The sequence below is a fragment of the Zea mays genome, chromosome 2 (genome assembly GCF_902167145.1).
Source record: "Zea mays cultivar B73 chromosome 2, Zm-B73-REFERENCE-NAM-5.0, whole genome shotgun sequence".
In the NCBI taxonomy this organism is placed as follows: Eukaryota; Viridiplantae; Streptophyta; class Magnoliopsida; order Poales; family Poaceae; genus Zea; species Zea mays.
In genome coordinates this window covers 20,662,007-20,732,567 of record NC_050097.1, presented here as the reverse complement: position 1 = coordinate 20,732,567, position 70,561 = coordinate 20,662,007, and the positions used below count along the sequence as shown (strand labels likewise).

Sequence of the window (70,561 nt, the reverse complement as noted above, 5' to 3'; positions counted from 1 at the left end):
TGATCATTTAGTTTCAATTTCCAAATTAACTAAGGAATTGGCTAGTCTTAATACCCAACTTAAGACTAGCAAGAATGAATTTGATAAACTAAAATTTGCAAGGGATGCCTACACGATCGGTAGACACCCCTCAATTAAGGATGGACTTGGCTTCAAGAGGGAAGCCAAGAACTTAACAAGCCATAAGGCTCCCATTCCCGCTAAGGAGAAAGGGAAGGCCCCTATGGCTACTAGTGCTAAAAAGAACCATGCCTTTTTATATCATGATAGGAGACAAACTAGAAATGCTTATAGGAGTTATAATGCGTACGATGATTTTTCTCATGCTATGTTTGCTTCTAGTTCTTCATATGTGCATGATAGAAATATTGGTAGAAGGGATGTTGTTCATAATATGCCTAGGAGAAATGTTGTTAATATTCCTAGGAAAGTTAATGAGCCTTCTACAATATATCATGCTTTGAATGCTTCCTTTGCAATTTGTAGAAAAGATAGAAAGGTAATTGCTAGGAAGTTAGGGGCAAAATGCAAGGGTGATAAAACTTGCATTTGGGTCCCTAAGGAAATTGTGACTAACCTTATAGGACCCAACAAGAGTTGGGTACCTAAGTCCCAAGCCTAAATTTGCCTTGCAGGTTTATGCATCCGGGGGTTCAAGCTGGATTATTGATAGCGGATGCACAAACCATATGACGGGGGAGAAGAAGATGTTCACCTCCTACGTCAAGAATAAGGATTCCCAAGATTCAATTATATTCGGTGATGGGAATCAAGGCAAGGTAAAAGGGTTAGGCAAAATTGCAATTTCTAATGAGCACTCTATCACTAATGTGTTTTTAGTAGAGTCTCTTGGATATAATTTGCTATCTGTTAGTCAATTATGCAACATGGGGTATAACTGTCTATTTACAAACATAGATGTGTCTGTCTTTAGAAGAAGTGATGGTTCACTAGCTTTTAAGGGTGTATTAGACGGCAAACTTTATTTAGTTGATTTTGCAAAAGAAGAGGCCGGTCTAGATGCATGCTTAATAGCTAAGACTAGCATGGGCTGGCTATGGCATCGCCGCTTAGCACATGTGGGGATGAAGAACCTTCACAAGCTTCTAAAGGGAGAACATGTGATAGGTTTGACTAACGTGCAATTCGAAAAAGATAGACCATGTGCAGCTTGTCAAGCAGGTAAACAAGTGGGAGGAGCGCATCACAGCAAGAATGTGATGACCACTTCAAGACCCCTGGAGCTGCTGCATATGGACCTCTTCGGACCCGTCGCCTATCTGAGCATAGGAGGAAGTAAGTATGGTCTAGTTATTGTTGATGACTTTTCCCGCTTCACTTGGGTGTTCTTTTGGCAGGATAAGTCTGAAACCCAAGGGACCCTCAAGCGCTTCCTCAGGAGAGCTCAAAATGAGTTTGAGATCAAGGTGAAGAAAATAAGGAGCGACAACGGGTCCGAGTTCAAGAATCTTCAAGTGGAGGAGTTCCTTGAGGAGGAAGGGATCAACCACGAGTTCTCCGCTCCCTACACACCACAGCAAAATGGTGTGGTAGAGAGGAAGAACAGGACGCTAATCGATTTGGCAAGGACGATGCTTGGAGAATTCAAGACTCCCGAGCGTTTTTGGTCGGAAGTCGTGAACACGGCTTGCCACGCCATCAACAGGGTCTACCTTCACCGCCTCCTCAAGAAGACTTCGTATGAGCTGCTAACCGGTAACAAACCCAATGTATCTTACTTTCGTGTATTTGGGAGCAAGTGCTACATTCTAGTGAAGAAAGGTAGAAATTCTAAGTTTGCTCCCAAAGCAGTAGAAGGGTTTTTATTAGGTTATGACTCAAATACAAAGGCGTACAGAGTCTTCAACAAATCATCGGGTTTGGTTGAAGTCTCTAGCGACGTTGTATTTGATGAAACTAATGGCTCTCCAAGAGAGCGAGTTGTCGATTATGATGATGTAGATGAAGAAGATGTTCCGACGGCCGCTATACGAACCATGGCGATTGGAGAAGTTCGGCCACAGGAACAAGATGAACGAGATCAACCTTCTTCCTCAACTATGGTGCATCCCCCAACTCAAGACGATGAACAGGTTCATCAACAGGAGGCGTGTGATCAAGGGAGAGCACAAGATGATCATGTGATGGAGGAAGAAGCGGAACCGGCACCTCCAACCCAAGTTCGAGCGATGATTCAAAGGGATCATCCCGTCGACCAAATTTTGGGTGACATTAGCAAGGGAGTAACTACTCGGTCTCGATTAGTTAATTTCTGTGAACATTACTCCTTTGTCTCTTCTATTGAGCCTTTCAGGGTAGAAGAGGTGAAAGGGAATTAGGCTTACACCTAGTTCCTATATAATTTTGGTGGTTGAATTGCCCAACACAAATCTTTGGACTAACTAGTTTGCCCAAGTGTATAGATTATACAGGTGTAAAAGGTTCACACTCAGCCAATAAAAAGACCAAGTTTTGGATTCAATAAAGGAGCAAAGGGGCAACCGAGGGCACCCCTGGTCTGGCGCACCGGACTGTCCGGTGTGCCACCGGACAGTGAACAGTACCTGTCCGGTGCACCAGGGGACTCAGACTCCAACTCTTCACTCTCGGGAATTCTCGGAAGCCGGCGCGCTATAATTCACCGGACTGTCCGGTGTGCACCGGACATGTCCGGTGCTCCAAGGAAGCTCGGCCTCCTGAACTCGCCAGCCTCGGGTTCGCGCGGCAGCCGCTCCGCTATAATTCACCGGACTGTCCGGTGTGCACCGGACTGTCCGGTGTGCCAGCGGAGCAACGGCTCCCTGCGGCGCCAACGGCTCCCTGCGGTGCATTAATTGCGCGCGCAGCGCGCGCAGAAGTCAGAATCGCCCATACCGGTGCACCGGACATCAAACAGTACATGTCCGGTGTGCACCGGACACCCAGGCGGGCCCACAAGTCAGAAGCTCCAACGGCTAGAATCCAACGGCAGTGATGACGTGGCAGGGGCACCGGACTGTCCGGTGTGCACCGGACTGTCCGGTGCGCCATCGAACAGAAGCCTCCAGCCAACGGTCAAGTTTGGTGGTTGGGGCTATAAATACCCCAACCACCCCACATTCATTGCCCATCCAAGTTTTCCAACTTCTAACCACTTACAAGAGCTAGGCATTCGATTCTAGACACATACAAAGAGATCAAATCCTCTCCAATTCCACACAAAACCCTAGTGACTAGTGAGAGTGATTTGCCGTGTTCTTTTGAGCTCTTGCGCTTGGATCGCATTCTTTCTTTCTCTTTTGCTCTTGTGATCAACACTCAATTGTAACCGAGGCAAGAGGCACCGATTGTGTGGTGGCCCTTGCGGGGAAGTTTTGTTCCCGGTTGATTGAGAAGAAGGAAAGCTCACTCGGTCCGAGGGACCGTTTGAGAGAGGGAAGGGTTGAAAGAGACCCGGCCTTTGTGGCCTCCTCAACGGGGAGTAGGTTTGCAAGAACCGAACCTCGGTAAAACAAATCCACGTGTCACTCTCCTTATTTGCTTGCGATTTGTTTTGCGCCCTCTCTTGCGGACTCATTTATTATTACTAACGCTAACCCCGGCTTGTAGTTGTGTTTATATTTGTAAATTTCAGTTTCGCCCTATTCACCCCCCCCCTCTAGGCGACTATCAATTGGTATCAGAGCCCGGTGCTTCATTAGAGCCTAACCGCTCGAAGTGATGTCGGGAGATCACGCCAAGAAGGAGATGGAGACCGGCGACAAGCCCACTACAAGCCAAGGGAGCACCTCATCGGAAGAGTCCCGCACCAAGAAAAGGGAGAAGAAGAAGAACTCCTCCAAGCGGAAGGAGAAAAGATCTTCCTCTTCTCACCACAAGGAGAAGAAGGAAAAATCTTCTTCTCACAAGCCGCATCGGAGTGGGGACAAGCACAAGAGGATGAGGAAGGTGGTCTACTACGAGACCGACACTTCATCGACATCTACCTCCGGCTCCGACGCGGCGTCCGTCACTTCTAAACGCCAAGAGCGTAAGAAGTATAGTAAGATTCCCCTACGCTATCCTCGTGTTCCTAAACATACACCTCTACTTTTCGTCCCATTAGGTAAACCACCAACTTTTAATGGTGAAGATTATGCTATGTGGAGTAATTTAATGCGATTTCATCTAACCTCTCTCCACAAGAGTATATGGGATGTTGTTGAGTATGGTGTACAGGTACCATCTATAGGGGATGAGGACTATGACACAGACGAAGTGGCCCAAATCGAGCACTTCAACTCCCAAGCCGCAACCATCCTCCTTGCCTCCCTAAGCAAGGAGGAATACAACAAAGTACAAGGGTTGAAGAACGCCAAAGAGATTTGGGATCTTCTCAAGACGGCGCACGAAGGTGATGAACTCACCAAGATCACCAAGCGGGAAACGATCGAGGGGGAGCTCGGTCGCTTCCGTCTTCGCCAAGGGGAGGAGCCACAAGACATGTACAACCGGCTCAAGACCTTGGTGAACCAAGTGCGCAACCTCGGGAGTACAAAGTGGGATGACCACGAAGTGGTTAAGGTTATTCTAAGAGCTCTTATTTTCCTTAACCCCACACAAGTTCAATTAATTCGTGGTAATCCAAGATATCCACTAATGACCCCCGAGGAAGTCATCGGGAATTTTGTGAGTTTTGAATGCATGATTAAGGGCTCCAAGAAGATCAACGAGCTTGACGAGCCTTCCACCTCCGAGGCGCAACCAATGGCCTTTAAGGCAACGGAGGAGAAGAAGGAGGAGTCTACACCAAGTAGACAACCAATTGACGCCTCCAAGCTCGACAATGAGGAGATGGCCCTAATCATCAAAAGCTTTAGGCAAATCCTCAAGCAACGGAAGGGGAAGGACTACAAACCTCGTTCCAAGAAGGTTTGCTACAAGTGTGGTAAGCCCGGTCACTTCATTGCAAAATGTCCTATGTCTAGTGACAGTGACAGGGGCGACGACAAGAAGGGAAGAAGAAAGGAGAAGAAGAAATACTACAAGAAGAAGGGCGGCGATGCCCATGTTTGTCGGGAGTGGGACTCCGACGAAAGCTCAAGCGACTCCTCCGACGACGAGGACGCCGCCAACATCGCCGTCACCAAGGGCCTTCTCTTCCCCAACGTCGGCCACAAGTGTCTCATGGCCAAGGACGGCAAAAAGAAGGTAAAATCAAGGTCCTCCACTAAATATGAAACATCTAGTGATGAGGATGATGACAAAAATGAGGAGGAAAACTTGCGCATTCTTTTTGCTAACCTTAACGTGGAACAAAAGGAAAAATTAAATGAACTAATTAGTGCCATCCATGAAAAGGATGATCTCTTGGACTCCCAAGAGGACTTCCTAATCAAGGAGAATAAGAAACATGTTAAGGTTAAAAATGCTTATGCTCTAGAAGTAGAAAAATGTAACAAATTATCTAGTGAGCTAAGCATGTGCCATGACACTGTTGCCAACCTTAGAAGTGAAAATGCTAAATTAATTGCTAAGGTAGATTCTCATGTTTGCATTGATCCTAGAAATGATAATGTTGATTTACTTGCTAGGATTGATGAGTTAAATGTTTCCATTGCTAGCCTTAGAAATGAGAATGAGAAACTAATTGCTAAGGCTAAGGATTTTGATGTTTGCAATGCTACTATTTCTGACCTTAGAACTAAAAATGATATGTTGCATGCTAAGGTTGTTGAACTAAAATCTTGCAAACCCTCTACATCTAATGTTGAGCATATTTCCATTTGTACTAGATGTAGAGATATTAATGTTGATGCTATCCATGATCACCTAGCCTTAATTAAAAAACAAAATGATCACATAGCTCAACTAAATGCTAAGATTAGAGAGCATGACTTAGAAAATGAAAATTTTAAATTGGCTAGAAGCATGCTCTATAATGGGAGACGTCCTGGCATCAAGGATGGCATTGGCTTCCAAAGGGGAGACAATGTCAAACTTAATGCCCCACCTAAAAATTTGTCTAACTTTGTTAAGGGCAAGGCTCCCATGCCTCAGGATAACGAGGGTTACATTTTGTACCCTGCCGGTTATCCCGAGAGCAAAATTAGGAGAATTCACTCTAGGAAGTCTCACTCTGGCCCTAACCATGCTTTTATGTATAAGGGTGAGACATCTAGCTCTAGGCAACCAACCCGTGCCAAGTTGCCTAGAAAGAAAACTCCTAATGCATCAAATGATCATGCCATTTCATTTAAAACTTTTGATGCATCTTATGTGCTTACTAGCAAATCCGGCAAAGTAGTTGCCAAATTTGTTGGGGGCAAACACAAGGATTCCAAGACTTGTGTTTGGGTACCCAAAGTTCTTGTATCTAATGCCAAAGGACCCAAAACAGTTTGGGTACCTAAAGTCAAGAACTAAATTTGTTTTGTAGGTTTATGCATCCGGGGGCACAAGTTGGATACTCGACAGCGGGTGCACAAACCACATGACCGGGGAGAAAAGAATGTTCTCCTCATATGAGAAAAACCAAGATCCCCAACGAGCTATCACATTCGGGGATGGAAATCAAGGTTTGGTCAAAGGTCTTGGTAAAATTGCTGTATCTCCTGACCATTCCATTTCCAATGTTTTTCTTGTAGATTCCTTAGATTACAACTTGCTTTCCGTTTCTCAATTATGTCAAATGGGCTACAACTGTCTATTCACTGATGTTGGTGTCACTGTCTTTAGAAGAAGTGATGATTCAATAGCATTTAAGGGAGTGTTAGAGGGTCAGCTATACTTGGTAGATTTTGATAGAGCTGAACTCGACACTTGCTTAATTGCTAAGACTAACATGGGTTGGCTCTGGCATCGTCGACTAGCCCATGTTGGGATGAAGAATCTTCATAAGCTTCTGAAGGGAGAGCACATTTTAGGATTAACAAATGTTCATTTTGAGAAAGACAGAATTTGCAGCGCATGCCAGGCAGGGAAGCAAGTTGGAGTCCATCATCCACACAAAAATGTCATAACTACCGACAGGCCGCTGGAGCTACTACACATGGACTTATTCGGCCCGATCGCTTACATAAGCATCGGCGGTAGTAAGTATTGCCTTGTAATTGTGGATGATTATTCTCGCTTCACTTGGGTATTCTTTTTACAGGAAAAATCTCAAACCCAAGAGACCTTAAAGGGATTCTTGAGACGAGCTCAAAATGAGTTCGGCTTAAGGATCAAGAAAATAAGAAGCGACAATGGGACGGAGTTCAAGAACTCTCAAATTGAAAGCTTCCTTGAGGAGGAGGGCATCAAGCATGAGTTCTCTTCTCCCTACACGCCACAACAAAACGGTGTAGTGGAGAGGAAGAATCGAACTCTATTGGACATGGCAAGAACCATGCTTGATGAGTACAAGACACCGGACCGGTTTTGGGCCGAAGCAGTCAACACCGCCTGCTACGCCATCAACCGGTTATATCTTCACCGAATCCTCAAGAAGACATCATATGAACTCCTAACCGGTAAAAAGCCCAATATTTCATATTTTAGAGTTTTTGGTAGCAAATGCTTCATTCTTATTAAAAGAGGTAGAAAATCAAAATTTGCTCCTAAAACTGTAGAAGGCTTTTTACTTGGTTATGACTCAAACACAAGGGCATATAGGGTCTTTAACAAGTCCACTGGACTAGTTGAAGTCTCTTGTGACGTTGTGTTTGATGAAACTAACGGCTCTCAAGCAGAGCAAGTTGATCTTGATGAGATAGGTGAAGAACAGGCTCCATGCATCGCGCTAAGGAACATGTCCATCGGGGATGTGTGTCCTAAGGAATCCGAAGAGCCTCCAAGTACACAAGATCAACCATCCTCCTCCATGCAAGCATCTCAACCAACTCAAAATGAGGATGAGGCTCAAAATGATGAAGAGCAAAATCAAGAAGGCGAGCCACCTCAAGATGATAGCAATGATCAAGGGGGAGATACAAATGATGAAGAAAAGGAGGATGAGGAAGAACCAAGACCGCCACACCCAAGAGTCCACCAAGCAATCCAACGAGATCACCCCGTCGACACCATCCTCGGCGACATTCATAAGGGGGTAACTACTCGATCTCGGGTTGCTCATTTTTGTGAACATTACTCTTTTGTTTCCTCCATTGAGCCACACAAGGTAGAGGAAGCTCTCCAAGATTCGGATTGGGTGGTGGCAATGCAAGAGGAGCTCAACAATTTCACGAGGAACGAGGTATGGCATTTAGTTCCACGTCCTAACCAAAATGTTGTAGGAACCAAATGGGTCTTCCGCAACAAGCAAGATGAGCATGGTGTGGTGACAAGAAACAAAGCTCGACTCGTGGCCAAAGGGTATTCACAAGTCGAAGGTTTGGATTTTGGTGAAACCTATGCACCCGTAGCTAGGCTTGAGTCAATTCGCATATTATTGGCCTATGCTACTTACCATGGCTTTAAGCTCTATCAAATGGACGTGAAAAGTGCTTTCCTCAACGGACCAATCAAGGAAGAGGTCTATGTTGAGCAACCTCCCGGCTTTGAAGACAGTGAGCACCCTAACCATGTCTATAGGCTCTCTAAGGCGCTTTATGGGCTCAAGCAAGCCCCAAGAGCATGGTATGAATGCCTAAGAGATTTCCTTATTGCTAATGGCTTCAAAGTCGGCAAGGCCGATCCTACACTCTTTACTAAAACTCTTGAAAATGACTTGTTTGTATGCCAAGTTTATGTTGATGATATTATATTTGGGTCTACTAACGAGTCTACATGTGAAGAGTTTAGTAGGATCATGACACAGAAATTCGAGATGTCGATGATGGGGGAGTTGAAGTATTTTCTAGGATTCCAAGTCAAGCAACTCCAAGAGGGCACCTTCATTAGCCAAACGAAGTACACTCAAGACATTCTTGCTAAGTTTGGGATGAAGGATGCCAAACCCATCAAGACACCCATGGGAACTAATGGGCATCTCGACCTCGACACGGGAGGTAAGTCCGTGGATCAAAAGGTATACCGGTCGATGATTGGTTCATTGCTTTATTTATGTGCATCTCGACCGGACATTATGCTTTCCGTTTGCATGTGTGCAAGATTCCAATCCGACCCTAAGGAATCCCACCTTATGGCCGTAAAACGAATCTTGAGATATTTGGCTTATACTCCTAAGTTTGGGCTTTGGTACCCTCGGGGATCCACATTTGATTTAATTGGTTATTCGGATGCCGATTGGGCGGGGTGCAAAATTAATAGGAAGAGCACATCAGGGACTTGCCAGTTCTTGGGAAGATCCTTGGTGTCTTGGGCTTCAAAGAAGCAAAATTCGGTCGCTCTTTCCACCGCCGAAGCCGAGTACATTGCCGCAGGACATTGTTGCGCGCAATTGCTTTGGATGAGGCAAACCCTGCGGGACTACGGTTACAAATTAACCAAAGTCCCTTTGCTATGTGATAATGAGAGTGCAATCAAAATGGCCGACAATCCCGTCGAGCATAGCCGCACTAAGCACATAGCCATTCGGTATCATTTTCTTAGGGATCACCAACAAAAGGGGGATATCGAGATTTCTTACATTAATACTAAAGATCAATTAGCCGATATCTTTACCAAGCCACTTGATGAACAATCTTTTACCAGACTTAGGCATGAGCTCAATATTCTTGATTCTAGAAATTTCTTTTGCTAAGCTTGCACACATAGCTCTTTTGAATACCTTTGATCATATCTCTTTTATATGCTATGACTAATGTGTTTTCAAGTTTATTTCAAACCAAGTCATAGGTATATTGAAAGGGAATTGGAGTCTTCGGCGAAGACAAAGGCTTCCACTCCGTAACTCATACTTCGCCACCACTCCGAGCAACTCTCTCTTCTTTGGGGGAGAAATGAGCATCAAGGAAAAGGACTTCCTCCTTGGGGGAGAGAGTAAAAGCTCAAACGCAAAAGGACTTCGTCTTTGGTATAATCTTAACTCACTTATTTATGACCAAAGGGGAAGATTGTACTTCGAGGGCTCTAATTGATTCCGTTTTTGGCGATTCATGCCAACAAGGGGGAGAAATGAGCCCAAAGCAAAAGGACCGCACCACCACCACCAAATTCAAAAACTTAGTGCTTTCCAAAAGTCTTTATCATTTGGTATCCTATTGTGTTCAAAAGGGGGAGAAAGTAGTATTTCAAAAATGGTATATCAAAACCCTCTTGAACACTAAGAGGTGGATCTCTTTCAGGGGGAGTTTTGTTTAGTCAAAGGAAAAGCATTTGAAATAGGGGGAGACAATTTCAAATCTTTGCAAACTCTTATTCATGTACCTTTGACTATTTGCAAAAGATCTATGAAATGAATTTACAAAAAGAATTTGCAAAAACAAAACATGTGGTGCAATCGTGGTCCAAAATGTTAAATAAGAAAGAAACATTCCATGCATATCTTGTAAGTAATTTTATTGGCTCAATTCCAAGCAACCTTTACACTTACATCATGCAAACTAGTTCAATTATGCACTTCTATATTTGCTTTGGTTTGTGTCGGCATCAATCACCAAAAAGGGGGAGATTGAAAGGGAATTAGGCTTACACCTAGTTCCTATATAATTTTGGTGGTTGAATTGCCCAACACAAATCTTTGGACTAACTAGTTTGCCCAAGTGTATAGATTATACAGGTGTAAAAGGTTCACACTCAGCCAATAAAAAGACCAAGTTTTGGATTCAATAAAGGAGCAAAGGGGCAACCGAGGGCACCCCTGGTCTGGCGCACCGGACTGTCCGGTGTGCCACCGGACAGTGAACAGTACCTGTCCGGTGCACCAGGGGACTCAGACTCCAACTCTTCACTCTCGGGAATTCTCGGAAGCCGGCGCGCTATAATTCACCGGACTGTCCGGTGTGCACCGGACATGTCCGGTGCTCCAAGGAAGCTCGGCCTCCTGAACTCGCCAGCCTCGGGTTCGCGCGGCAGCCGCTCCGCTATAATTCACCGGACTGTCCGGTGTGCACCGGACTGTCCGGTGTGCCAGCGGAGCAACGGCTCCCTGCGGCGCCAACGGCTCCCTGCGGTGCATTAATTGCGCGCGCAGCGCGCGCAGAAGTCAGAATCGCCCATACCGGTGCACCGGACATCAAACAGTACATGTCCGGTGTGCACCGGACACCCAGGCGGGCCCACAAGTCAGAAGCTCCAACGGCTAGAATCCAACGGCAGTGATGACGTGGCAGGGGCACCGGACTGTCCGGTGTGCACCGGACTGTCCGGTGCGCCATCGAACAGAAGCCTCCAGCCAACGGTCAAGTTTGGTGGTTGGGGCTATAAATACCCCAACCACCCCACATTCATTGCCCATCCAAGTTTTCCAACTTCTAACCACTTACAAGAGCTAGGCATTCGATTCTAGACACATACAAAGAGATCAAATCCTCTCCAATTCCACACAAAACCCTAGTGACTAGTGAGAGTGATTTGCCGTGTTCTTTTGAGCTCTTGCGCTTGGATCGCATTCTTTCTTTCTCTTTTGCTCTTGTGATCAACACTCAATTGTAACCGAGGCAAGAGGCACCGATTGTGTGGTGGCCCTTGCGGGGAAGTTTTGTTCCCGGTTGATTGAGAAGAAGGAAAGCTCACTCGGTCCGAGGGACCGTTTGAGAGAGGGAAGGGTTGAAAGAGACCCGGCCTTTGTGGCCTCCTCAACGGGGAGTAGGTTTGCAAGAACCGAACCTCGGTAAAACAAATCCACGTGTCACTCTCCTTATTTGCTTGCGATTTGTTTTGCGCCCTCTCTTGCGGACTCATTTATTATTACTAACGCTAACCCCGGCTTGTAGTTGTGTTTATATTTGTAAATTTCAGTTTCGCCCTATTCACCCCCCCCCCCTCTAGGCGACTATCAAGAGGCCTTGCTAGATCCGGACTGGGTGTTGGCCATGCAAGAGGAGCTCAACAACTTCAAGAGGAATGAAGTTTGGACGCTGGTGCCTCGTCCGAAGCAAAATGTTGTGGGAACCAAGTGGGTGTTCCGCAACAAACAAGACGAGCACGGGGTGGTGACGAGAAACAAGGCTCGACTTGTGGCAAAAGGTTATGTCCAAGTCGCAGGTTTGGATTTCGAGGAGACTTTTGCTCCTGTGGCTAGGCTAGAATCAATTCGTATCTTGCTAGCATATGCCGCTCATCATTCTTTCAGGTTGTACCAAATGGATGTGAAGAGCGCTTTCCTCAACGGGCCAATCAAGGAGGAAGTGTACGTGGAGCAACCCCCTGGCTTCGAGGATGAACGGTACCCCGACCATGTGTGTAAGCTCTCTAAGGCGCTCTATGGACTTAAGCAAGCCCCAAGAGCATGGTATGAATGCCTTAGAGACTTTCTAATTGTTAATGCTTTCAAGGTTGGGAAAGCCGATCCAACTCTTTTTACAAAGACATGTGATGGTGATTTGTTTGTGTGCCAAATTTATGTCGATGACATAATATTTGGTTCTACTAACCAAAAGTCTTGTGAAGAGTTTAGCAGGGTGATGACGCAGAAATTCGAGATGTCGATGATGGGCGAGTTGAACTACTTCCTTGGGTTCCAAGTGAAGCAACTCAAGGACGGCACCTTCATCTCTCAAACAATGTACACGCAAGACCTGCTGAAGCGGTTTGGGATGAAGGATGCCAAGCCCGCAAAGACTCCGATGGGGACCGACGGACACACCGACCTCAACAAAGGAGGTAAGTCCGTTGATCAAAAAGCATACCGGTCAATGATAGGGTCTTTACTTTATTTATGTGCTAGTAGACCGGATATTATGCTTAGCGTATGCATGTGTGCTAGATTTCAATCCGATCCTAAGGAGTGTCACTTAGTGGCGGTAAAGCGAATCCTTAGATATTTAGTTGCTACGCCTTGCTTCGGGCTCTGGTATCCTAAGGGGTCTACCTTTGACTTGGTTGGATACTCAGATTCTGACTATGCTGGATGTAAGGTCGATAGGAAGAGTACATCGGGGACGTGCCAATTCTTAGGAAGGTCCCTGGTATCGTGGAACTCTAAGAAACAAACTTCCGTTGCCCTATCCACCGCTGAGGCCGAGTACGTTGCCGCAGGTCAGTGTTGCGCGCAACTACTTTGGATGAGGCAAACCCTCAGGGACTTTGGCTACAATCTGAGCAAAGTCCCACTCCTATGTGATAATGAGAGTGCTATCCGCATGGCGGAAAATCCTGTTGAGCACAGCCGCACAAAGCACATAGACATCCGGCATCACTTTTTGAGAGACCACCAACAAAAGGGAGATATCGAAGTGTTTCATGTTAGCACCGAGAACCAGCTAGCCGATATCTTTACCAAGCCTCTAGATGAGAAGACCTTTTGCAGGCTGCGTAGTGAGCTAAATGTCTTAGATTCGCGGAACTTGGATTGAATTGTAGCATACATGTGCTTATGCCTTTGATCATGTTCATTCTGCATTTTGTTGCTTATTTTGGTGCTCAAGTTGTACAAACACTCCCTGGACCTCACAAGTCCGTTGCAAAGTGATGCACATGTTTAGGGGGAGATGTGTTACAACTTGACCCTCTGAGACTAACCATGTGCTTGAGTTTTTGATGCTTTAGTCTCAAAGAAGGATTGAAAGGAAAAAGGTGGACTTGGACCATGAAAGACTTCCACTGCACTCCGATGAGAGGGTAACTTATTCCAAGTTCATCTCACGTACTCTTATTGCCTTTGTATTCTTATTGAAGATTTTGGTGAGGCAATGGGGTTAAAGGGCCAAAATTGATCCCGTTTTGGTGCTTGATGCCAAAGGGGGAGAAAATAAAGGCCAAAGCAATAAATGGATCAGCTACCACTTGAGAAATTTTGAAAATAGTAGAATAGAGCTTTTGGTTTGTCAAAACTCTTGTATTGTCTCTTTTATCAAAAGTTGGTTTCTTGTGGGGAGAAAGGCTGATTATGGGAAAAAGGGAGAGTTTTTGAAATCTTTGATCAATCTCTTTTGGAATGACTCTCTTTATGCTTCAACATGTGGTAGCCATGAGGCATAGGTGAGAAGTGGATGATTGAAAGGGAAATGAGCCCTTGGGCCATTTCTAAGTATTTTGGTGATTGAGTGCCAACACAAGTGCTTAAATGTAAATCTATGCCCATGGATGGACAAGTTGCAAATCAAAAGTAAAGGTATGTTTCTAAGCCTTAATACATTGGTTTTGTGTACTAATATACTTGTCTAAGTGTTAGAAACAGAAAGAAGAGAAGAGTTGGCTGTGTACAGCAAAAAGGCTGTTTCGGTCTGGGGCACCGGACTGTCCGGTGGTGCACCGGACAGTGTCCGGTGCGCCAGGCTGCCTCGGGCGAAGAGGCCGCTCTCGGGAATTTGCGACGGCGTACGGCTAAAATTCACCGGACTGTCCGGTGTGCAGCGGACTGTCCGGTGAGCCAACGGTCGGCCGAGCCAACGGTCGGCCGCGGAATCTGCGCGTGACACGTGGCCTGGCCAACGGTCGGAAGGGGGCACCGGACTGTCCGGTGTGCACCGGACATGTCCGGTGCGCCAACGACTCCCAGATCTGCAACGGTCGGCTGCGCTGTTTAAGGAAGGAAATCGGGCACCGGACAGTGTCCGGTGTGCACCGGACTGTCCGGTGCGCCCGACGACAGAAGGCAAGGATGGCCTTCCAGATTTGTTCTCAACGGCTCCTAGCAGCCTTGGGGCTATAAAAGGGACCCCTAGGCGCATGGAGGGAGATACTAAGTATTCCTACAACATTCCTAAGCACCAAGACATCGATCTCGCGCATTCGTTTCATTGTGATAGCATATAGAGCTCTTGTGGAGTTGTGAACTCTTTGAGTTGTGTTGCGAGCTCTTGTTGCTACTTGTGTGCGTGTTGTTGCTCTGATCTTTTGAAGTCTTGTGTGCGTTGCTCATTCCCCCCTTGCTCTGTGTTTCTTTGTGAACTTCAATTGTAAGGGCGAAAGGCTCCAAGTTGTGGAGATTCCTCGCGAACGGGATTGAGAAAAAGCAAGCAAAACACCGTGGTATTCAAGTGGGTCTTTGGACCGCTTGAGAGGGGTTGATTGCAACTCTCGTCCGTTGGGACGCCACAACGTGGAGTAGGCAAGCGTTGGTCTTGGCCGAACCACGGGATAATCCACTGTGTCATCTCTGTGATTGATCTCTTGTGGCATTGTGTTGTTGAGACTCCGTTACAGCCACTTGGCAATTATTGTGCTAACACTTAATAAGATTTTTGTGGCTATAAGTTTAAGTTTTACAGGATCACCTATTCACCCCCCCCTCTAGGTGCTCTCAAAGGCCTCAACGGGTGCGGCACTGGCGGCCATGGGAGCTGTGGTGGCGCCTGGAGCAGGCCCATGAAGCCCCGCGCGAGGTGATCCACGAGGTCTCGTCCGCCACGGCACGCACGCCCCTGCCACGAAGGAGATCTCCATGTGGCGGTGGGTATGACAGGGACGCGCACGAGCTTAGGCGGCTGGGGGTGAAGCGGGTCTTACCGCATGGACTGCTGTATGCGCTGGAGAGGGGCTCGACCACCACGGTGCGTCTGCAAGGTGGAACTAGGCATTGGCACCGCCATGGCTGTGCAGGCGAGCACCTGATCGCACGCACGGGATGGGGGCAAGGGCTTCGTACCTGGATGACGGCTGCAGTCACGTCCTCTCTCTCTATGTCTCTACGCTGGATCAACCAGGCTCCGTATGGAGATGCACAGATGGTTGCACACGGGTGTTTTGGTTCAAGGTGCGTCGGGTTGCATTATATACTGCTAGAGAAGACAACCGATCCCAACACCTTTGATAGAATTTAGGATAAAATTACGCTTTTCTGTTGGAGTTTGTTGCACGCTTGATTCGGATCCTAGCCAAGGAAGAGGGTAATCTGCCAGGCGAGGTCCACACAACAGCGACATGGAGACACATCGTGAGAAGGAACTGGTGATAAAATGAACCCACCGGTCAGTGAGGATCTTGTGGCGCTTCGAGAGGGATTAATTTAATGGATGACATCAGATCTCACATTAGCATGACGTCGTATGGGGCTAGAAATCAAAAAATAATAGAAGAGACGTGGGCTTCAACCGAATTGCAGAGATTGTGGGCTAGTTTTGTTTTTTTTCCTATTTTTATTTAATCCTTTTCTGTTGTCATTTGTTTTCTCTTTCCTTATCTTTTTTTCCAGTTTCCAAATTAATTCCAATTCACGTTTGGTTTTTAAGTTTCAAACTCCAATTTAAATGCACAATCAAAAATCTCGTCATGGATGTTTTTAAGTTTCGAAAGTGAAAGTATGTTAGTTTAAATCTTTAGAGGACTTATCCTAAATCTATAATTCAATCAAAGGGTAATTTAATTCCTATGACGATCCTTTTTATTCAATCCCTTATGTAGAGAACTCATTTAGTTTGGGAGATGTAACTTTAAAAGTGAGGGTTTTCTTATTAATAGATATCTTAATTATTTATCTTTTGAAGCATCATTTATAAATCCTAAAGTAAGATTATGGGTGTTACAGCCGACTTGAGTGGTAGTCGTGCTTTCCAACCTCCGGCTTGCCCTTCATCTTGGGGAAGTTGGTGATAAAGTGGTTGATATCTCCATAGTTAAAACAGTCATCTTTGCCCCTACCATGCCACTGGTTCATGTGTTTGTTATGAAACCATGCAAACCGACTGGCCTCAAGCACCAACTCCTCATCCCTATGGTACACAACCAGCTCCTTTAAAATAGGTGAAAGGGAACTAGGCTTACACCTATTTCCTAATTGATTTTGGTGGTTGAATTGCCCAACACAAATAATTAGACTAACTAGTTTGCTCTAGTCTATAAGTTCTACAGGTGGCAAATGTTCACATTAAGCCAATAAAAAGACCAAGAAAAGGGTTCAAACAAGAGAGCAAGGGACAACCGAAGTGTGCCCTGGTCTGGCGCACCGGACAGTGTCCGGTGCACCAGGGGACTCCAAGCTGAACTCAACACCTTCAGGAATTCTCAGAGGCGCTCCGCTATAATTCACCGGACAGTGTCCGGTGCCCCAAGGGAGAGCAACTCTAAACTCGCCAGCTTCGGGAATCCGCTCCGCTATAATTCACCGGACTGTCCGGTGAGTCACCGGACAATGTCCGGTGCACACCGGACTGTCCGGTGTAACAGCGGAGCAACGGCTACTTCGCGCGCAACGGTCGACTGCAACGCATTAACCGTCTGTTTGGTTGTTGTATGGTGGTAGCCTGACCTGTATATGAGGAGCCAGGTCTCCGGTGTACAGGCTAAATCCGTGCGTATGCTTGTGTTTGGTTGCTTGTATTGATGCATTCAGGATAGATACCGCTCGTGTTTGGTTGTTTGCCTTAGACGTGTACTAGAGAAAAGTGTATAAATAAATCTCTAAATGTTATACAACATTTGTCGTCTAGTTTTATTCCTAAAAATCTCAGAGACAAGAATAGAAAATTGTTTCGGTGATTAAATCTTTTATTTGTAAGATATAATGGAAAATAATCTAAAAAACAATTTTCTGTTTATGTGCCGCTACATGCAGCTACTGCATTGGCTCGGCCTGCATGCCGGCGTACGTAGATCTCCAGCATCTCGCACTGGCCTGGTTGACGGTCTGTTTCTGCATCTCTTCAGTCTGTGTGCGTAGAAAAGGAAACCAAACAAACTGCGCTTTAAATCTCCACGGATACAACTGCACGTCCTGAGAAAGAAACCAATCACGCGATAAATGCGTGCCTGCACGCGCAGAGGAGCAGAGCACGCGCGGGTGGCACACCGGACAGCCTACAGGGCCTGTCCGGTGCACCACCGGACAGCCAGGCGGGCCCACAAGACAGAGCTCCAACGGTCGAACCACAACGGTCTGCTAACGTGGCTGGCGCACCGGACAGTGTCCGGTGGCGCACCGGACTGTCCGGTGCGCCATGCGACTGCAGCCTTCCAACGGCCACTTTGTGGTGGTTGGGGCTATAAATACCCCAACCACCCCACATTCATTGGCATCGAAGTTCTCCACCTTCCAACTACATTACAAGAGCTAGCATTCAATACAAGACACACCAAAGAGATCAAATCCTCTCCCAACTCCACACAAAGCCTTAGTGATTAGAGAGAGTGATTTGTTGTGTTCTTTTGAGCTCTTGCGCTTGGATTGCTTCTTTCTCTCATTCTTTCTTGCGATCATCTCAATTGTAATCAAGGCAAGAGACACCAATTGTGTGGTGGTCCTTGCGGGAAGTTTGGTTCCCAATTGATTGAGAAGAGAAGCTCACTCGGTCCGAGGGACCGTTTGAGAGAGGGAAAGGGTTGAAAGAGACCCGGTCTTTGTGACCACCTCAACGGGGAGTAGGTTTGCGAGAACCGAACCTCGGTAAAACAAATCCTTATGTCACACTCTTTATTTGATTGTGATTTGTTTTACGCCCTCTCTCGGACTCGTTTGTATTTCTAACGCTAACCCGACTTGTAGTTGTGATTAAGTTTGTAAATTTCAGATTCACCCTATTCACCCCCCCTCTAGGCGACTTTCAATAGGCACACAAAGAGACAAAGCACGTGAAAGGTTAGCTAAGGAAGGACCACCTCCTGAGATAAGGGTCATGTTGGGGTATTAGGCTGTTTCCAACATCTTATCCATCCTATCTCGCATCTCATCTCCTATTTCAAACTTCACTCTATGAGAAGTGCAGTCTAAGGTGCAAAATAGTGTTTTGCATGACCATATGCACGATCTGCTGGAGACAGCCTGAGTCTAGTGGTCGATTTCAATGGACTTGAGCTTACTGAAAAACTCATCCACTACGAGGGTCTCATAGTTGGGTGACTCTGATCGTTGAGGTCTTCACCTCACAAACCTTTCGATTTAGAATGTAATAACTTGAGTGGTCTCTCGTGATTGCGATAGGGTAAATGGTTGCCAATAAAAATGGGAGCCAATAAAATGGTAACTCGCTCTGGTATCGATTGAACGATCGAATAGGAGACCAAAGAAAAAAGATGAATGGGAGCCAATAAAAATTATTTATGCTCAGACAATCTTGGCTTGAATCCCAAATGTTCATCCCAAACCTCTATGACATAAAAAACTTTTAAAAGGTAGAAAACCAAGAACACCTCAACCAATTGAAGGTTGATACCTTGAACAAGTTCATTATAGGATAATTAATCTATAAAAATAAATGGAACTCAATTTAGACACTGGAAAGTCTGAGAAGAAGCAAAACTAGAACTTCTCTATGCAAATCGGTAGTGTCGCTCCTCTGCATGACAATGATGCTTGACAAAAAATGCTCTGATTGGGATGAAATTTTATGAGCAGTGAGACAAAGAGAAAACAAGATGGTTCTAGAAGTTCGAGAACCAAAGGATCAAAACTGAAGAATCGAATCATAAAACTCGAAATCAAATTGGGGTTTTCTCCAAGAAGTACAATTCGGTTAAAGACTTGTGCGCAAGTTGAATCTGCCCATACCAGAGGTGGAAATGATTTTAGGAATGTTTCTCAAGTCTCTATATTCACTTTCTTAGATGTCTCAACAACAGTCTTGATATCTACAGGAAGTGCATCCTCCTCAACTTGCATAGGTGTGTGAGCATCCAAGTCAATAGTGTTTGCATCAACAGGGATCCTAAGTGGTTCATTGGACCGGCCATAGCAAACCTACCAGTTGCTAGCCCACTACCAAAGATAGCTTTAGGTTGGTAGTGTACTATAGAGTGTTAAGAAATAAAACATTTTCTGGGTATGCCTACAATTAGTGAATAAGATATAGGTCAACATAAACATACAATTGGTATGAACAAGTGTTATAAGGCATGCCATGTCCTAACCTTGCAATGGACATTGCAGTGCTCCTATTCAAAGGCGATCATGAAGTTTGGCTCACCCTAAAGAGCACCACAAATGTCTTCCAGCTTGCTCATCCTAACCTACTTAGCCCTCCACTTACGAAGGTGGTTGTACACTTGTGTGCAACTTATAGGAACCTCAAGAAACTTTGTGAGGTCTTTGACCACAACATTGAAATGAACTTCCTTGAAGCCCTTGTTAGTATTGACGCCCTCATTGACAAGGTCGGCAAAACAGCTAAAAATGAAACTAGACACAACAACATCCTAGTGGAACATAGGTTGTCCCCTATCGTTGTTACCCTCTTGGAAAACCTCACCATTCACAACAGGTCCATTATCCCTAGCCTCCACAACATAAGTATGCAACATCTAGATCTACCAAGAACAGATGTCTACCAACTCATAATGAAACATGTGAAACCCTAGATATGAAGCAAAGTTTAAAAGCATCAGCAAGAACTAGAGTGCATTACATATAGTAGTTAGATAACAAGGTTATACAAAACCAACTTTGCATAAACAGAAATGTACATGAATCAAGCAAAAATAGTAGCACCAAGGACGAAGGAGAAGAATGAAGCAAAAACTATAGCACCAAGGATGGAGAAGAGGAAGGACATGAACAAGTTCATCCCAAACCTGCACCTCATGTGAGCATAGGGTGCGCTCACACCTTGCTAGGAGAGGGACACTATAGACAAGAGGTGAGGCGATAAGACAACAGAGGAGCAAACTATCCGAGATGAGCGAGATGAGTGATGGTGTAAATGAGGAGTGCTCAAATCCTAGACTGCACCAGGGCACGAGAGGCTAGGATAAGTTAACTGCGGGTCGCACGCTGCTCCGAATGGACCGAGCTAGAAATGAATGCCTAATACTCATGTTTACATGGAGACAGACTAATGGCCGAGCTAGGCCAATGCACACGATCCGTGGGCCAAACATTGAACTAGGTCCTACAATAGCCTGATCGGGAGCCTGGTGCGGCTACCAAACACCCTCTATATATGTATAAATGTGCATATATGTATACTTCTCTCGTCCCAAATTAAAATTCGTTTTAGAGTTTTACCGCATTCATACAATAATTGATGTATGTGTTTTGTATATATATCTAGATTCATTATAATCCATTTGAATATAGACAAAAACTAAGAGCTAAAGCGAATACTAATTTGAGACGAGAGAGTATTTTAGTTAAATAACAAATGATGCGGAATGTTCAAAAAATAAAACTGCTGCGACAAGTAAACATTTTGAGTAGCTAATTGATTTGAAGAATCATTTTATTTACATTTCAATATGCAAATTCAACCAACCTGTTAGGAGTGGCTGCCATGTGGGGCCATTGCCAGAGGACAAGTGGGTTTCTGCGGCTATAAAAGAACAGTTGTATATGCTAAGAGGATATCAATTACCAATTATCAGAATACAAACATTATCATCGTCTATTCTCTTGTCTTCTTCCTTCCTTTACCCCTCTCCACGCTACAGCTAGCTTCCTCTCTGCTCTCTATATCTGCTATTTCTCGCTAGAAGCATCTGTGACGCTAACACAACCTTTTAAAGTTGCTCTAAATGCATCCATAATATGAAACTCGTACGTCCCTCACGCTCACGGCCTCCTCACCCGTGGTGACACCAAGGTGGCATGTACCAAACCATGACATGAACTACTCGGACGCCAATTGTTTCTTGCATCTTGTGTTGACGTTATCCCTAGATCATTCTCTCTTGTATATGGGTTGTTTTCTTGTAATAATTTACGCAGTTGATTCCGCACCTGATCCATAATATGATATCTGGTCTGATCATCATAGTAAATGTAACAATGTTTACGCAGTTGATTCCCGCACCTGATCCGTCGGCACCTCATGATCCTACTTCCGACAATTTCCTTTCATGTTCCTAATACAACAAGCAGATGTACATAGCACATATTATTCCTCCAGAGCAAGAAGAGCTTTCTGTACCAAACGACTGCAGTAACGGATCAAATGTTTCGGGTGAACAGTTACAAAGAATGAAGATGGACTGTGCTCTTCTATGACAGCGCTCCTGAGATGGAGATACATAGGTGGTTTTCGTTGGCACTGCAGGACCAAGCAGCCGCCAGTCTCCAAGACTAGATTCTACTACATCCGTTCTCGAATATTTATTGTCCGCTAGTTCATTTTTGAACTAAACCACGACAAATAAAAAAGAACGGAGGGATTCTACTATATTCTTCGATGAGGAGCTGCAGCTTGGATGACATAAACAGTTTTGGAGATGAGATGGTAGTCTTCAGTTCGAACAAACAGCCCTTGTCTTTGCCTCCAGAATTAGTTGCAGCTGTTATTCCGATTATTAACGTCTTCATTTGACCCTCTGCTGTCCACGGGTAAGAAGAGCTGCATCTTGGACAATAGTTCACGAGGAATACGGGTAGGATAGTAGTCTTTGTTCAGGCAAACAGCCGTTGCCTTTGCCTCCAGAATTAGCTGCCATGAGAAACATGTCGTGAAAATTTGCGATATATGTATCTTTCGCTGTATACGGAGGTTGCACATAAATGCAGAAAGTTGCATGTAACTATGGGTTGACAAGATCCCACAGAGCTCTACACATAACATTGTGGCAGAAGAACTTAAACCCACGTTGTTACTTGTTGGTGTTCTGCATACCTCATGATTAGGCAGTTTTGTAATGATGTGGTCGAATATCATCCGTACACCTTTGATGCCTGCAAGCCTCACCTTAACAACAAACTTATCGCCACTCTGCAAGTCCAAAGAAAATAGAGGGGCAAATCAGAACCAAGAGAAACTGCTATGGGGTGACATGTTCAATCCAAGGGTTTCAAGCTGAAATAGTTTCATTAAATTTCTTCAATTTTGGTTTCTGCGTGGCTCAGAAAGGAGCACCTTACCCTCAAAGGGGCAAAGTACTTGAGGTTCAACTCAGAGAGAGCCAGGGATTCCCCACTGCGCGCCACTGCATCTGCACTGATGCCTACGCTCTCAAGCAGCTCGTGACGACCTGCTCAATTTCAAGGCATAGAATCAGACATGGGATCTCAATATGCTACCTAAACAAGAATCAGATTTTCGGAAACAAACCATGATAGCAGAATATAAGACTAACTAATTATATTAGCGTACTAACACTCCATTCTAGCTTTCGAGTTTTTACCATGGACAGAACTCACCATGTTGGCAGTAGCTAGCATAGATTGCATTGTTGACAACACCATACTGGTCAATTTCATAGTCGCGCACCTTCATCTCCACTTCAAAAAACTTCTCCGGCCTGGCAATTAAAAGAATTAGCAATGGTTCAGCATCAACCGTCCATGTGCATCATAAAGTTCAAATTTGGAGGAGTTCTGCGTCTTTGAGGAAATAGGAAACCAGAACCACGATCACCCAGACGTCGAAATTATCAACGTTACAGAAGGAATCGGGGGTAAAAGGTTGTAGCTAAACATGATAGGATGGCATAGCTAGCGAGCAACACGCATAAATCACATACTAACTGCTATGGATGTGTGCGCAGTGACTGCTACGAGATGGGCAAAATTAGTAGATCCCCTTTCCGAATAGCTACAAAATTCCCACGGGAGATGTTCCAAAGCGTTTACACTTGCTTCTATGCCGTGGACCAAATAAATAACCCGATCGTATCCCAAAGTTTTCCCACACGTCCAGTTAGCCAAGAAGTACAAATAAGAAAATTTCAAGAAGTATAGAGGACAAAGGGAGATTCGGAGAGACCGGAGGCTGGTGGATTGGGCGGAGACGGCGAGGGGGCGGCACGCGCGTCGGACAGACGCGGAGGCAAACGGCGCCAGGCGAAGCGCCAAGGACCGGTGGACGGGCGGATAGCTCCGGCCGACGACTCCGCCGTGGATCGGCGGCAGAGCGGGGCGGGCGGTGGGCACGAGGCCCGCGAACCGGTGATGCATTGCGGCGAGCAGGGCGAGGGCCGGACTCCGGAGTGGGCTAGTGCGGGCGGGTGGCGCGGCGGCTTGCCAGCTTGACCAATGTATTAGTGGGCAGTAGCTGCTGGGGAGGCAGCCAGCCTGCCATTCACCCAACCAAACTAGGAGCATTGATTTTGTCCAACCTCCAACGGCAAGGATGCGCTCTCTCCCGTACGGCCGCACCCGCGAAAAAGCGTCGGGGTTCCCGAGCTAGCGCCGCCGCAACCGTCGCCTCGCGGCTACCTCCTCCGGCGGCGGCCATGACCAAGAATTGAACATCTCTGACACGACCGCGGCAACGACGGTGCAAGGACACGGGCTGGGCATTCGGTCCATTCCGATAATTCCGTTCAGTTTTGAAATTTCGGTTTACGAAAAATAATAACCGAAAATTTTAAAATAATTTTAGACACCAAACACGAATAGATCGATATTTATAGTTCAGTCTATTCGGTCTATTAAATAGACTAAATAATAGTATTTATTATTAAAATATACGTAATAAATAATTAAATAAAAATACTAAGTGACCATAAAAGTACTATTGTTATAACATGTGACAATAAAAAAATGAGTAATACTATCGCAGGAGGTGGGGCTAGCGTGTACCACTCTGAGGCACGCGCTCCGAGGAGCCCACGTCGCGTGCGTGTCTCTAGGATCCGCCGTCATGCGTGCGCACCTCCCAGATCCGTGGCCACTATGCTCCCTCGGGGCCACCATCACCGATGTTGAAGCCTATCGCGCCTCGCGCAACCGCTATCGCCACCGAGCCTAGGGTGCGTTGTCGCCGCTCGTCCGCTTTGGGAGCACCGCCGGCACTTGCTCGCCTGTTTCTGGAGCGTCACTATCGCTTGATCTGGGGAGCGTCGCCGCCGGTTGCCCGCCTCGAAGCGCCATCGCCGCTGGCCTCCAGGGTCGTCGCCGCTAAAACTTAATCCCTAACAGCCTAGAGTGTTTTTATAGTCGCCCGAATCTGGTGCGGCTGAACCGGATGACACCGTTGAGCTAGGGCTTCTTCTAGTTATTGGAAGACCAGAGCTCTAAATATACATACTATATATATAATCATTAAGATGATACCATAATTTTTAACTAGTAATTTCATACATTATAAAATAATATCAACACAAGCTAAGAGTTTTTTTTATATATTTGGGATTATTTGGTCTACTTGGGTTTTAAAGGTTAGAAACTGAATCCTAACATGTATTCCCAAATATGACACATATACGAACCGAACCTGAAAAAACAAATAGAATGGTCTATTCAGGTTCGATCTTCAGTTTTAAAATGCCCACCCTTAGTTATTCCCTGCCAACTCCCTTGGTCGAGAGAATTCAATCTATACCACTCTTAAATAGGTGAATCTAACCAACACCACTCTCAAGAATAGGAATCAACTAATTTCTCTTTTTCTCTACTCTAATCAAGTTTTAACACTAATTTTTTGTACACAAGAAAAACACGATCGGGGCATCCCATGAAAAAATATAATACAACTAAATTAAAAATAAAACATAGTAAAATGCATAATTACAATTATAATTCACGAAATTCTAGTACATAATGTGAATAAAGGTCAACACAAATGTCGTTTTTGACAGTCGAGGGTACAAGGTCAATGCCACTTTAAAGATTCAACAAGGGCTTTTAGAGCATCTCCAACAACAAACCCTAAAATAGAGTCCTTGATAGTCGCCTAGAGGGGGGGTGAATAGGGCGAAACTGAAATTTACAAATATAAACACAACTACAAGCCGGGTTAGCGTTAGAAATATAAACGAGTCCGCGAGAGAGAGCGCAAAAACAAATCCCAAGCGAATAAGCAAGTGAGACACGGAGATTTGTTTTACCGAGGTTCGGTTCTTGCAAACCTACTCCCCGTTGAGGAGGCCACAAAGGCCGGGTCTCTTTCAACCCTTCCCTCTCTCAAACGGTCCCTCGGACCGAGTGAGCTTCTTTTCTCAAATCAAAGCCGGGAACAAAACTTCCCCGCAAGGGCCACCACACAATTGGTGCCTCTTGCCTTGATTACAATGGAGTTGTGATCTCAAGAACAAGTGAGAAAGAAAAGAAGCAATCCAAGCGCAAGAGCTCAAATGAACACGGCAAATCACTCTCACTAGTCACTAGGGCTTTGTGTGGAATTGGAGAGGATTTGATCTCTTTAGTGTGTCTAGAATTGAATGCTAGAGCTCTTGTAGTAGTTGAGAAGTGGAAAACTTGGATGCCATGAATGGTGGGGTGGTTGGGGTATTTATAGCCCCAACCACCAAATGTGGCCGTTGGGAGGCTGTCTGTTCGATGGCGCACCGGACAGTCCGGTGCACACCGGACAGTCCGGTGCCCCCTGCCACGTCATCACTGCCGTTGGATTCTGACCGTTGGAGCTTCTGACTTGTGGGCCCGCCTGGGTGTCCGGTGCACACCGGACAGGTACTGTTTGATGTCCGGTGTGCCAGCATGGGCGATTCTGACTTCTGCGCGCGCAGAGGGCGCATTAAATGCGCGGCAGAGAGCCGTTGGCGCGGAGATGACCGTTGCTTCGGAGGCGCACCGGACAGTCCGGTGCACACCGGACAGTTCGGTGAATTTTAGCGGGCTATCCGTTGGCGTTTCCCGAAGCTGGCGAGTTCCTGAGGCCGACCTCCCTTGGCGCACCGGACACTGTCCGGTGTACACCGGACAGTCCGGTGAATTATAGCCGAGTCGCCCTGGAAATTCCCGAAGGTGGCGAGTTTGAGTCTGAGTTCCCTGGTGCACCGGACAGGTACTGTTCACTGTCCGGTGGCACGCCGGACAGTCCGGTGCGCCAGACCAGGGGTGCCTTCGGTTGCCCCTTTGCTCCTTTATTGAATCCAAAACTTGGTCTTTTTATTGGCTGAGGGTGAACCTTTTACACCTGTATAATCTATACACTTGGGCAAACTAGTTAGTCCAATTATTTGTGTTGGGCAATTCAACCACCAAAATTATTTAGGAACTAGGTGTAAGCCTAATTCCCTTTCAATCTCCCCCTTTTTGGTGATTGATGCCAACACAAACCAAAGCAAATATAGAAGTGCATAATTGAACTAGTTTGCATAATGTAAGTGTAAAGGATGCTTGGAATTGAGCCAATAGAAATACTTACAAGATATGCATGGATTGTTTCTTTCTTATATAACATTTTGGACCACGTTTGCACCACGAGTTTTGTTTTTGCAAAAATCTTTTGTAAATCCTTTTCAAAGTTCTTTTGCAAATAGTCAAAGGTAAATGAATAAGATTTGCAAAGCATTCTTAAGATTTGGAATTCTCTCCCCTTGTTTCAAATGCTTTTCCTTGACATAACCAAAACTCCCCCTAAACGAGATACTCCTCTTAGTGTTCAAGAGGGTTTTGATATATCATTTTTGAAATACTACTTTCTCCCCCTTTTGAACACAATAGGATACCAATTGAAAAATACTTTTGGAAAACACTTAAGTTTTTGAATTTGGTGGTGGTGGTGCGGTCCTTTTGCTTTGGGCTCATTTCTCCCCCTTTTTGGCATGAATCGCCAAAAACGGAATCATTAGAGCCCTTAGGTACTATCTTCCCCTTTGGTCATAAGTAAATGAGTTAAGATTATACCGAAGACGAAGTCCTTTTGCTTTGGATTCTCATTTCTCCCCAAAGAATAGAGAGATGCTTGGAGTGATGGCGAAGTATGAGTTACGGAGTGGAAGCCTTTGTCTTTGCCGAAGACTCCAATTCCCTTTCAATATACCTATGACTTGGTTTGAAATAGACTTGAAAACACATTAGTCATAGCATATAAAAGAGATATAATCAAAGGTATTCAAATGAGCTATGTGTGCAAGCTAGCAAAAGAAATTTCTAGAATCAAGAATATTGAGCTCATGCCTAAGTTTGTTAAAAGATTGTTCATCAAGAGGCTTGGTAAAGATATCGGCTAATTGATCTTTAGTGTTAATGTAAGAAATCTCGATATCTCCCTTTTGCTGGTGATCCCTAAGAAAATGATACCGGATGGCTATGTGTTTAGTGCGGCTATGCTCGACGGGATTGTCGGCCATTTTGATTGCACTCTCATTATCACATAGCAAGGGAACTTTGGTCAATTTGTAACCGTAGTCCCGCAGGGTTTGCCTCATCCAAAGCAATTGCGCGCAACAATGGCCTGCGGCAATGTACTCGGCTTCGGCGGTGGAAAGAGCGACCGAATTTTGCTTCTTTGAAGCCCAAGACACCAAGGATCTTCCCAAGAACTGGCAAGTCCCCGATGTGCTCTTCCTATTGATTTTGCACCCCGCCCAATCGGCATCCGAATAACCAATCAAATCAAATATGGATCCCCTAGGATACCAAAGCCCAAACTTAGGAGTATAAGCCAAATATCTCAAGATTCGTTTCACGGCCGTAAGGTGAGCTTCCTTAGGGTCGGCTTGGAATCTTGCACACATGCATACGGAAAGCATAATATCCGGTCGAGATGCACATAAGTAGAGTAAAGAACATATCATCGACCGGTATACCTTTTGATCTACGGACTTACCTCCCGTGTCGAGGTCGAGATGCCCATTGGTTCCCATGGGTGTTTTGATGGGCTTGGCATCCTTCATCCCAAACTTGTTTAGAATGTCTTGAGTATACTTCGTTTGGCTAATGAAGGTGCCCTCTTGGAGTTGCTTCACTTGGAATCCTAAGAAATACTTCAACTCCCCCATCATAGACATCTCGAATTTCTGTGTCATAATCCTACTAAACTCTTCACAAGTAGACTCGTTAGTAGACCCAAATATAATATCATCAACATAAATTTGGCATACCAACAAGTCATTTTCAAGAGTTTTAGTAAAGAGTGTAGGATCGGCTTTACCGACTTTGAAGCCATTATCAATAAGGAAATCTCTAAGGCATTCATACCATGCTCTTGGGGCTTGCTTGAGCCCATAAAGCGCCTTAGAGAGCTTATAAACATGGTTAGGATACTCACTGTCTTCAAAGCCGGGAGGTTTCTCAACATAGACCTCTTCCTTGATTGGTCCATTGAGAAAGGCACTTTTCACGTCCATTTGATAAAGCTTAAAGCCATGGTAAGTAGCATAGGCCAATAATATGCGAATTGACTCAAGCCTAGCTACGGGTGCATAGGTTTCACCGAAATCCAAACCTTCGACTTGTGAATACCCTTTGGCCACGAGTCGAGCTTTGTTCCTTGTCACCACACCATGCTCATCTTGCTTGTTGCGGAAGACCCATTTGGTTCCTACAACATTTTGGTTAGGACGTGGAACTAAATGCCATACCTCGTTCCTCGTGAAATTGTTGAGCTCCTCTTGCATTGCCACCACCCAATCCGAATCTTGAAGTGCTTCCTCTATCCTGTGTGGCTCAATAGAGGAAACAAAAGAGTAATGTTCACAAAAATGTGCAACACGAGATCGAGTGGTTACCCCCTTATGAATGTCGCCGAGGATGGTGTCGACGGGGTGATCTCGTTGGATTGCTTGGTGGACTCTTGGGTGTGGCGGCCTTGGTTCTTCCTCATCCTCCTTTTCTTGATCATTTGCATCTCCCCCTTGATCATTGCCATCATCTTGAGGTGGCTCATCTTCTTGATTTTGCCCTTCATCAACTTGAGTCTCATCCTCATTTTGAGTTGGTGGAGATGCTTGCGTGGAGGAGGATGGTTGATCTTGTGCACTTGGAGGCTCTTCGGATTCCTTAGGACACACATCCCCAATGGATATGTTCCTTAGCGCTATGCATGGAGCCTCTTCATTACCTATCTCATCAAGATCAACTTGCTCTACTTGAGAGCCGTTAGTTTCATCAAACACAACGTCACATGAGACTTCAACTAGTCCAGTGGACTTGTTAAAGACCCTATATGCCCTTGTGTTTGAGTCATAACCAAGTAAAAAGCCTTCTACAGTTTTAGGAGCAAATTTAGATTTTCTACCTCTTTTAACAAGAATAAAGCATTTGCTACCAAAAACTCTAAAGTATGAAATGTTGGGCTTTTTACCGATTAGGAGTTCATATGATGTCTTCTTGAGGATTCGGTGAAGATATAACCGGTTGATGGCGTAGCAGGCGGTGTTGACCGCCTCGGCCCAAAACCGATCCGAAGTCTTGTACTCATCAAGCATGGTCCTTGCCATGTCCAATAGAGTTCTATTCTTCCTCTCCACTACACCATTTTGTTGTGGCGTGTAGGGAGAAGAGAACTCATGCTTGATGCCCTCCTCCTCAAGGAAGCCTTCAATTTTAGAATTCTTGAACTCCGTCCCGTTATCGCTTCTAATTTTCTTGATCCTTAAGCCGAACTCATTTTGAGCCCGTCTCAAGAATCCTTTTAAGGTCTCTTGGGTTTGAGATTTTTCCTGCAAAAAGAATACCCAAGTGAAGCGAGAATAATCATCCACAATAACTAGACAGTACTTACTCCCGCCGATGCTTATGTAAGCAATCGGGCCAAAAAGATCCATGTGTAGGAGCTCCAGTGGCCTGTCGGTCGTCATTATGTTCTTATGTGGATGATGAAAGCCAACTTGCTTTCCTGCTTGGCATGCACTACAAACCTTGTCTTTCTCAAAATGAACATTTGTTAGTCCCAAAATGTGTTCTCCCTTTAGAAGCTTATGAAGATTCTTCATTCCAACATGTGCTAGTCGGCGATGCCAGAGCCAGCCCATGTTAGTCTTAGCAATTAAGCAAGTGTCGAGTTCAGCTCTATCAAAGTCTACCAAGTATAGCTGACCCTCTAACACTCCCTTAAATGCTATTGAATCATCACTTCTTCTAAAGACAGTGACACCTATATCAGTGAAAAGACAGTTGTAGCCCATTTGACATAATTGAGATACAGAAAGCAAATTGTAATCTAAAGAATCAACGAGAAAAACATTGGAAATGGAATGGTCAGGAGATATAGCAATTTTACCCAAACCTTTGACCAAACCTTGATTTCCATCCCCGAATGTGATTGCTCTTTGGGGATCTTGGTTTTTCTCATATGAGGAGAACATCCTCTTCTCCCCTGTCATGTGGTTTGTGCACCCGCTGTCGAGTATCCAACTTGAGCCCCCGGATGCATAAACCTACAAAACAAGTTTAGTTCTTGACTTTAGGTACCCAAATGGTTTTGGGTCCTTTGGCATTAGACACAAGAACTTTGGGTACCCAAACACAAGTCTTGGAACCCTTGTGTTTGCCCCCAACAAACTTGGCAACCACTTTGCCGGATTTGTTAGTAAGCACATAAGAAGCATCAAAAGTTTTAAATGAAATGGCATGATCATTTGATGCATTAGGAGTTTTCTTTCTAGGCAACTTGGCACGGGTTGGTTGCCTAGAGCTAGATGTCTCACCCTTATACATAAAAGCATGATTAGGGCCAGAGTGAGACTTCCTAGAATGAATTCTCCTAATTTTGCTCTCAGGATAGCCGGCAGGGTATAAAATGTAGCCCTCGTTATCCTGAGGCATGGGAGCCTTGCCCTTAACAAAGTTAGACAAGTTCTTAGGAGGGGCATTAATTTTGACATTGTCTCCCCTTTGGAAGCCAATGCCATCCTTAATGCCAGGGCGTCTCCCATTATAAAGCATGCTACGAGCAAATTTAAATTTCTCATTTTCTAAGTTGTGCTCGGCAATTTTAGCATCTAGTTTTGCTATATGATCATTTTGTTGTTTAATTAAAGCCATGTGATCATGAATAGCATTAACATCAATATCTCTACATCTATCACAAATAGACACATGCTCAATAGTAGATGTAGACGGTTTGCAGGAATTAAGTTCAACAATCTTAGCATGAAGAATATCATTTTTATCTCTAAGATCGGCAATTGTAACTTTGCAAACATCAAAATCTTTAGCCTTAGCAATCAAATTTTCATTCTCTATTCTAAGGCTAGCAAGAGAAATGTTTAATTCTTCAATCCTAGTAAGCAAATCATCATTATTATCTCTAGGATTGGGAATTGAAACATTACAAACATGAGAATCAACCTTAGCATTTAAACTAGCATTTTCATTTCTAAGGTTGTCAATCATCTCACGGCAAGTGCTTAGCTCACTAGATAATTTTTCACATTTCCCAATTTCAAGAGCATAAGCCTTTTTAACCTTAACATGTTTCTTGTTTTCCTTAATAAGGAGGTCCTCTTGGGAATCCAAAAGATCATCCTTTTCATGAATAGCACTAACCAATTCATTTAATTTTTCTTTTTGAGCTATGTTAAGGTTGGCAAAAAGGGAACGCAAATTATCTTCCTCATCACTAGCATTGTCATCACTAGAGGATTCATATTTAGTGGAGGATTTAGATTTAACCTTCTTTTTGTCGTCCTTTGCCATGAGGCACTTGTGGCCGACGTTGGGGAAGAGGAGTCCCTTGGTGACGGCGATGTTGGCGGCGTCCTCGTCGTCGGAGGAGTCGCTTGAGCTCTCGTCGGAATCCCATTCCCGACAAACATGGGCATCGCCGCCCTTCTTCTTGTAGTACCTTTTCTTCTCCTTTCTTCTCCCCTTCTTGTCGTCGCCTCGGTCACTGTCACTAGATATAGGACATTTAGCAATAAAATGACCGGGCTTACCACATTTGTAGCAAACCTTCTTGGAGCGGGACTTGTAGTCTTTCCCCCTCCTTTGTTTGAGGATTTGGCGGAAGCTCTTGATGACGAGCGCCATCTCCTCATTGTCAAGCTTGGAGGCGTCGATTGGTTGTCGACTTGGTGTAGACTCCTCCTTCTTCTCCTCCGTTGCTTTGAATGCAACGGGTTGAGCTTCGGATGTGGTGGCATCATCAAGCTCGTTGATCTTCCTTGAGCCTTCGATCATGCATTCAAAACTCACAAAATTCCCGATAACTTCCTCGGGGGTCATTTTAGTATATCTAGGATTACCACGGATTAATTGAACTTGAGTAGGGTTAAGGAAAATAAGAGATCTTAGAATAACCTTAACCATCTCGTGGTCATCCCATTTTACGCTCCCGAGGTTGCGCACTTGATTCACCAAGGTCTTGAGCCGGTTGTACATGTGTTGTGGCTCCTCCCCTTTGCGAAGCCGGAACCGACCGAGCTCCCCCTCGATCGTTTCCTGCTTGGTGATCTTGGTGAGTTCGTCTCCTTCGTGCGCGGTTTTGAGCACATCCCAAATCTCCTTGGCGCTCTTCAACCCTTGTACTTTGTTATACTCCTCTCTACTTAGAGAGGCGAGGAGTATTGTTGTTGCTTGAGAGTTGAAGTGCTCGATTTGGGCCACCTCATCCTCATCATAGTTTTCATCCCCTACCGACGGTACCTGTGCACCAAACTCAACAACATCCCATATACTTTTGTGGAGCGAGGTTAGATGAAATCGCATTAAATCGCTCCACCTAGCGTAATCTTCACCATCAAAAGTTGGTGGTTTGCCTAATGGGACGGAAAGTAAAGGTGTATGTTTGGAAATGCGAGGGTAGCGTAGGGGGATCTTACTATACTTCTTGCGCTCTTGGCGCTTAGAAGTGACGGAGGGCGCATCGGAGTCGGAGGTCGATGTTGATGAAGTGTCGGTCTCGTAGTAGACCACCTTCCTCATCCTTTTGTGCTTGTCTCCTCTCCGATGCGGCTTGTGAGAAGAAGATTTTTCCTTCTTCTCTTTGTGATGAGAAGAGGAAGACTTTTTCTCCTTCCGTTTGGAGGAGTCCTTCTTCTTCTCCTTCCTCTTGGTGTGGGACTCTTCCGATGAAGTGCTCCCGTGGCTTGTAGTGGGCTTTTCGCCGGTCTCCATCTCCTTCTTGGCGTGATCTCCCGACATCACTTCGAGCGGTTAGGCTCTAATGAAGCACCGGGCTCTGATACCAATTGATAGTCGCCTAGAGGGGGGGTGAATAGGGCGAAACTGAAATTTACAAATATAAACACAACTACAAGCCGGGTTAGCGTTAGAAATATAAACGAGTCCGCGAGAGAGGGCGCAAAAACAAATCCCAAGCGAATAAGCAAGTGAGACACGGAGATTTGTTTTACCGAGGTTCGGTTCTTGCAAACCTACTCCCCGTTGAGGAGGCCACAAAGGCCGGGTCTCTTTCAACCCTTCCCTCTCTCAAACGGTCCCTCGGACCGAGTGAGCTTCTTTTCTCAAATCAAAGCCGGGAACAAAACTTCCCCGCAAGGGCCACCACACAATTGGTGCCTCTTGCCTTGATTACAATGGAGTTGTGATCTCAAGAACAAGTGAGAAAGAAAAGAAGCAATCCAAGCGCAAGAGCTCAAATGAACACGGCAAATCACTCTCACTAGTCACTAGGGCTTTGTGTGGAATTGGAGAGGATTTGATCTCTTTAGTGTGTCTAGAATTGAATGCTAGAGCTCTTGTAGTAGTTGAGAAGTGGAAAACTTGGATGCCATGAATGGTGGGGTGGTTGGGGTATTTATAGCCCCAACCACCAAATGTGGCCGTTGGGAGGCTGTCTGTTCGATGGCGCACCGGACAGTCCGGTGCACACCGGACAGTCCGGTGCCCCCTGCCACGTCATCACTGCCGTTGGATTCTGACCGTTGGAGCTTCTGACTTGTGGGCCCGCCTGGGTGTCCGGTGCACACCGGACAGGTACTGTTTGATGTCCGGTGTGCCAGCATGGGCGATTCTGACTTCTGCGCGCGCAGAGGGCGCATTAAATGCGCGGCAGAGAGCCGTTGGCGCGGAGATGACCGTTGCTTCGGAGGCGCACCGGACAGTCCGGTGCACACCGGACAGTCCGGTGAATTTTAGCGGGCTATCCGTTGGCGTTTCCCGAAGCTGGCGAGTTCCTGAGGCCGACCTCCCTTGGCGCACCGGACACTGTCCGGTGTACACCGGACAGTCCGGTGAATTATAGCCGAGTCGCCCTGGAAATTCTCGAAGGTGGCGAGTTTGAGTCTGAGTTCCCTGGTGCACCGGACAGGTACTGTTCACTGTCCGGTGGCACGCCGGACAGTCCGGTGCGCCAGACCAGGGGTGCCTTCGGTTGCCCCTTTGCTCCTTTATTGAATCCAAAACTTGGTCTTTTTATTGGCTGAGGGTGAACCTTTTACACCTGTATAATCTATACACTTGGGCAAACTAGTTAGTCCAATTATTTGTGTTGGGCAATTCAACCACCAAAATTATTTAGGAACTAGGTGTAAGCCTAATTCCCTTTCAGTCCTAAAATTTGAAATAGGATCATATTTAGAATGTTTAGGGTCTCAAAAGAAATGTTTACTCCAATAGCCAGGCCTTAAATAATGCTATTTAGGAAATAAATCATGATATTAGAAAATAAATGGTTAGAGATTAAGTGAAATTGAGGATAGGGCTCCAGTATATGAGTAATATATTTAGGACCCGAGAGACCGAGCCCTATAACCATTTGATGAAATTTTATAAAATAGGGCCGCTGTTGGAAAGATGTTTTATGGTTTTGAGCCCTATATTTAAAATAGGACCATGTTTAGAGCCTCTCTTGGAGATGCTCTTAGAGTGCTACTCAACTATCTACCACGATGCACGATGCAGGGCCCTAGCTCGGTCATCGGAGAATGGCTATGACACCCATCTGAACACAGCTAGGAGCCATGAGTTTTTTGGAGGTTCAACCGTCAAAGCATAATACTCTTCGTTCTCCTTACATGAATTGCATTGCTAGCAACCAGCTAAGTCCTCTTACAGTTGGGTAGTTAGAGCCAGAGAGTAAGAATGTGTGAAGTTATCTGAGTTGGTGTGTTGCCTCTAAAGATGGCAATGGATCTGATCCCCGATTGCATGCGAAGAATTCTTCCATTAGGAAATAGATGAGTTTCTTCTCCCACGAGGATGTAAATGAGAAGAAATTCTCTCCTGACGGATAGACAGGGACGGGGAAGCATCTCTGTGGCACGTCGGGAGCCTATCAGGCCAGCACCTACTAGGGCCTGAGTGTTGTGGCCCCCTGGGCCTTGCCTGGTGGACGGCAGAGGATTAGTTTACCATGATGATATGGACGCCTTCCAAGGGGTTTGGGGCCCAGTTGGAGCACCGAGAGCAGATGGAGCTGACGATTGTAGAAAGCTATGCGGGATGGGTCCGGAGCCTCGTAGATAGGGTCTGGGGTGCCCAACGGGTCCTTGAATTCATGTGACGGTACCGGAACCAGCCATGGACAAGGAATCAATCAGATCATGTGTCGCAACCGAATCCCGTTTCAGGGCAGCGAATGTCGTTGCGAAAGGAAGCCCAACAAAGGCATTCGTGGCAAGGAACCCTCCCATTGGGTTGACACGTGGTGGGGATCTCGACCACGTATTCTCCCATGTCCCTTCAGGTCATGTTCGTTTGATCCCAAAACCATAGGGATTGAGGTGGATTGGAATGGATTGAAGAGGATTTTGACTTGTAGGGGATTTGATCCCCCCTCAATCCTTATGGATCAGCACAAAACGAACAGAGCCTCAAGGGGGTCTTGTCAATTTGCCCTGCCTCGAAGGTGGGGCCTGTCCTCTTCATGTAGACCTAGTTTGGTTGTAGTGCCTATGGTATCCATACCTAGGGGCTGACAACAATGTTTCAATATTTCATATGCATCTAATTTAAACATTTTGTAAACAATAATCAATCATCTTCACGTCATAGTACGTTTACAATCCAACATGCAAAATACTATTATGCCGTTGGGTTATGTTGACCTTTTCTCATTGGATCGTGTTAGATCTAGCCACTATGTTGTCGTTGGATTATGAACTTACTATTATGTCATATGGATGTTTGGTTATTTTCTAGAAAATATTGAAATTATACTGTGCTTCACAAACTTTGTGTCCATGCTCCTTTGCAGATTCAAACATAATGGAACAACTTGAATTGCACATCCAAGGTCTCCTATGCAGAGACATAACAGACTCACTGCTCACTGTCTAGTTTACACTGCACATGACGAAGTTTTGGAAACTATTTTTTATAGACGAAATGAATCTTGAATCTGACTTCTGCGCCAGTGGATCACTATACATATTCAGTGGCTTGTAAATGGTGTCTTATTCTGTCTTTATGCTGTACGAATAAATTAATCTGGTTTGCTGTAATCGATGTGTCTCCTGACTCTCGCGCGTGTGTTTGTGTGTTTTTCAGACATCAGGTGTGAGCCAGTGGTATCCGTTGACGAAGCTCTTGCCGAGGAAAGGGCGGGCGGCGAAGTAGTCGAGCTCTCGCGCCCAGGAGACGCCGTGCACGGCGTCGACGCCGGGGCCCCAGTTCCTGTACATCCCGAAGAACGCCGTCCTGTGCGCGCCGGCGAGGAGGTAACAATAACAGTCACTGACGTTAGCGCCGCAGGGACGGCACGGTATGTAATGTAACTGGCGTGATGAACTGCTGAACGTTACATGCTCTTGTTGCTGGTGTGGTCCCAGTCATCCCAGCCGCCTGGCGCGATGACGCTGTCGAAGTAGGTGTAGGCGTAGACGATGCGCGAGTACTGCCCCATGGCCCGCCCCACGTAGAGCCGCCCCGTGCCGGTCACCCGGCAGTTGACGAAGGCGAAGCCGGTGCGCTCGCACGGGTCGCGCCGCCCGTGCGCCGCCACCGAGCCGAACCGCTGCGCCGTCGAGTGCAGCTCGCAGTCCTGCGCGCGCGCGTTTCCACAGTTATTTGACGGGCGGCGTCGGTCAGTAGCCAGTGCGCGTGAGCGCACGTACGCGGCGGCGGCGGCGGTACTACGCACCTTGTAGAGGGAGCGGGCGTTGCCGAAGACGAAGTCGATGGAGCCCTCGATGTAGCAGTCGCGGAAGTAGTGCCGGCCGGCGTCGTCGCACAGCGTGTCCTGCGCGCCGTAGAACCCGCAGCCGAAGAAGAAGGCCTTGTCGCCGGAGATGCGGAACGCCACCGCCTGCCCTCCTTGCGTGCCGGGCATCGGCGCCGGAGCTGTGTTCTGCGTGTCAAGACGAGACATTGGAAAGGGAAAAGGTGCGTCAGTTAGGAGCCTGCCCCTGCTGCATTGGACCAAGACGGCCAACCGAAAAAATCAGCCAGATCGAATGCGCGTTTTGCTCGTCCAGGATGCCTGTCGCCGCCGAATTTTGAAGCCACACACACCCAGCCAACCTGCAGCCTACAGGCACAACTTCAACAGATACAGGGCACGCAGTAGCGTGATAGCGTCGATCTTGCTAGCTTAGTGTGTGAAAACACGCGGATCGATCGGATTCAAAATTTTCGAAAAGGAACGAGATACACAGAGACAGCGGCGTTTAGAAGCAAAAGTCCAGAGACTTGTGACTCTCTGAGAGGTTTTGTCACTTTGCCTGCCCCTGCTGCACCATCGTCTCTCGGCCACGTACTGGGTGGTCTGCTGGGCAAACGGCTGCTCACCTTGAAGCTGATGTTCTTAGCGTTGAAATAGTTAGCTAGGATGGTTACTGAGGCGGTGTTGTAGGTGCGGAGCGGCTGCCCGTCGGGGCCGCGGTCGCTGGCCCGGTCGTGCCACTCCACCACCGTCACGTCGCGCCCGGCGCCCTGGAACGTGACGTACGGCTTCGACGCCGGCACTACCACCTTCTCTCTGCACGCACACACATACTTAGAATGGCGAACGAAGGAGAGCGAGGGTAGAGGTAGCTATTAGTAGTACTGTAGCTAGCGAGCTTACATGTACGTGCCGGCGTTGATCTGCACGATGACGCGCACGGTGTTGCCCTCCGGCACGGAGTCGACGGCGCGCTGGATGGAGACGAAGTCGCCGGCGCCGCCCGCGTCCACCACGATCTTCCGCACGCCCACCGGGTGCCTGTACCGGTGGCCGGAGTGCTTTCTGTACTCGCACTTGGCCGCCGCCTGCTGGCTCGCGACGACCGGCGGCAGGAGGAGGCTCGCGATGGTGAGCAGAGCCAGCACGAGGATGCGAGCCATATGTACCACCGCTTCGCGAAACTAACGCGGATTATTCTTGCTAGCTCGTTGCGACAATAATGTCCTTGATCGAGTAGCTTGCGAGCGATGGTGAGGTTGCTTTGGTATGCGTGGCCTTCGCTTCAATGCGTCTTGTCAAGCTATCACTCTACTAGCTTTTTTCTCGCTCGTCACCCTCTTCCTCTCTCTCTTCACATGCACAACATACGCTGAGACGACGGAGGGCGACGCGGGGTACCACCAACACGGGCAAGAGGGCGGGGCATATATAGAGGTGAGTGAGAGGAGCGAGCTGAGGTCAAGAACCAACGGAAATAATGGAGTCGAGAGAGAGGCGGGAACGCTCCAAATGCAACCTAGCAACCGGCCAGCCTGCAGACGCCGTCGGGCGTGATTTGGAACTTCTTGCCTTGGTCGGATGCCAACGGTCATGCTCTCTCTTCAGTTTCACACTTTTCACTCTTGCATTGCTAGCTAGCTAGGTTAATTAACTAGCTAGTTAATAGAATGTGTTTAACGCCCGCAGCTTCCTTTGATTTTTACTGGTGTCCTGAAGCACTAAAACATGTGTTGCTCGAACAAATTCTTGCGTGCATGCGATCCCTGCATACCGTATTACGTACCGTACATGTAACATGCATGCAGTAGTGCATGAAAAAATGTGTGTGACAGACAGGTCAGCTTTACCAAATCCCTAGACGATGCATGGTCCAGATCGACGGTGGGGGCCGGGGCCCTCCGGGAAAGGGTAGGTAGATCGGATGCAGACACAAGCGTACACTAAGGACAGTCACAGGAGCGCCGACATCGAGCAGGTAGTAGTAGCGTGCATGCACTGCGCACGCCCCGCGAGTGAGAAGAAAGTCACTGCAGAGCGCGGCGGCCCGCCAAGAGATGCCACCGCAAGGCACGAGATAGAAGAACAACGGTAAGAACGCGCCCGGCCGCTGCCATGCATCATCCTAGATACGGGTCTCATGCCGTCCCCAGAGGGCAGCTCGCATGCAGCCGCAGCATATTACAAAGAGCTGCGCTAATCGGAAACTAGAGTGGTCAGAATAAACTAATCCGCGTCGAGAACCTTAAACAACAGCAACGATCCAAGAACGAACGTACACCCGCATGCATGCCGCGCGCACATGCCTGCATGCACGAACGCGCACGCCGCGGGCGGGGAGGGGGAGGGAGGGCGAGGGGCGACGGCGAGAGCAGCAGCAGCCGCACAAAGGCAAAAGGCCTCTCGCGTGCGTTGGGAGGGCGTGCGCGGGCGCGGCATGGTCATGGACTCATGGCGGAGGTGGCCACGCCGCCGCGGCCGGCCCCGCCCTGCAAGTAGCAAAGCCGGGGCGCTTTTCTGTCCGTGCCATACGAGAGTACATTATTCTCTTTGTAGCAGTTGTTGTAGATGGCGATCGATCGAGGTGTGGGATTAAAAGGCATCGTCGTTCATCCTTGTTCTCTTCTGGGTCATCATGGGCACCTCCTCCTCACTACTCACTCCTAACCACGTCTGGTCTGCTCGTCGTCAGGTGTAGAGCACCCTACTTGTCTACCTGCAAATGCATGATGCCGTGTCAAAAAAAACGCGGGTATATGTATGTGCGGTGTCAGAGTACTCGAGTGCCTTTCTGGGCCATGCATTTTACAGTGCAATTCCAGTCTTAGCTAGACGGAGAAAGTTAGCCTTGGATCGGCAACCCAGCAAACAGTGGATCCATAGTGTACGTGTACATGTATTGCTGCAGAGTGCAGAACTACAGTATCCACCTAGTAGCTTTGTACGAACGGTCGAACGAGTTACCTGTGTTCCACACGTCGCGGACGCAGCAGAAAACAGGAGGGACGCCGGGTATTCTCGCAAGGGGCCCCGTACCGCTTCTCGATAGGGGCGTGACCACCGGCACTGTACTGCGATTGCCGCAAGAGGCCAGGCGCAGACCGCGCGCGGCAGCTAGCTAGGCGAGCGCAACGGTCACTTGCCGTCTGCGCTCGTGAGGCCGTCCGGTGTCCAATTGGCGAACGCTGCGACTTGCCTGCTTAGCTCTGCCGCGCGCACGGGACGATCTCTACCCCATACGGAAATTGAGCAAATCTAGGGCAGCCAGCGTGCGGTGCGAACGGGCGCGCGCGATGTGATGACCGGCTTGCGTGCGGTTTTGTAGGGTAGCAGAGCGTCTCGTTGCGTGGTCTAGCACTCTAGCCTGGAGCTTTTTTAAAACGTTGGGGGAGCGCCGGAATGCCGGATGGCGGTCCGCAGGCAGCAGGCTCGGCGAGAATGACACATCAGACCAGAGAATCGCAGCTCCTCCCCGATTCAGACAATGAAAAGTCGTATCGTAGCGTAGTATGCGGGGGCCACCACGACCACTTGCTCGCTTTTGGCCGGTACGTACTAGTAAACTGAACATTTTTCGCACGAAATACTATTCCGCTTGAAACATATCTGTCAAATTGAAAATATACGATTCTCTTTTTTTTAACTACTGTCACGTTTTAGTTAAAAAATGAACTAAATTCGCTAGATCGAGTTCGCAGAATACTTGTCGCATCCAATCCAACGTCCTCATCAGGATGAAGTGACTGTGATACAGGTGATGAGTCCAGTGCAGCCCATGTTCGCGAATCGCGAGAGCTTTGCTTTTCTGTGCTTTGTACTACCCGCCTCGCCTCCCCGTGATCGTGAGTCTGTCCGTTTCTCTTTTCGTTTAAATGTAAGGTCCACACATGCAACGACAACCCCAACGTTCAGGAACAGCAGTTATAAAACGAAAGGGGTATAAAACGTACAGGAGAAGCCACACAATTATACCACGGTAAAAACGAAGTACTGTTTCTAACATCATGCCGTCTGAACTTCCAACCCTTCTTCATTGGTGACGAAACCGATCATATCATTTACAGTACAAAACAAAGCCAAAAATGGCTTGGCCTTTCCGAGGAACAATAAATCAAAATAGCTAAGAACTGGCCCCAGACCGTTCCTCTTCAGTTCCCGCACCAATTTCCCCTGTATGTCATTGTCACCTACATGTGCAAGACAACAACAACCATGGGTTCTTGAGGTTTTCCTGATGGGTTCCACAAGATACAACTCCTCTTGCTCCCAGGCTGCAGATTTACTTGTACAATTGAAATTGCCCATCAGAATTTGCCAACGTGAATGGAGATAGCTGTCCAAACCGAGCAACAGAAGTGGCCAACCATACGTATCTGCCGTGCCCACCTCAGTATAGCTTTGTGAACTCGGCATTCTGGTTAGGTTCTCCGAGCCTGAATGCATCCCTCTCGATCAGGACCTGCAAGGAGCTCATTGTCTTGACCAGAGAAGCCCAGATCAAGGGCGCGCAGCAGAACGCATACGCAAACACTGCCAAGGCCCTGACGACGCCATTTAGATACCAAGGGAAGGCCATCACCACGAGTGCGCCGATGAATCCAAACCATGTTGTGAGGACGGTGATCGGGTGGAGGAAGAAAATGTTGATCACAATGGAGGAAAGTGAGAAAGAACCGAGCAAGTAGAGGGGCCAGCCAAGCAGCGGATGCACGGTCCTTGGGATGATGAAGAAGGGTATGGTGTAGGCAGCAAGTATGGACCAAGCTGCCACTATTCTGAGAAGGGAGAGCAAGAACATAGTGTTTTTCTCCATTCTTCTGTTGTAGCACATCTTCGACAAGCTAGGCCGCGCAAGTCGGGTCACTGCTATGACTCCAATGTACAGTACAGCCTGAATTAATACTAGTGGTATCTCCGATGAATACCTGCTTTGAATAACATTAACATATTATAACAAAACAAATGTTCTGCATTTCAGAAACTAAAAGTTAGCATCCTTAACCAGCATGACCTCTCCCCCTCACCACCACCCCCCCCACACACACACAAAATAGGGAACATATCTGGTGCTCAAAGGGGTATGGGTCTCAAGTGCACATTTTAAATCTGAGACATATATCTCACATCCAGCGGCTGCAGTTAAATTGATTAAGAACCCCTTCCACCAAGGGAGGAAGGTGAAAGGGGTTCTTTGTAAAATTAGTGCTTCTGTTAGATGTTGGATGGACGTTCTAGATTTAAAATGTGCACGTGAACACCGTACCCCTTTGAGCACCAGATATGTTCCCCACAAAATAATCTAGTTGTTATTATACCCTTAGTTATGAGAATCCCCTACTTTGTGGAACTTTATATCAGCAAAGATTTTAAAAAGCATGACAACTTTTTTGCCTTGTGCAACTTTATCCTAAAAGACAAACAGGCATGATAATGGCATAATGCTCCCCCCAATGCATCTTTATTCTAAAGAAGATAGAGTGCTTTTCTTCATGACATGTTACCAACCACGTCAGGATATAATAACGTGGACATCCTTATCTGATTCTGTAGGATGTCACTAAGGTCAGAATTTGAGCAAGCAATAGAAATAAGCATCACAAAAGGAAAATAAAATAGACCACTCACCCTAGGTTTTCACGACGTTGTTCATGCCAAGAGAGCCCCAAAGGTAAAACAGGCCAAGACCACCAGTACCATGGCTTAAACCATGGAGCGCTTGGGAATGTAATCACACTGTTCGGTCCACATGGAATACTCCAGCGAAGCTTCAGATCTGAAAGTCTAGTCTGTTAGTCTGGACCATAGAATGTTTGAGAATGTGGAATAACCATACTGCTACAAGCACTCACAATAGTAAGATGCATCCATCTGGTAGCCTAGGGGGAGGCGATAAGTACCCCAAAGTTTTGTACCATTAGCTGGTGGATGGAACATTGGCTGATCAAGCAAGTCCGGGAAATAACTAGCTAGGAAGCCTTGGTCTGCCCCATCTGGGTTTTCACGTCCAACCGCTAGCTCATGTAGCATGTTCTTAAAAACATCCATTGAGGGCTGGAAACAAAGGTTAAAAACAAAAAAAAATGTGTTGCTGAGGACATTGAGTTGAAATGTAACAACGAAAATTACACCAAACTCCTGAGGGAAGGCTAATAGATATCAGGTAAAAAATGCAATGAACTCCTGAAGTAGTGAACAAAATAAAATTTCCATTACTAAACAAGGAACAATAAAGAATCAATTATCAAAAAGGCAGTATTATATTTCCACTATGCTGAAGTAATGGACATCAAAGAATGTCGCTAGATGCAATGTATGTTTGTTTATAACCATTTCGAAGGCAGAAATAACATAATTTGGGATCTGCAAGAGAATGCCTGCAAAGTAAGTAGCTCTACCTGAAGCACAAAAAGACCTGTATGGAAGATACAGGGATTGATGAAGACAGCACAGAACTGACCACACTGAAATAACTCATCAGTATTTTGGAGGAAAATGTTGTCAGAGTCAAGCATAACAACTCGCTCATATGAAACCAAGCTCCATGCATACAGCTTGTTTAAAGTCAATTTGAATCGTCTGTTGAAATTTTCTTGTTTCTCGTAAGGATTTTTCAAATTCTTCACAGAGACCACCTTTACCCCGTCATTTTTCCTAAAGAAAGTTTCAATGCATATATTACTAACAGAGGCAAAAACTGAAAAAAAGCACGTAACTGCAGCAAACAAGTCCAGTTTTGCAGGAAAAGAAAAAAAATATTTCATCCCAAATATATATCGCCGCTATAAGTGTGTGTTCAATGCTTAAAATAGGAGTATAAATTGTAGTGATACCCAGCAAAAAAGCATCATGCCGTAAAAGAAAAGGGGGTGCTCGATGCATGGTTTCAAAAAACAGTGTCACAGGATAAATTGACATGATGACATTCGTATTGCAACTTCACAGATACAAATATTGATGTCTTGTACCTAACCTTTTGTGTCACTCTATACAACCACTATTGTCGATTCATGATTAGCAGAACTTTTTTAGTGCCAACAATAAAATATAGTGCTGCTATTTCTTGATGCCCACACACCAAGAGTATAATAACCTCAACCTGTGCTCATGTTTTGTAATACAGAAGAGCAGCAAAAATTTATCCATTTATTATGTGCAAAGTTAAATTAAGTTTCTATTCTTTAAAGTTCACAATTAAAAAAAAATCTTAATACAGCAAACAATTGAAGATTTAATATTCTAACAAACAAAGAGGAACGTTGGACCACTAGGATACAGAAAAAAAATAGTCAGATTCCAAAAAACGAGCATCCACTCAAGCTACAAGTTGTTGAAAACAGTGACAGAGTCATAAGCCATAGCACAGACAAATATATAGCAAGAAAAAAAAACAATGACAAATAAACTCCAGTCGACATCCACATGTGGCTGTTTGGACAATACGACATATTTTTACATACTAGTCCAACTGATATATTGCTATAGTCACATACCCTATCAGCTACAGCTAACTACTTACTAGATCGTGAGGCAGTGGAAATCAGCAGGTCAAATATTACAACTGTTCAGTAAACACCTTAGATAGGCCAAGTCAGTAGCCCATTGCAGACATCATTTTATACAATATGGCAGTTGCAATCGACGAAACTCACAGAACAGGACACGAAATTCGCAGCTCATGTCTCGTAGCTTGTCAACAAAATATCTCATATGTACTCACCTCAACAAACTTGATGGCCTTACTACAAAAGTCAACATGAAAGGGACCTACGCACGCAAAGACCTTTGAATTCTGAGGCCATTTCCAAAGATGCAGCCAGAGCACGAACAAACTAATCTTCCACTTTCACCCAAAGCACAAGTCGGGACAATAACAAGTACCGGCTAGTCAGAGAAGTTCAGATAGTACCGGAGAGAAGTGCAGCACGGTTTGATCCATGAAAAGAGAGGAATCACTTCAAATACGGCTAGAGCCTAAAACACCTGATGGTCCTGATGTTTAAGGAAATGTGACGAATACAATGAAACTTGAACTGAACAAGTATGGAGACAATTTATAATCATACACCGGAACATCAACCTATAGGTGGAGACAGACAACCCAAAGGACCAAATTCGGCGTGGGCGTGAACTTGACCCAACCGAACGTGAAGATAATCACGAAATTGGCCTTAATGAACTAAGCAAGCATCAAGTCAAACCCCGAGCACTTCAAAACGCATCCCAAACTGATCCTAGCACAGCAAAGTTCGCATCAAACAACGGCATGGGCGTCCGTTACCGAACGCCCAGCGATCCAATTAAAGTGGCGCGCCCGAAAAGAGCCAAATAGCAAGACGGGAGGAGCTGGGAGCTTACAGTGCCTGAACCCAGAGCGGCGGGACGTCGAGGGACGCGATGACGACGCGGTCGGCGTTGGGGCTGAGCCGGCGCAGGGACAGCATCATGACGCGCGTGGCCACGTAGAACTCGTAGTCCCGTGGCGTGCCCATGTACATCATCGACGCGTACGCGTGCCGCCTCGGCGCCGCCCCGACCGCGACCTCACCCTCCGCCGTCGCAGCCGCCGCCACCACCACCCACACCGCCGCCAAAAGCCACCACAGCCCGGCGGACCACCCCATCCCCACCAGGGAGGCAGGGACCGAACGAACTCCACTTCCGAGCACCACCCCGAGATCTGGCTACGAGCGTGGATTCCTGGGCCTTACTGCGCCGAGCCCGGAGCATCCGCGGGCGGGCGGAGCTCGATCGCCGGCACTGTGGAGCCGCCGGAGGTGTCGCGCGCTCGACGCCGCCGTGCCTCGGGAGCGGTGGATTTTTTTTGTTTCCTGTTTTTTTTCTCTCTCTCGAATCTCCTTTTTGATCTGTTTCGCTCGCATCAACGGGAACGAGGGAGGAGTAGAAGAAGACGCGAGACGAGGAACACGGTGTTTCAGCTGACCTAACTGGGTTGAGCTGCCGAGCTGAGCGTGACACGTGAGCAGCTCTCACCACCTGCCTCTCTCCCAGTCTCCCTGAACCTGACAGTTAAATTACGCGGCGTAAACCGTTAGTTGCGCTAGCGCATTCATTCAGCTGATAATTGTGAGTCACGTGGACCACCAGTTGAATTTGAGTAATCACGTTGGGACTAATGATTAGGGGGCTGCGTTGGGCTTGTTCGCGATTGACAACCAGGCCGGCATGGCGGAGTGCGTGCAGCGTGCGTTGGCTGAGAGGCTGGGCCAGGTCACAACAGAGTTCATCACTTCGTTTTCTTCTCTTTTCCCGCTACCCCTCTAGAACCGAAAACCGATCGATTTTTCCTGATTTTCGCTGAATGCAGAACAGTTTAGAATTTTCAAATTTGAAACACCGGATATTAGTTCTCTCTGGCAGTTTTCGCCAAATCCCGAGCGCGGTTCGGTTTTTTCGATAAAATTCAATGTATATGTTCTAAAAAATTTAAAAAGTAAGGTCAGCAAGAACCCATCGGTAAACCGTGATTTATTGGCGAAATTCGTTGTTTTACAAAAAACTAATAATAGTTAACTTTAAAAAACTTAAAAATGAATATAAGGTATATAAGAATACTTAGAATAATATTTCGTTTATCATATTTTCTGTTTTTATAATTTTTGAAACTTTTAAATTTTAAACGAAATCTAAAAAACCGGTCAGAAAACTGATCCTGCCGTAGCCCGTGTACTAGGACTGGAAAATTTCGGCAAAACCAATAAAATTTCAAGCGGGTTTCTTTTTGTAGATGGGCTTTATGATCGGTGAGATCGCTCACATGTAGAGATGGCAATGGGTACCCGAAACCCGAAACCCGATGGGTTTTTACCCCATTAGGGTACGGGTTTGGGTCAATTTTCATACCCATGGGTTTGTTAATGGGCATAAATGTATACCCGACGGGTTCATGGGTATGGGTTTGTTCCTATAGTACCCAAACCCGTGAACCCGTGAGTTTTTTAAACCCGAACAAACCTAATGCATATTGTCATTTTATTTTATAAACGAACAACAAACTTGTTATCTACCTATTTACTCCCTAATTTTTATCAAAAAGTGAATGTATAAGTAGTTGGTGATAGTGTTGCATGCTTGCTATTATAGTTATTACTAGCGTTATATATGTGGTGGATGTATAACTTAGTGCAAGGTAATTTGATTATACAACTTATTATTTGTATTTAATTCTCTCTACTAATATTATTTATACCAAATCATGAACTCGTTGTTCATTACATAAATTTTGGACCATGATCTCATTAATCATTACGATACTTATTGATTATAAAAAGAATAAGCATATTGGAGATAAAAACCTGTGGGTAACCCGTGGGTACCCGCAAACCCGATGGGTACGGGTTTGGGCAAAATTTCAAACCCGTCATGGGTACGGGTTTTTTAATGGGTGTAAATATTTTTCACGGGTACGGGTTTGGGATAGCAAAACCCGACGGGTTTGTACCCGTTGCCATCTCTACTCACATGCCCCTCTCTTTTTTCGAAGAGTGCAACAAGCACAGATCACAGGCCCATCTCAAAACCAATTCCAATGGTCCGTCGGAGATAGAGCAGCACGGTAGACTATATTATTTATAGAGTTAAGTTTAAAATATGAGATAAAATGAATAATGCTATTAGAGATAGTCTTATAGGGTATACCTTGTCAAAAATATTTTTATAGGTATATTGTTATTCTTTATAAACAGAGGTGCATTCCTAAGAGATCTTGGGTTCAAACCACATGTAAGAGATAGCCTTATCATTTTATTTTTTGTTTTTCGCTACTTTAAGTTTTTGGTTTTGTGTTTTGATTTCCAGTTTGTTAGCTTTAATTTATTTGGCCATATCTATTTTTTGTCCAATACCACTGGCGTCGAGGAAAAGCATAACTTCGATACAACGTCCTTCCCTAGTTTATCAACAACGACAAAAGATAAATCTATAAAAGGCTTGGTTCAACACCAGCCTTATATTCTTGAGGTCCTACATCCAAGAAGCTAATCTCCATGCTAGCCAAATTTTAGGGCCGTGGAGTTTAGATAGAAGCCTCAAACACAAACACTCCCTAAAATGTCCGTAATGACTCCAGATAGCACGGTCACGGCACCTGTGTCCTTGACCAGGTCGGCGATGCATGGTGCCAGGCAATAGAGATAATGGCACCTGCCTTTCATATTTATTGCGAGAGACGATGTAACGATCAAACGATGTTATTGTAGGCATGCCTCATTCGAGCACTATAAAGTACATGAGCTTTCAATAGCTACTAAGACTGGTTGCAACGGTTCACTCTTGGCCTCCCCTCCCCTAATCTTGTAGCTCGCGTAGGGGCTACAGAACAACTCTTCAACCCGCAACGCCGTCCTCTAGGGCGCCCCCTAGGTGGCGCTCGTCTTCTCTCTCACGCCAGATCTGGAGGAGCACTGTTCTCCCCCACGCTGCTTCGCGGCAGTTGCAACGACCAGGGCCAGCAGCGAGCAGGCGCCGTCCGGCTCGGAGCGGCGCGGCGTGCGGTCAGCGGGGCTGTCCGGGCTAGCAGCAGCAGGCATCTGGGCCCCGTGCGGGCGCTCGTCTCCGAGGAGGCCGCCGGCGGCGAGCGGGCGGCGGAGGGCGAGGGAGAGGACGTCGAGGTGAGGCTGTTCGTGGGCCTCCCCGCGGACACGGTGGTCTCTGACGGCCGCGGCGTGGGCCGCCCCAGGGCCGTCTCGGCGAGCGCGCTCAAGCTGCTCGGCGTCGACGGCATGGAGCTGCCGGTGTCCTGGGCCGTCGCGCAGCCCGGGCCCGGGGGATGGTTTGAGTGGGTCGGGTACCGCGGCGTCGCTGCCATGGTCCGCGACGCGGGGCTCGACCTCCGCGTCTCGCTCCGCACCGACGGCGACGCGCTCCCCGGATGGGTGGCCGACGCGGCGGCCGCCGACCCCGACGTCCTCTTCACCGACCGCTCCGGCCACCGCCGTGTGGGTTGCCTCTCCTTTGCCATCGACGAGCTCGCCGTGCTCGTCGGCAAGTCGCCGCTCCAGGCCTACGAGGCCTTCTTCCGCAGCTTCGCTGACGAGTTCGATGACTTGTTCGGATCAACGATCACGGTAAGAGGAGCCCTGGTCCACGAGGAGAACACACTTAAAATATCAAGCACTTCCATTTTTGTCCATACAAATATATACACGAATTTGTCACTTCGATGTATGTATTTTGTTCAAATGTTTGGATGAGTGGACATAGTCAATGTTCCCAGCGTGTATAGTTCAAAACAAAGTGAAATGATTTTTAATAATTTTTTACAACGAAATAGTGGAGATCAACTTGAAAAAAATTTTCTAAACTTAATGCGTAGCCGGCCAAGCGTTTGAAAGAAGAGGAAAGAAAATAGAAAATAAAGTTAGTTATGTGGAAATGTATATTTAATGTGTAGAGGGATATATAGGGGAATTTATAGGGGGGACGGTTGCAGGACGGGTAAATATAGGGGAGAGAATCTTGCTGACGTGGCTGCATAGTAACATTTAGGGGGGAAAATTTAGAGAGAACGGTTGCGGACAGTCTAACTACATCGTACTCAATGGTGTGGGCACCCATATCTGAAAATGTGTGATGTCATACTCTGATACTCACCACTATTGCACACTGGCTTACTCTGTATACGGTGCATCAACTATGACAAGATAGGAGTAGTTGGACCTCTGTTAGATAGGGTTCATTGTCCATGCAAAGATGTAACTCTCTCATCTCTTGTGTTATAAAAGGAAGATGTAGAACAACATATAAAGGGATATGAAAGCTAGGATCTGGCTCTCCCTCAATAGACATTACAAGCGGTGGCTAAGCCAGTTCTCAATGGCTAGCTCCGGCATGCATGTGACTAATCCATTACCATTAGTTAGCCATAGATGAACATCTGAACTCATTGTTGTTTCAGGAACTGTTCGAAAAAACAGGACCAACTGATCAACAAGGATTCTCCCTGGTCCTGGTGTTTGCAGTGTTAGTCTTCATGTCATCTGTTTTCATAGGACACTTGATGAATGACATCAATGTTTAGGCAGATGTGTGTTACAACTGTCACCATAGTAGTCTCCACCAAAATAGGCTCTCCATTCGGTTTTTTTTTATTTCAGTAAAGCTTCACTCCCAACAGCACACAATTGTTGTATCTAGAAATACAAAGGTTGCATCAGGAACCTGCAGTTCAGAGCTGTATAAACGCACAAGGTTTTTTCATTTCGTCATGTGTCGAAACCAAAAAATAAAAGGGGCATACGCTCAAATTTCATATCGTCCAGAACTGGTTTACTGAAAGTAAACTTCAGAACCGAAGATTGTGCTCAACAGCGACAAGTCAAACAGGAATGCAAGTCGAATCAAGTTTTGCAGCAAAGCAAGAGTACAAGAAGACGTCTGCACGAACAGCGAAGAGTTATACTACCAAGATAAAAGTTTAAAACTTGCCTGATCTAGTACTTTTTGGTGTCTTTTCTACGTCGGAACAACGTAAGCATTCACATCGTGGTCAGCCACCGCGACCAACTCCACCGCCAACCCGACCGCGACCAACGCGACGACGCCGGCTGCACCGCACCAGGCAGCACTCCGCCTCCACCAGCGCCGCTGGTCTACGGTCCTCCTCCCCGTCTCCGCCGCGGCATCGCGATCGGTATCGCCCTTCTTCTTGGCAATGGCGTCCAGCGCCACCTCCTCGCGTGTTCCCATAGCCTCATCCCGCTTCTTGGCAACAGGAACCGCCGCCGCCTCCTCCCTGCGGATTACCACCGTCTCGCATTCGGCGTCGTTGTCCTCGGCGATGCCATCCGACGTCCCCTCCTTGCCGCGTGTTTCCACGGCGTCGCGCATGGCGTCCCCCTCCGTCGCCTCCTGGCACGACTCGGTGCAGGAGCACGTGGACCGGGAGGACCCCAAGGAGTCGGCCTCCTCCTCCTTCTCCTCGACGACTGGTTCAGGTGCAGCGACTGCGCGCCGCGCCCACCGATCGAACGTGGCCTCTAGGACGGCGAAGCGCGCCTCGGCCTCAGCCAGGTGCTCCGGGCGCGTCCCGCCGTGGCAGTCCACCTCGGCGGCCATGAGCGACCGAAGGAAGTCGGCCCTCGACTTGATCTCCGCGCGGAGCCGCTCCTCCGCGTACGGGCTCCGCTGCCTGGACGACATCGCGTCGTCGAGGCAGGCGCAGAGCTCGTCAAGCTTCCGGTCCACCACGGCGATCGCCCTCCGTCCCTGCGCCGCCGGCGGCATGTCCATGGGCGCAGCCCGCCGATTTGTGGACGCGTTTTCGACGTTGCAGTTTCGCGCAAGTGCCACGAACGGAGCGGTGTCGCAACGCAACGCAACGTCGAGTGCCCGTGCAGTATAGTAGCTAGCGCGGCGGTTTCCTTGGCTTTTGAACACCCGCAGTCCCGCACCCCCCACCCCGTGAGTGAGGAGAGGTTTTGAGGAGTTGCGACTTGCGACGCCTCGCTGAAGTGCATGCATGGGTGCGCGCGCGCTCCTAGGGTTAACTGCACGGGTGCGCGCGTTGGGTTTGATATACTATATCTTCATCCCATTTGATCGCTTTCGCTTGCTGCCATGTGATGAAGGGGGTGTCACTGTGTCAGGGCACGGTTGCAGATGCGAAGTAACTGCAACTCTAGCGCCGGATCCACTGTGAATATTTCCAGGCACGATGCATCATTTTTTTTCTCTTTTCTCTTGGTTTGAGGCCATTCTTGTTTTCTTGTTTCCCAGAATCTAAATGCAATGAAACATGAATGATCACTTTCAATGTACAGTTTTATTCTTTCGTTTTGCAGCAATCTAATTATACGAATCTTCTAAGTAAAACCGAGTGAAGAAACTCACATCCTTTGTTTTCTTCTCAAGAATGTTTCCATCATAAAAATAAATTATTATTATTATACAATAACAGGCCCGTATATGGCCCAGTGCAACTGGGCCGACGGAACCAGGCCACCAATATCAGTAGGTCTCCAATTATGAAATCTCCATATACACGTGGTCCATATATGCTGGTCCAGGATATACTTGGCCTCCAAATTTGTGCATTACGATTGGAATTCTAGGCTTTGTTTCTTCCTTCCGTAGTTCCGCCAATCTCGCTAGCTGAAACGACGCCGATCTGGGAGTGCGCCGCCACCACAAACGCTCCATCGCCAGTCATCACGCCATCGATGCCGAGCTACTATGGGGCCGTGATCTCGCCGTTGCCGACGCTTTGACCTTTGCCGCACCTGGACGTTGCAAGGTCGACGCAACAAGCCAATCGAGACTGCAGGTATGTGATCAGGAAACACTCCATTGTTTTTTCCTTTGCTTGCAAATTGCAATCGATAGGCAAATGATTTACTTATAAAACTAAAGTTTATGTTAGTTAATTCTCCAATCTCCATCTATGATTTATCATCGATAGGTTGTTAATTAATTTCATTTTTCTATTTTGTAATTCATGAAACAGGAATTCGTATTATTTATCATGTCTAGTAGAAATAGAATACATGAATCTGGTAATGAAAAGCGCAAGAAGAAACAAAGGCTTTTACTGTTTAACATGAATGCTCATGATAGTTATGATATCTAAATACATATGGTTAATTGCAATATTATATAAATATAGGCCTCCACTTTGTGTTTTGCACCAGGCCAAAATAAACTCAGGTACGGGCCTGTACAATCTATACTACTCTATTAAGAGTCTAGTGTCAGCGTCCACACCCTGCCCCCGCCCCCACCCCGCCCGTCCTCATCCCGCGCGCTCCGCTCGACTACCAAAATCCCACCGCCCACCTCTGCAATGGCCGCCTCCCGCGCCCCACCCCAACGTGCGGTGTCATCCTCCCTCCCCCCACCCCACCCCGCTCCGTCATCCTCCCTCGGTTTCCCTCCTATCTGCCCTCCGAATCCCGCTCGTGAACCCTAGACACCCTCCGTCGAGATCTCCAAATCCCACTCTCGAACCCCGTGCCCCCGCCCTCGTCCGCCCCACATCGTGCGATGCCCCCGCCGCGAGAGCTCCCCTAGATGGCATGGAGCGTGTCGCCCACGCACTTGCCCTGACCCTGATTGCACACTACCGCCGCTGGATGTCCACGCGCTGGCCCTCTTCATCTCGCTCGCGGTGGTCGTGGTGCAGACCTCGCTGATCATGGTGGAGCGGAGGGCGAAGAAGCGGATGGTGTTCGTGATGAACAAGCTCATGTGGCTGGTGTGCCTCTTCATCTCGGTGGCCTTCATCGCGCTGACCTACGTGGTGGTGGGGCACGACGACTGGTGGCTGGCCTGGTGCACCATGGGCATCGGCGCCGCGATCATGCTCACCACCCTCGGCTCCATGTGCTACTGCATCGTCGCGCACAGGTTGGAGGAGAAGAACACCAGGAAGATCAGGAGGGCCTCCGCGAGCCAGTCCCGCGGCTCGTGGTCCCGATCAGTCGACTCGGACAAGGAGATACTTAACAGCGAGTACAAGACGAAGATGTACGCGCTGTAGGATGGATAGCAAGTGTAACATGACGGATTCTTTTGTACATACCAGTGCTTTTGTTTCGCCACAGGCTGCTCCATGGCATTCGGCTCGGGATGCAGAGGCTGCGGCACCACATCAGTCTTCTTCAACCAAAGGACTGAAGGCCCTTCCTGCGGAACCAAGTTCAGGTCACTTGACCGGTGTGCCTGTTCCTGGGGAGTGAGAGTCTGCTCAACTGTGTGGTTCTTAGCGCCTGAAACCATCAATGGTGATGGAGATAATTCAGCTAGAAATTTAGAATAGAATAAAGTGTCCGGTACAAAATGCATTGTGTCGTGCAGTAGATATGATGATCTTGTACACGAGGATCTCATCGGAGAGAGTGATTTGTTGAATTCTTGTGGGCAGTTTTTTCCCTTGGGAGTTGGGACTTGGGCTTGTGGTCTGTGACGCAGGGAATATATGTGTTGACAAGATGAAAACTGTCACTGATCGGCCATTTCCGAGACTAAATTTGTGTAACTTGTCGACCACCGGAGTGAAATGTGTATCTGCGAATAACGATATAGAGTATGTGTTTGTTAGCGTGTGTTGGTGACCTGCTTTGATTCTTAAATGAGACTAAAATAGGGAAACACATTTAAAGATGACAGACCTTTATTTCTTCAATCTATTTAAGATAGATTGAAGGAGGAATGATACCTTAATTAATAACCTTTGAGACATAATATACAAATGTTCAAGGAAAATCTTAAATGTTATGCTCCCTTTATTATTCTTTCTCGATTAAGGTAAGAGAGTCGCAACTTTGGAGACTAGCAACCAGGTTTCCTTTAGAAGGAAAAGTGTCCCTGTATATTACAGTGTACCTCTATTTATATGACGAGGTAGAGTACAACTTCGTATAAAATTATAAACATACTCTCAGTTCATAAACATACATCTATACTATTCTATTAAGACAGTAGTGTCAGCGTCCACACTCAATGCCCCCACCCCCGCGACCACGTCGGCCCGTCCCTAAACTAGCGCGCCCTCGCCCCCATCCGCGTCAAGCGTCACCCGCCACACCCGCCCATCCCAGCGCGATTCTCGCGTCGCAACGCCACACCCGCCCATCCCGGCGCGACCGCGTTATCGCCCTCGACCCTCGCAACATCGCCCTGCTCATCTTCAAGGCCCTCGCCCTTGACCTACAGGGCCACCACCTCCCTGTGATGCGCGTCCTCGCGCCGCCGCGCGCCCAAAGCTCGACCGCGTCGTCTTCGTCAAGCTGGACGTCGGCCACACGCCACCCGTCGTAGCTCCACCTCGCATCTCCGGCATGCTGCACGTCCCACGCAGGCAGTCCGATGAGGCGCGGCGCCTACAAGCAGTGTGTCGACTTCAGCCCCTCGCGCCGCCACCGCGAGGATGGCCTCCTCGCCCTCTGCTGCCTTGACCGCGACGTTGGGCTCTTCAAGCGCCGTCATGACGAGCCTGCTCCTGCCGTCGCTGTCTCCGATTCGACTCCTACACCCTTGAAGTCGACGGTACTGCAATAGAAAAATTGTGGATCTTGCCCACGATGCTCATATCCACCGTGCCCACCGTGCTCCCACCAGCACCCGCTCATGTCCAAGGAACTCTTCGGCTACTTCGTTGCGCCGTCATCTTCCCCATATTATGGTCGCCACACCACTGTCCCTACTGCTCCTGGCGGTCGCCCTGCCAACCGCAACGTCGTCGTCTGCAACATCGACGTCGTCGTCCCTTTCTACTCAACAGGCGTCATTTTCTTCGGTCCTCTTGGACACGGCTTCTTCAGCTCTCCTCCAGGCTCCAGCTGCGCCTCGGTCACGTGCCCACTGGTCTCCAGTCGTCGTGTGGTAATCTTCCTGTGATATGCACACTTCTCCCTCTCCCTTTTCAACTGTCGATCAATGAAGAAGGTAGGATTGGGCCGCCGCTCGCCGTGATTTTTGCCAGAGAGGGAGGGCCGACTGGTGGTCGGTGCCACCAGTTCTTAGCGTGGCTTGTTGAGCGTGAGAGACATAGAGATGGGGAAGAAGATGTTGTGGTTGCTGGTGGGAGATGTTGGGGAATGCTCTCTGTTCGTGGGGATGAGTTCCATGCCATGGTTAACTATTTCCCAAAAAATCAGCAGGTTTACCTGGCGTAAGCTACATTTCTTCCTAGACTAACATGCTTGCATTTCCTAAAGGTTTGACAAGAGGATAACTGATGAGTTCCATGCCATGGTTAACTATTTCTTCAAGTGTGCAAGTGCGTCTATGGACTGTATGGTTCTTTGGTTTTTGTTGTTCGCTGAGGTGCAAAGTAGGAAGAAAATGCGGCCCTAACCTTGCAAGCGGGGAATGTATCATTTTTTGGTGCAACTGAAATATGTGGTGTTATTTTTTGTGCACTAACAATTTGTTGAATATTTTGTATACCGTTGCAACGCACGGGCATCTAACTATAATCTATTAAAAGCAAATAAAACTCTGATGAACAAGAACAACACCCAGACTCGCCTGACGAATAATGAGGGACGACGAACGACGATTGCATCAAGTAGCAGTGCAGATTCCACGGCCCACCGTAGTTTTAGCCCATCAAGAAGTTTCCAATAAGATTACAGAAGTGGGCTTTTGTATGGGCATAAATAGTTATAATGGTCGAGCCCAACCCACATGAACTATGGACTCATACGCATGCAGTAGTTTGCCCTGCCCAGCTAATCGAGCCTTTTCTTTTTCTCACCTCATATTTTTTTTTTGTAAGAGTCACAGATAAGTTTGGACATTATCGATCGTCACCAGGACCTTCTTATGGACCAAGATTAGGGGGTGTTTGGGAACAAAGTTTTTCTGCAGTTTTGGAAGAATACTGCAGTATTCTCAAATACTGCAGTATTATATACATAATGGTGTTTGACAAGCTGGGTAAAATCTCTGTTTTCAAAACTGAAGTATTGCAAATACTATAGTTGTTTTAAGGCATTCTAAACTTAGCTCTGGACCTCAGTTTTCAAAACTGCGGTATTATAAACTACGGTATTGTCATAACTAAAGTATAATATAGTATTTCAAAAACTGTAGTTTTCAAAAACTTTGTTCCCAAACAGGGCCTTAGTTTGGCTTATGGCAAAGATCGCGAATAGAGTAGGGTAAACCGCAAACCTTAACCTGCGTCCGCCACTACAGCAATCTTGTTCGCTAGTTCTAACCCATCCAGCAGATCATCGGCGTCCTGAATCCTCATCTCAACCTCATATGCATGTGCTAACAAGTTGATCACATCATCTTCGCGCTTCGTTTCGGCCACTTACAAATACCACACCCTACTAACGCCGTCTCCAACCACCACAAGCACTTAGCAATCGAGTCATCAAGAGCTCCTCTCGAAGCTCACTCTGCTTTTCTGGATGTGGCCAAGAGGGCACACACTGCTGTGCACCAATGGCATGCAAGGCCCCGGTCGCGCTGTTCCTCATCGTGAACCAGGTGGCGTTCATGTAAGAAAATATGTGCACTATATGTTAGCATATATAGACTACATTTTATATACAATTAGAAGATAAGATTAAAGATTGTTAACATTGTATGCGTAACATAGTAGAAAAAAGAGTGCGAATGCAGTGGAAGTAGTCACACGTCCTAGCGTATCAGGAGTAGTAACATGTTTATCCGTGGTCTTCACGTTCATTACCGATCAAAACTTCATAAATCCAACAACAACGTCTCCAAAGTATCTATATGTACCGGTATTGAGTTGCATGTACTAACCAGTTCAACCCAAAAGATTAAATTGATAGAGATAGGTGAATAATTCACCTATGTTCCAACAGCCCATCATGTTGAGCTTCTCTCAAGGCTCAGATGTGGAATTGGAGCAAACACCAATTATTTTATTTAATTATGTTAACCAGGATTCAAGCTCGAGACCTCTGGCTCTTTATAGTTAATTAGTTCAATCCAAAAGCTTAAATTAATAGAGATGAATGGACTATTTACTTATATTCTAACAATAGGGATAAAATCACCGCGAGGCCGGTGTGCTAGCACCACACACATAGCGAGTGAAAGAACGATGGTAGTTTGAGAACCCACAACAACAGGGAGAGAGTCGACACCAGTTAAGATGTGTGTATCACTTCTAGCATGTTAGTCTCTTTGTATATGTAGATACTTTTACCCTAAAGGTCCATTAGTGTTCTCATAGATTATTATTACCTCTTGGATATATAATCAACAGTCTTCTGCTTGCACTAGAGTCAATCATCCATACAAAAGGTTTTGCTTGGTTGAGTTGTAAATTTCTAAAAATTAGATTCTAGTTGCAAGTTGAGGAAGATGTTGTGAGTTGACGGTTGTGGGAAAGATAGAAGTTGTTTGGTTGAAACAAGTATTAACTATGAATTCTATAAGAGTATAATGACATGACAACATGGAAGGCGGGGTGCGACCCTAGCCTCTTAGAAGGGATGATTCGATAGCAAACCATGGCTCGCGAGGGAACGATATGTCATGTCGCTAGGGCCCTAAGCCCACAACCATTAGACCCAAGAGTCATGGCTATAGTCATGCTCACTCGAGCGTGTTCGTGGTGCCCTACATGAGCAACACACATGGCTGGAGCAACAGCTAAAGCGATATATGTTGAATCATTGTCTTCTATAGGGATGGAGCCTAACCATCATCAAACATCAAAGTGGAGTCTAAGAGGTGCTAAAGGGGGGCAACATCAGATGGAAACATACGACTTGGATGTTGGGCAATGAGCAGCATAGTAGGATTGACAGGAAAGAGATACAAATTTTCAGAAATGATTGAGCAGCATTGGTGACCGCCGAGGAAGCGGAATAGACACCTCTACCACAAAAAACTTTTGCAACCTAATTAAGTTCTAAACCTATTCACTACCTTATACCTAAGCTCAAAAGGTATAACATATAACCAAGGTAGCACTATGTAAATACATGAGCTTAAAGTGTGATAGAGATACAAACTTTCATCGGTGACTTTAGTATTCTTACCGAGGTATTAAGAAGAGTGCAAAATTCTCACTAATTCTTGTTGGAGCCCCACACAAGAGCCAAGCTTTCGGTCGAGTAACTTCGTATATAGCCCTGATCCTTCTGCATGCACATATGATGCTCCAGCAGTGGCTCCTCTTGGATGCTCCCCACTGCCTCCACTATAGAGTTTTCCACTGAAATGTCATGGGCCTTGTTCCCTATAATACAAAGTGATAGCCATAATACAAAAGCAATTGATGTGATTGAAAGGGAAATGTGCCCTTGGGCCATTTCTAAGTATTTTGGTGATTGAGTGCCAACACAAGTGCTTAAGTGAAAATCTATGCCAAGTGATGGACAAAGTGCAAATCAAGTCTAAAGGTATGTTTCTAGACTTAGTACAATGTTTTGAGAACTAATGTATTGTGTCTAAGTGCTGGAAACAGGAGAAATCGAATTGGAAAAGAGATGGCTTTGTTCAGCCAAAGTCTGCTCAGTCTGGGTGCACCGGACAGTGTCCGGTGGTGCACCGGACAGTGTCTGGTGCGCCAGGCTGGCTCTGGCGAACTTGCTGCTCTCGGGACTTCGACGGCGGTGTACGGCTATAAATCACCGGACTGTCCGGTGGTGTACCGGACTGTCCGGTGAGCCATTCACAGGCGAACTCGTCGCTCTCGGGAGATGATTAACGGCGTACGGCTATAAATCACCGGACTGTCCGGTGGTGCACCGGACTGTCCGGTGAGCCAACGGTCAGCCAGGCCAACGGTCGGCCGAGGATTCCACGCGTGACGCGTGGCCGAGCCAACGGTCACAAGGGGGCACCAGACTGTCCGGTGTGCACCGGACAGTGTCCGGTGCGCCAACGGCTCTGAATCTGCAATGGTCGGCTTCGCCAAATAAGGAAAGAGATCCGCACCGGACAGTGTCCAGTGGTGCACCAGACTGTCCGGTGCGCCAGGCGACTGAAGGCAAGGATTGCCTTCCTGGAATGCTCTCAACGACTCCTAGCTGCCTTGGGGCTATAAAAGGGACCCCTAGACGCATGGAGGAGGACACCAAGCATTCTCTAAGCATTCCAAAGCACCAAGACTTCGATTCCGCGCATTTGATTCTTTGTGATAGCATCTAGAGCTCTATTTGAGTTGTGAACTCGTCGGGTTGTGTTGTGAGCTCTTGTTGCGACTTGTGTGCGTGTTGTCACTCTGATTTTGTGTCTTGTGTGCATTGCTCATCCCTCCCTTACTCCGTGCTTCTTTGTGAACATCAAAGTGTAAGGGCGAGAGACTCCAAGTTGTGGAGATTCCTCGCAAGCGGGGTATAGTATACAAAGCAAAACACCGTGGTATTCAAGTGGGTCCTTGGACCGCTTGAGAGGGGTTGATTGCAACCCTCGTCCGTTGGGACGCCACAACGTGGAGTAGGCAAGCGTTGGACTTGGCCGAACCACGGGATAAACCACTGTGCCATCTCTGTGTTGATCTCTTTGTGGTTATTGTGTTTTGCTAAGACTCCTCTCTAGCCACTTGGCATTATTGTGCTAACGCTTAACCAAGTTTTTGTGGCATTAAGTTTTCAAGTTTCCCAGGATCACCTATTCACCCCCCCTCTAGGTGCTCTCAATTGGTATCAGAGTCGTTCTCTTCAAGAAAGGGACTAACAGCCCGAAGAGATGGATCCTAAGGGCAAGGGGATTGTGATCAACGATAAGGAGAAGGAGTCCTTCGTCAACGAGCCGAAGGATGACAAGCCTACCGACTCGGGCTCGGGCCACAAACGTAAAGATGGGAAGAAGAAGAAGACAAGGCGCATCAAGGAAATCGTCTACTATGACGACAGCGACGAGTCCTCTTCTTCCCAAAAGGACGACGACAACGACTACGAGAAAAGGAAGACGGTTAATTCAAACTTCTCTTTCGATTATTCTCGTATTCTGCATAGTTCAAATGCACATTTGCTTTCCATCCCTCTTGGCAAACCTCCACACTTTGATGGGGAGGACTACGGATTTTGGAGTCACAAAATGCGTAGTCACTTATTCTCTCTCCATCCAAGCATATGGGAGATTGTTGAGAGTGGAATGAAATTTGATAGTACTGATAGTCCTATGTTTATAAATGAACAAATCCATAAAAATGCACAAGCTACTACTGTCCTTTTAGCATCTTTGTGCAGGGAAGAGTACAATAAGGTGAGCGGCTTGGACAATGCCAAGCAGATCTGGGACACCCTCAGGATCTCACATGAGGGGAACGACGTCACCATGCTCACCAAGATGGAGTTGGTGGAGGGCGAGCTTGGGAGATTTGCAATGATAAGGGGAGAGGAGCCAACCCAAACATACAACTGGCTCAAGACCCTCATCAACAAAATAAGGAGCTACGGAAGCACGCGATGGACGGACCACGACGTCGTTCGCCTAATGCTAAGGTCTTTTACTGTCCTTGATCCACATCTTGTGAACAATATTCGTGAAAATCCTAGGTACACCAAGATGTCACCCGAAGAAGTACTTGGGAAGTTTGTGAGTGGGAGAATGATGATCAAGGAGGCGAGATACGTGGACGATGCGTTGAACGGTCCAATCCATGAGCCTCAACCCATTCCTCTCAAGGCAACGAGGAGCAAGGAGGCGCTACCTAGCAAGGTGGCGCAAGTTGAGGCGGCCGGGCTCAATGATGAAGAGATGGCCCTCATCATCAAGCGCTTCAAGACGGCGCTAAAGGGACGCAAGGGGCAGCCTAACAAGAACAAGACGAAGGGGAAGCGCTCATGCTTCAAATGTGGTAAGGTTGGTCATTTTATCGCTAACTGTCCCGACAATGATAGTGACCAGGAACAAGGGAACAAGAGGGAAAAGAAGAAAGCTTACAAGAAGGCTAAGGGCGAGGCACACCTCGGCAAGGAGTGGGACTCGGATTGTTCGTCGTCCGACCCCGACAACGAAGGACTCGCCGCCACCGCCTTCAACAAATCGGTCCTCTTCCCCAACGAGCGTCACACATGCCTCATGGCGAAGGAGAAGAAGGTATGTGCTTGGAATACTACTTATGCTTCTTCAAGTGAGGATGAGTCTAGTGATGATGATGAAATAGATTATTCATGTTTATTCAAGGGCCTAGATAGAACCAAGGTTGATAAAATTAATGAATTAATTGATGCCTTGAATGATAAGAATAGGTTATTAGAAAAGCAAGAGGATCTTTTATATGAAGAACATGATAAGTTTGTAGAGGCACAAAAATCCCTTGCTTTAGAAATTAAAAGGAATGAAATGCTTTCTAGTGAATTGTCTACATGCCATGACTCTATTTCTAGCTTAAAGAGCATAAATGATGATTTGAATGCTAAGTTAGAAATAGCAAATAAATCAACATCTTGTGTAGAGCATATTACAATTTGTAATAGGTGTAAAGATTTTGATGTTGATGCTTGTAGTAAACACCTAGTTTCAATTTCTAAATTGAATGATGAATTGGCTAGTCTTAATGCCCAACTTAAGACTAGCAAGAGTGAGATTGATAAAATAAAATTTGCAAGGGATGCCTACACGATTGGTAGACACCCCTCAATTAAGGATGGTCTTGGCTTCAAGAGAGAGGTCAAGAACTTAACAAGCCATAAGGTTTCCATCTCCGCCAAGGAGAAAGGGAAGGCCCCTATGGCTAGTAGTGCTCATAAGAACCATGCTTTCATGTATCATGATAGGAGACATTCTAGGAATGCTTCTAGAAGTTATGATGCTTTTGATTCTCATGCCATGGTTGCTTCTAGTTCTTCTATTATGCATGATAGAAATGTTGCTAGGAAAAATGCTATGCCTAGAAAAAATGTTGTTCATGTTCCTAGGAAAGTAATGAATGAACCTTCTACAATTTATTATGCTTGCAATGCTTCCTTTGCTATTTGTAGAAAGGGTAAGAAGGTAATTGCTAAGAAGTTAGGGGCCAAATGTAAGGGAGACAAAACTTGCATTTGGGTCCCTAAGACTATTGTAACTAACCTTGTAGGACCCAACATGAGTTGGGTACCTAAGGCCCAAGCCTAAATTTGCCTTGCAGGTTTATGCATCCGGGGGCTCAAGCTGGATTATCGACAGCGGATGTGGCAGAACCTCCCAAGGTATCGGGCCCACATGCACCTATCCTTGTCCTAAAGACCTCAGATGGCCATGCATGTGCACCAGATAACTTAACAGGATCCGTCCGATTGCCCCAAGGACATCGGATAAACCACTTACAACCAGAACCGCGAGATTAAGTAAACACAAATCACACACATCAACATCTTTGCAGCGGAAATCTTATTACCAAATTTTACAAGTTACAAAAATTTTACTTTGTATGATCGGAGTGATTACAAAGGTGATTCAAAGAAATAACTTTAAACTGTTATAAATTATTTATAAGTTTAAAATATATGCTAGCTCAAGTGACCATCCTTAATAAGAAGTATAGAAGAGTTACTTAGACTTATAAGAAGGCCGAGCCCACCGGCACTTAACACCATCACGGCAACACAAGGTTAGAACCTGAAAAACAACAGGGAATAAAACCCTGAGTATGGAATTACTCAGCAAGACTTACCCGACTAAAGAAAAGACTCTCAAGGGTATGCTGGATTTAGGAATCAAGGAGAGGCTCTTAGCAAGAATCAACTTAGATACTTTTGCAGAAATAGCTTACTAAAGTGAGTCCTTACTTTCAATATTTTAACGTCAGATTAAATATTAATAGACTCTGGTTGCACCTAGTCTAATTTCACCATCTCATCAATACAACATCATTTTTACTCATAATGTTTACATCCTGACTTAGGTTGCAGGGCAGCGATCAAGTCTCCACTCTCCGGGGATATAACGGCGATCCGAATCGATTTACTCAGTTGAGGATCTCTAACCACACGACATATGTAGCACTTAACCCTTGCATATGTCAATCGTTCCCACGGATCCTCCACTACATGAACAGGTCCACGCCACCCGAGAGCACACCACCCCTTTTAGGCGATCCTTTGCCAGGAGGGTACGTGCCACTCTCGCCATCTCTCCACTCCCAGTGCGCGATTGTCTTTTCATGTATGGAATAGCCGGGTTCAAGCTTACCCTGTCCCATATCCAGGGCATGTGGCTAGTTAAGATAGTCCTTGATCAACAGGCCTACATACGCATCCAATCCTTAACTAACCTGGGTAGAACATCACCTGTTCGTAGCCCAAGTCCCGATTTAAGTACTTCCATCCTTAGGATTGTTTATGTTCCTAGGATGAAAAGAGCATCAAAGGGAACTTTGCAGTAAGATCCCACCACGCTCTCAATGAAAATATTCTTGCAGGTAGAAGCCATCTTTCCTCAGGATAACCCCTGAGCTAGGCCTTAATGCAAAAGACAACCTCTATCCACAAGATCTGAGCAGGGCTAAGCATTTTTGTAAATCAGATTTTGATACTTCACCAGAAGTATCTATAAAGGTATGGATATCAAGGAAGGCAATGCATCAAAGGGTTCCAAGCAACTCCTATAAACTTAATGCACATTTCACTAGACTTAAAGTGTGTAAAAATTATTTAAAAATACAAGGAAGGGGTTGCATGCACCGGGGCTTGCCTGGGATAAACACTACGTTAGTGTTTGTTAGACGACGTCCGCTTGACGAGCAGCCTTGGTCTTGGTACTCGTTCAATTATCCATCTTCAGATTCGTCCATCAGTATCACCATGCGGAATAACCCGCGCTTGGGTTCGACTTGGGGTCGTCTTCCGCATCACGTGATTAATTATCGCACCTGAATGAAATGCATTATGCACATGAATGCATATAGACAGGAATAGCACAAATCTAAATAGTGCTATACGATAGCGCATTAAACACTTAGTGGCGAGGCGTTGTACAATTTTGTACGGAAACACTAGTTATTATTATACGACTACACGCAATAATTACGCTTCTCGAACCTAATGCAAACATCACGAACAACAAACTATACACAAGAAATACAATTAGCCTAATCACAACTTATCAGTTAATTAATTAAATTATGAACTAATCCCTTGTCTTATAAATTATACTACATATTTATAAGTGATTAAAATATTTTATCATCACACATACCTACCAAAATTCTACTCGGTACACTAATTCCGCTAATTGGCCGGAATAGCGAAATAACTCGCTGTAACTGAACCTGGCTCGATAATCGCAAGAACTGCGAAGTCGACGAGGGTTTCGTGACTTACGCAATTTATCGAGCACCTTAATGAGCATCGCACTAGCACATTAATTTATTCATCGATCGAACTATTCTGAATAATTTATCAGCTTACCATTTTCACAGCTGACACGAATCCGCGAGATCGGTAACGATTTTCCGATTTAGGCAATTTGTCGAGCGCTTGGGGAATATCGCGCTGCTAGCTTCGTCTTCACTCGATTTTTGGGATTTTTTGATGACGCATGAAACGATGACGAAATCGTGTTTGGAGCGAGCTGGTGAGGTGGAGGTCGAACAAAGGATGACGGGTTCGACGACTCGACGGTAAACGCGAGCACGCACGAAACCTGATGGACGAAGAGCAAGTGCACGAATGGGTCGGGCTGGGACCCGAGGACGACGAACGCGCAGAGAAGGACGTCGACCAGCGCAGTTTCGCGCGCACGGCTGCCAGAAAAACATGGAGCGGCCCGCGGCCAACCATGGCGAGCTGGAGCAGAAAGGAGATGGAACACGTGGTGCGCAGAAAGGAAGGAACGCCGGCGAGCAGAGAAGCTGGGTGCCGAACACCGGATCCGAGCTGAAACTAAGCGACGACGGCCGACGCTAGAGACAAGTTCGCCCGGAACATGGGCCAGGGCGAGCTCGTGGAGAAGAGAAGCCGAGAGGGAGAGAGAAAGGCAGGGCCGAGCTGAGAGCAGGGACCAGAGGAGAGAAGCTGGGCGTGGCCTGCAGAGGAGCGCCGGCGAGCAGCTGAGACGAAGCGATGTCCAAGGCTGCGTGCTGGAGATGGCACAAGCGGCTGGGAATTCACCGGATAGGAACTGCTGGAGATAAAGGAGAACGGCTGGGCTGGAGGATGAACGTGTGTGAGATATTTCAACGACGCAGAGAAAAATCTCAAGCGAATGGCTGGCTGTCCGCTTGAGGATAATGGAGAGGAGGGAGCATGACGCGTAGTTATCGAGCTGGAGCAAATGACGTGTGGGAGATAAGGATAGGGAAAAGAAAACAGCGTGGGAGATATTTGGGAGAAGAAATTTCCCATTTTTCTTCTACAAAAGCGAAATGCAAATATTTTGGGTACGACATTAAGGTCTAAAAGATGTATAAAAGGGGTCGTACAAAAATAAGATCGACAACAATATTTGGATAGAATTTATTTTGATGAATACTTTGGAGCCAGATGAATTTTCACCCGTTATTTATATCCGAAGTTTTGGATCCGGGCAAGAAAGGACAGACCGAAATAAACTGATTTCGGCACTGATAATTTGTTCGGCGTGATTCGACCGAAATTAGCTGAAACAATATCTGCGAACGTATTCGCGATTTTGTCTTCGAAACAGTATGCTGAAGAATAAATTGGATTATAATCTCGCGCACGATTTTTCTCAGACAACGCGCGACACAGATTATTTTGCCTCGAACATTTTAACCGTCGAGTTCTTCTCAATCTATTCGGTATAAAATCGTCCGAGTGAGTCGGGCTTCCGAATTCGTATTCGCGCGAGCGACGAATTTTAAATAATCAACGAACGCACCGATTTTCGGAACAACGATGTTCCGAATATCACGAAAATTTTGGAAGAGCCCGAATAAATAAAAACGATGTCGAACTCGCGACAAACGGAACAGATGCGATATTAAAATCGCGATAAGCGAAGATGATTAAAATTAAGCATCTGTTTTATCCACTGATTACGTGCTTAAATCCGTACTCGTTGTCGAGCAAAATATAAACACCTGGGGTGTTACAGCGGATGCACAAACCACATAACGGGGGAAAAGAGGATGTTCTCTTCCTATGTCAAGAACAAGGATCCCCAAGATTCAATAATATTCGGTGATGGGAACCAAGGCAAGGTAAAAGGGTTAGGAAAGATTGCTATTTCATCCGAGCACTCTATTTCTAATGTGTTTTTAGTTGAGTCGCTTGGATATAACTTGTTGTCTGTGAGTCAACTTTGCAATATGGGATATAATTGTTTATTCACAAATGTAGATGTGTCTGTCTTTAGAAGAAGTGATGGTTCATTAGCTTTTAAGGGTGTACTAGACGACAAACTTTATTTAGTTGACTTTGCAAAAGAGGAGGCCGGTCTAGATGCATGCCTAATTGCTAAGACTAGCATGGGCTGGATGTGGCATCGCCGCTTAGCACATGTGGGGATGAAGAACCTTCACAAGCTTCTAAAGGGAGAACACGTGATAGGTCTAACTAATGTGCATTTCGAAAAAGATAGACCTTGTGCAGCTTGTCAAGCAGGCAAACAGGTGGGAAGCTCTCATCACACCAAAAATTTGATGACCACATCAAGAGCTTTGGAGATGCTTCATATGGACCTCTTCGGACCCGTCGCCTATCTAAGTATAGGAGGAAGTAAGTATGGTCTTGTTATAGTTGATGATTTTTCCCGCTTCACTTGGGTATTCTTTTTGCAGGATAAATCTGAAACCCAAGGGACCCTCAAGCGCTTCCTAAGGAGAGCTCAAAATGAGTTTGAGCTCAAGGTGAAGAAGATAAGGAGCGACAACGGGTCCGAATTCAAGAACCTTCAAGTGGAGGAGTACCTTGAGGAGGAAGGGATCAAGCACGAGTTCTCCGCTCCCTACACACCACAGCAAAATGGTGTGGTAGAGAGGAAGAACAGGACGCTCATCGATATGGCGAGGACGATGCTTGGAGAGTTCAAGACTCCCGAGTGCTTTTGGTCGGAAGCCGTGAACACGGCTTGCCACGCCATCAACCGGGTGCATCTTCATCGCCTCCTCAAGAAGACTTCGTATGAGCTTCTAACCGGTAACAAACCCAATGTATCTTACTTTCGTGTATTTGGGAGCAAATGTTACATTCTAGTGAAGAAAGGTAGAAATTCTAAGTTTGCTCCCAAAGCTGTAGAAGGGTTTTTGTTAGGATATGACTCAAATACAAAGGCGTATAGAGTCTTCAACAAATCATCGGGTTTGGTTGAAGTCTCTAGCGACGTTGTATTTGATGAGACTAATGGCTCTCCAAGAGAGCAAGTTGTTGATCTTGATGATGTAGATGAAGAAGACGTTCCAACGGCCGCAATACGCACCATGGCGATTGGCGATGTGCGACCACAGGAACAATTGGAGCAAGATTGTCGGTGTTTCGAGACCGGGGGGTCCCTGAGCCGACGAGTGAGTGTGCCGCGTGCCCCAGCTTAGATGGGTCGAGCGCGTGGGCGAGCGCGAAGGGGGGAAGCGAGGCGGCCGGAGACGGGCGTGAGAGAGGTGGAAATCCCGCGGCCTTCGTGTTCGTCCTGCGCCCAGGTCGGGTGCGCTTGCAGTAGGGGGTTACAAGCGTCCACGCGGGTGAGGGAAGCGAGCGGCCCCAAGAGAGCGCCTGCCCCGTCCTCGTCCCCGCGCGGCCAACCTTCTCTAAGAAGGCCCTGGTCCTTCCTTTTATAGGCGTAAGGAGAGGATCCAGGTGTACAATGGGGGTGTAGCAGAGTGCTACGTGTCTAGCGGAGGGAGAGCTAGCACCCTAAGTACATGCCAATGTGGCAGCCGGAGAGATCTTGGCACCCAGCTGGCGTGATGTCGTGGCTGTCGGAGGAGCAACGGAGCCTGGTGGAGGGACAGCTGTCGGAGCGGTTGAATCCTTGCTGACGTCCCCCTGCTTTCGTAAGGGAGCTGAGAGCCACCGTCGTCACAGGGCTAGCGGGGCGCCATCATTGCCTATCTGGCGGAGCTGGCCAGATGGGACACCGGTCTTGTTCTCTGCGGCCCAAGTCGGCTCGGGGTAGGGTGATGATGGCGCTTCTTGTTGACGTGGCGGGCCTGTGCCCTAGGTCGGGCGACGTGGTGGCTCCTCCGAAGCCGAGGTCGAGTCTGTCTTCCGTGGCCGAGGCCGAGCCCGAGCTCCTGGGTCGGGCGAGGCGAAGGTCGTTCGGCAGAGGCCAGGGCGGAGTCCGAGCCCTGGGGTCGGGCGAAGCGGAGTTCGTCGTCTTCTGGGGCTTAGCCCGAGTCCGAGCCCTGGGTCGGGCGGAGCGGAGTTCACCGTCTTCCGGGGCTTAGCCCGAGTCCGAGCCCTGGGTCGGGCGGAGCGGAGTTCGTCGTCTTCCGGGGCTTAGCCCGAGTCCGAGCCCTGGGTCGGGCGGAGCGGAGTTCGCCGTCTTCCAGGGCTTAGCCCGAGTCCGAGCCCTGGGTCGGGCGGAGCGGAGTTCGCCGTCTTCCGGGGCTTAGCCCGAGTCCGAGCCCTGGGTCGGGCGGAGCGGAGTTCGCCGTCTTCCGGGGCTTAGCCCGAGTCTGAGCCCTGGGTCGGGCGGAGCGGAGTTTCTTATGGTGCCTTCGGCAGGGCCTTCGCGTTAAATGCTCCTGCAACTTGGTCGGTTGGTGCGGCGATTTAGTCAGGGTTGCTTCTTAGCGAAGGCAAGGCCTCGGGCGAGCCGGAGATGTGTCCGCCGTTAAAAAGGGGGGCCTCGGGCGAGACGGAAACCCCTCGGGGTCGGCTGCCCTTGCCCGAGGCTAGGCTCGGGCGAGGCGTGATCGAGTAGCTCGTACGGACTGACCCCTGACTTAATCGCACCCATCAGGCCTCTGCAGCTTTATGCTGATGGGGGTTACCAGCTGAGAATTAGGCGTCTTGAGGGTACCCCTAATTATGGTCCCCGACAGTAGCCCCCGAGCCTCGAAGGGAGTGTTAGCACTCGCTTGGAGGCTTTCGTCGCACTTTTTTGCAAGGGGACCAGCCTTTCTCGGTTGCATTTTGTTCCGGTGGGTGCGTGCGAGCGCACCCGCCGGGTGTAGCCCCCGAGGCCTCGGAGGAGTGGTTTCACTCCTTCGAGGTCTTAATGCCTTGCGCAATGCTTCGGCTGGTCTGGTTGTTCCCTCATGCGAGCAGGCCGTAGCCCGGGTGCACGGTCGGGGTCCAAGTTCTCGGGCTGGTATGTTGACGCTGTCAACGGTTTGGCCGGAGCCGGGTTTGCGAGAGCAGCCCCCGAGCCTCTGCACAGGGCGAGAGGGCGATCAGGGACAGACTCGGCTTTTTTACATACGCCCCTACGTCGCCTTTCCGCAAGGAGGAGGGGGGGAGAGTGCCATGTTACCCTCGATGGGCATCGAACATGGTGTCTCCGGTGAGCTGCAAGCGGGTAATCCGAGTGGACGTCCGTGCCCCGTTCGTTGGGGGTCGGCTAGGGGCCCAGAGGCACGCCCAAAAGTACCTGCGGGTGATCTGCCGGACCCGGTCCCCTGGCGACGGGGTCCGAGGGCTCGATGCCTCCCTCCGATGGGATTCCGTTACAAGATCGCTCCCGCTGGTCTCGGAAATGTCCTAGGGTACCTCAGGAGCGCAGCCCGAGCCTTGGTTATGTATCGAACGTACCCCTGGTCATCCCTCGCTCGGCGTCTGAGGCGA

At 47.1% G+C, this 70,561-nt stretch overlaps 5 protein-coding genes across 6 annotated transcripts; 1 reads left to right on the top strand and 4 right to left on the bottom strand.

The window, feature by feature from the left end:
- Positions 1-21,732: 21,732 nt before the first annotated feature.
- Positions 21,733-24,099, bottom strand: LOC100502341 (Acyl-acyl carrier protein thioesterase ATL3 chloroplastic). Of its 2 annotated transcripts, none has more exons than NM_001196819.1 (5): positions 23,562-23,886; positions 22,997-23,097; positions 22,718-22,827; positions 22,473-22,568; positions 21,733-22,289 (listed from the first exon to the last, which is right to left on the bottom strand). In NM_001196819.1, the coding sequence occupies exons 1-5, from the start codon at positions 23,750-23,752 to the stop codon at positions 22,131-22,133; spliced, it is 657 nt and encodes a 218-aa protein (NP_001183748.1). In that variant the 5' UTR covers positions 23,753-23,886; the 3' UTR covers positions 21,733-22,130. The 2 variants fall into 2 exon arrangements, with proteins under 2 accessions (NP_001183748.1, NP_001313478.1); NM_001326549.1 differs by lacking the exon at positions 23,562-23,886 and adding an exon at positions 23,914-24,099 and having other exon boundaries at positions 21,852-22,289.
- Positions 24,100-36,555: 12,456 nt separating this feature from the next.
- Positions 36,556-38,920, bottom strand: LOC100216962 (uncharacterized). The gene is made up of 5 exons (NM_001310020.1): positions 38,397-38,920; positions 38,120-38,309; positions 37,473-37,679; positions 37,135-37,373; positions 36,556-37,030 (listed from the first exon to the last, which is right to left on the bottom strand). The coding sequence occupies exons 1-5, from the start codon at positions 38,654-38,656 to the stop codon at positions 36,877-36,879; spliced, it is 1,050 nt and encodes a 349-aa protein (NP_001296949.1). The 5' UTR covers positions 38,657-38,920; the 3' UTR covers positions 36,556-36,876.
- Positions 38,921-41,506: 2,586 nt separating this feature from the next.
- On the bottom strand, positions 41,507-46,342 carry LOC100272268 (uncharacterized). Its single transcript, NM_001359592.1, has 5 exons — positions 45,849-46,342; positions 43,889-44,144; positions 43,343-43,544; positions 43,119-43,266; positions 41,507-42,418 (listed from the first exon to the last, which is right to left on the bottom strand). The coding sequence occupies exons 1-5, from the start codon at positions 46,112-46,114 to the stop codon at positions 41,881-41,883; spliced, it is 1,410 nt and encodes a 469-aa protein (NP_001346521.1). The 5' UTR covers positions 46,115-46,342; the 3' UTR covers positions 41,507-41,880.
- Positions 46,343-50,842: 4,500 nt separating this feature from the next.
- Positions 50,843-51,941, bottom strand: LOC103647167 (uncharacterized). The gene has a single exon (NM_001371089.1). It carries the CDS (start codon positions 51,738-51,740, stop codon positions 50,964-50,966), a length of 777 nt encoding a protein of 258 aa, NP_001358018.1. The 5' UTR covers positions 51,741-51,941; the 3' UTR covers positions 50,843-50,963.
- Positions 51,942-53,233: 1,292 nt separating this feature from the next.
- On the top strand, positions 53,234-54,529 carry LOC103648461 (ankyrin repeat-containing protein At5g02620). The gene has a single exon (XM_035965206.1). The coding sequence runs from the start codon at positions 53,641-53,643 to the stop codon at positions 53,983-53,985; it is 345 nt and encodes a 114-aa protein (XP_035821099.1). The 5' UTR covers positions 53,234-53,640; the 3' UTR covers positions 53,986-54,529.
- Positions 54,530-70,561: the final 16,032 nt, after the last annotated feature.

Bases quoted from the DNA above. Each gene is read 5' to 3' on its own strand.
- LOC103647167 (NM_001371089.1), bottom strand. From the start codon at position 51,740: ATGGACATGCCGCCGGCGGCGCAGGGACGGAGGGCGATCGCCGTGGTG.
- LOC100216962 (NM_001310020.1), bottom strand. From the start codon at position 38,656: ATGGCTCGCATCCTCGTGCTGGCTCTGCTCACCATCGCGAGCCTCCTC. The intron at 38,310-38,396 runs GTAAGCTCGCTA...GTGTGCGTGCAG, and splicing joins ATCAACGCCGGCACGTACAT to AGAGAAGGTGGTAGTGCCGG. The intron at 37,680-38,119 runs GTGAGCAGCCGT...CTTGACACGCAG, and splicing joins CTAAGAACATCAGCTTCAAG to AACACAGCTCCGGCGCCGAT.
- LOC103648461 (XM_035965206.1), top strand. From the start codon at position 53,641: ATGGTGGAGCGGAGGGCGAAGAAGCGGATGGTGTTCGTGATGAACAAG.
- LOC100502341 (NM_001196819.1), bottom strand. From the start codon at position 23,752: ATGCATCACCGGTTCGCGGGCCTCGTGCCCACCGCCCGCCCCGCTCTG. The intron at 22,828-22,996 runs GTGAGTTCTGTC...GAAATTGAGCAG, and splicing joins TGCTAGCTACTGCCAACATG to GTCGTCACGAGCTGCTTGAG. The intron at 22,569-22,717 runs GTAAGGTGCTCC...TTGGACTTGCAG, and splicing joins AGTACTTTGCCCCTTTGAGG to AGTGGCGATAAGTTTGTTGT.
- LOC100272268 (NM_001359592.1), bottom strand. From the start codon at position 46,114: ATGGGGTGGTCCGCCGGGCTGTGGTGGCTTTTGGCGGCGGTGTGGGTG. The intron at 43,545-43,888 runs GTAGAGCTACTT...CTTTGTTTCCAG, and splicing joins CAGGTCTTTTTGTGCTTCAG to CCCTCAATGGATGTTTTTAA. The intron at 42,419-43,118 runs GTGAGTGGTCTA...TATTCAAAGCAG, and splicing joins CAACGTCGTGAAAACCTAGG to GTATTCATCGGAGATACCAC.